The sequence below is a fragment of the Schistosoma mansoni genome, chromosome 1 (genome assembly GCF_000237925.1).
Source record: "Schistosoma mansoni strain Puerto Rico chromosome 1, complete genome".
Lineage (NCBI taxonomy): Eukaryota > Metazoa > Platyhelminthes > Trematoda > Strigeidida > Schistosomatidae > Schistosoma > Schistosoma mansoni.
In genome coordinates this window covers 39906507-39978595 of record NC_031495.1, presented here as the reverse complement: position 1 = coordinate 39978595, position 72089 = coordinate 39906507, and the positions used below count along the sequence as shown (strand labels likewise).

The 72089-nt window shown below is 37.9% G+C and overlaps 4 protein-coding genes and 2 non-coding genes across 7 annotated transcripts; 4 read left to right on the top strand and 2 right to left on the bottom strand.

Moving 5' to 3' along the window:
* Nucleotides 1–16362: 16362 nt before the first annotated feature.
* Nucleotides 16363–21215, top strand: Smp_083130 (putative beta-1,3-glucuronyltransferase). Its single transcript, XM_018794396.1, has 5 exons — nucleotides 16363–16496; nucleotides 16533–16692; nucleotides 16920–17154; nucleotides 18109–18411; nucleotides 20772–21215. Exons 2-5 carry the CDS (start codon nucleotides 16622–16624, stop codon nucleotides 20871–20873), a joined length of 711 nt encoding a protein of 236 aa, XP_018648813.1. The 5' UTR covers nucleotides 16363–16496; nucleotides 16533–16621; the 3' UTR covers nucleotides 20874–21215.
* A 4536-nt stretch (nucleotides 21216–25751) lies between these two features.
* On the top strand, nucleotides 25752–35788 carry Smp_083120 (putative mitochondrial chaperone BCS1; the record flags this gene model as incomplete). Its single annotated transcript, XM_018794395.1, has 7 exons — nucleotides 25752–26306; nucleotides 27424–27541; nucleotides 30296–30400; nucleotides 31960–32133; nucleotides 32177–32285; nucleotides 32343–32634; nucleotides 35364–35788. 6 exons carry the CDS (start codon nucleotides 25752–25754, stop codon nucleotides 32356–32358), a joined length of 1077 nt encoding a protein of 358 aa, XP_018648812.1. The 3' UTR covers nucleotides 32359–32634; nucleotides 35364–35788.
* Nucleotides 35789–37401: 1613 nt separating this feature from the next.
* Smp_167220 (putative mitochondrial translational initiation factor) lies at nucleotides 37402–66475 on the bottom strand (the record flags this gene model as incomplete). The annotated part of the gene is made up of 10 exons (XM_018794393.1): nucleotides 37402–37866; nucleotides 39390–39536; nucleotides 40758–40922; nucleotides 42244–42453; nucleotides 48062–48209; nucleotides 49131–49344; nucleotides 50071–50285; nucleotides 54708–54757; nucleotides 64347–64729; nucleotides 66408–66475. 10 exons carry the CDS (start codon nucleotides 66473–66475, stop codon nucleotides 37460–37462), a joined length of 2007 nt encoding a protein of 668 aa, XP_018648810.1. The 3' UTR covers nucleotides 37402–37459.
* Nucleotides 45658–47693, top strand: Smp_sma.18s-53.1. Of its 2 annotated transcripts, none has more exons than XR_001974590.1 (1): nucleotides 45658–47630. It is a non-coding gene; the product is annotated as a ribosomal RNA (ribosomal RNA). The 2 variants fall into 2 exon arrangements; XR_001974589.1 differs by having other exon boundaries at nucleotides 45724–47693.
* Smp_073820 (hypothetical protein) lies at nucleotides 46866–47213 on the bottom strand (the record flags this gene model as incomplete). The annotated part of the gene is made up of 1 exon (XM_018794394.1): nucleotides 46866–47213. The coding sequence occupies one exon, from the start codon at nucleotides 47211–47213 to the stop codon at nucleotides 46866–46868; it is 348 nt and encodes a 115-aa protein (XP_018648811.1).
* Smp_tRNA_02075_Thr_AGT.1.1 lies at nucleotides 63882–63953 on the top strand. Its single transcript has one exon. It is a non-coding gene (tRNA).
* Nucleotides 66476–72089: the final 5614 nt, after the last annotated feature.

Below are 72089 nucleotides of genomic sequence, written 5' to 3'. Positions count from 1 at the left end.
ACAACAACAATAGTCGAAGAAATCAGACAAATTAAATGGCAAACCAACAGGACTAGATAATATACCAGCCGAGATATGGAAGTCAGATGTAGGGGTAACTGCAAAGATGCTCCATGTTCTTTGGAAGGAATTTGGAAGGACGAGCAAGAATCAACAGACTAGAAAGAGAGATGCCTCGTCAAGATATTGAAGAAGGGAGATTTTAGTAAGTGTAAGAACTACGGAAGAATCACAGTACTGTCAGTGTCAGGAAAAAGTTACAAGTGTTGCTAAACCGAATGAAAGATTCAGTAGAGAGGCGCCCAGCATCAGGACCAAACCGAGACACTGTGGATCATTCTTGATCAACCAATCGAATGGAACTCATTGCTATACGCCAGGTCCCTTGATTATGAGGAAACATTCGACAACGTGGATAGGAAAACCCTATGGAATTTTCCTTGACACTATAGAGTAGCTCGGAAGGTTGTCACCAGCATATGAAAACCCTAAGAGGGACTGAATTTCAAAATTTCCACAGACGGATTCCAATTGAAAAAGGCAGATTACTCTCGGATTTTCTTTTTCTTCTGGTTGCTAACTGGATTGTGAAAATCTCCACATCTCCGAATAAACATGGAATGTAGTAGACACCTTGGACGCAGTTGCACGATTGGATCTTTCAGATGACTTAACTCTTGTATCCCATACACAGCAACACATGAAAAATAAGATAGCTGGCATAGCAGGGGCTTGCACAGAAGTAAGCCTCAACATTCACAAAGGAGAATCAAGATATTGAAATAACAATGCCGCAAGCAACAGCGAAACCGTTTGGCAAGGTGGACAATCTCCAGTTTTCACCAAGTCAAAACATGTATCGTAATTATGATGTAATCACAATTCAGAAGTCTTGAGTAAATGATTTACAAGATGACTTCTTACTATCGACACAACATTTCACTATTTATCGTCAGGATCGATTAAGCAATAAGGATATGTGTCGTAGCAATGTAGCTAAATTTGTAGTTGTGAACTGGCTGCGATCTACTTCTGCTTATTTTAAGTTTTAAGACGACTTTATTGACCATTAAGCTTTAGGATGCCGTCTAAGTCACTTGAATAAATGCGATTGATTTTGTGTTGCCAACATACAAATGACTTCGGACTGCCCAGTATCTGCACCATCTGTTTTCATCGATGAATTCAGTTAATATGTTGTTACTAAGTTAAATGGTATAATTCCAACTGTAAGTGATGATTTTGATTGTCGTGGCCACAGCTGTCTTTCATCATCAGGTCACCAAAACGTGGCAGATTTTCACACTTGTTTGGATGTCCAGTATGACATATTTTTCTACAGTGATGTAGGTACATATGTGACTCGAGAATTTGCGCCACATTGCAATTCTTTCTACACCTAAAGCATGCGGCAGGCTTGGGAAGAGTACACTTTCAAAACAGACAAAGAAATTCAAACACGAGCATTACTCATAAAATATCCAAAATCAGAAAAACGTGTGTACATCACCAACACATGCTAACAGTGTCGACAGACAGGAATGGTAACCAAACAACCGACCTTGAAGTCGCACTTCTACGTTATGTCCGAATCCTATGCCTACTTTGATAGTCGTGCGGCATAAATGACGTTATTATGAAAATATATTAGTTAGATCAGTTAAAAGAAACAGAGTGTGACGACCATCACATGGGCCAGTCCATAGTGTGCAACTGATGTTGTCCTTGATCTTGATGAGGATTGGGGAGCTGTTTGATATCCAATGACTGGACTCCTGGAGCATTCCGCCAGAGCCCAGTGCTATTCCACCACCCCATACACATGTTTCGTATGACTAACTTGGGATTATATGGAAATGACTCATGGGAAAACAATGTTGAAAATACCATTCGTTTTCTCAAATTGTTTCTATATTTTTTGTCCCAGTGCAATCATTTTATTAAGTTCTGATCGACTTACATTTGCACAGCTAAAATGATTACATAGAGTAAAAGAGGAATTATAATTATTCACAAAAATCTTATGGGTACACAAGTGCTGTCAATAAACAGTTTCGGGTTCTTTAGAAATGCAGTAACACTCAAGTTTCAATAATGTTTGCTTCACATTTGCCATATTTGAAAAAAAAGAATAGAGAAAAGAAAAAATAGTAATGACAATAGACTCATACAAGATCAGGTTTTGTGTAATTGGGAAGAATATTGAGTTGTTTTCGAGGAAGGAAAGGGAGAAAATAAGGGAATGGAAGTGAGAGAAATGTGAAATACGTAAAAAGTTTAGTAAACATGTTTATGAACACAGAATAAGAATAAACAACCATATACGTATCATCAAAGGAATAACAAAAAGAAAAGACAGAAAAAGATTAAAAATAAATAAGAAAGTAACTTATTACTGCAGTACGACGTGGTGGTAGAATAAGTGTTTATACGGCAATGGTTTTGAGCGATGGTATGAAAGACTGAATTAGGTGCAAAGGATAAACAAATATCAATATATAAATGGTGAAAATAAAACGAGTCAGAGTAATGAACTTGAGTATAACACAAGATATTGTCTTAACTACAAACTTAGGATACTTAAGAATAATAATGTTAATTTATGATGAGGAGCGATAGAAGTTTTGAATAATGTGAACACCTAGTGAAACGGTTCAAGCACGATAATATCGACCTCTGAAGTAAACCATTAGTTTGCAAAACAAATTTTTAGTCCGCTTGGGTAAATAAACGTAAATCTATGTAATATGACACCGAGTAAAACCTGATATCAGTATACACTCGTGTGTATTAATAATTCAGAATGATATATTAAATATCACAAGTAATTGCTGAAGATAAACAAATATAAGTTTCTATGTGTTATATATGTACAGTGAAGATAAAATGATTCTGAGAAATAACTTTATTTAATAGTGACATAAGGTAATTCATTTTAGTTATAGACTTTCGATGTTTAAGAATATCCTATGTTTAGGAGGAAGGGAGGGAACGGAATTTGTGTACAATGTGTCGAGGGATTAATAATAAAAATAGAGAACACAAATATGGACATAAGCGAACTTAATATACTAAGACTGACAGATAGAATATAAAATAAACGAGAAAAGTTTTAAAGGTTCTACTTAACTTTTCCGTCAGATAACGGACCTTGTGTGTATAAATCATTATTAAACAAATTGATATTCAATAGGTGACACAATCCACCTTCGGAAAGAAAATCTTTAAGGGCACTTCTAAACCGGGTCGTAGTTTCACTGCAACGGAGGTACACTGACAGTCTGTTCCATATGGTTGACTAGCGAAATACGGAAAGTGTCTGGCGTAAGTTTATGTAGGTTCTCGAAATTGCCAGAATGCTTTCTTCATCGCGTAGCTTGTGGGATGATATCATAGAGTACGAAGATGTGGATACCGAAGAGTAGGAAATACCATGAATAGACCGATAGACAAAGACAAGGTTTAATTTATTACTTCTGATTCAAAGACGTTCTTATTTGAGTTGTTGACATTTTTGATGATAATCCTTGTCGTCGCAGTACCCCAAAACAGCCTTAGTGAACCGTCTTTGAACACACTCAACTTTGATCACATCATTATGTCTGCAATTACTGTAAACTACAATACCATATTCAAAAATGGCTAAGATGCATTTTTTGAATAATAATGATCCCCATTAGATATAATTGAAGTTTATCACCATCAATCCAATAAGCTTTCTAGCCTTATATACCTGAGATACAATGGGCTCGGCAAGGTCAAAACTATTTCTATATCACAAACCCAAGCCAAGAAGAGTGTTGAAAAGTCTCATTGTATGTTTGTGTATAGCCAGATAAAGATTAAGGCAGCGGCCAATGTGGATGAATCTACTTTTGTCAACATAAAGTGGGAAATTTCACGAAACAGCCCATTCGCATAACTTGTTTATTTCTCATCGGATTAACATTAAAATATAGCTTTCGTTGGTGGGTGAAGAGAGTAAATAAACCACGTTTGGGTCATCGGCAAAAAGGAAATGTTTACCATACTGAAAGCGGGAACACGCGTCATAGATGAAAAGGAGAAAGAGTAGTGGGCCAATCACACTTATTCGTATAACCCACTAGTCGCATTCACAGGCTTAGGGCAGAAATGTCCGAAGATCCAAAATGACTTGAGCCAAGATAAGAGGGGGTTCTGTATGCCAAATGAAGAAAGTTTAAGAAGTTTGTGTGAGACACTGTCGAAAGCCTTACTAAAACCGAAGTACAGAATTGTCACTGACCGACCAACATCTCTTCTCTGGGTAATTTGATCGAAAAATTCTAGGTTCGATGAGAAGCATGAGCATTTAGTCATAAACCTGTGTTGGGATGGGCTAATCAGACTAGCCGAAAGTAAAAATGATAATAGCTGTTTATGGATGAGTTTTTCCATGGTTCTTGATAGCACAGATGTCAAGTTAATGAGCCTATTGTTAGCAATGTCACTACGTGGTCACACTTAGAATCTAGGAGTTATTAGAGACGTTTTCCACAAACATGGATAGGCCACATATTCCATAGGTAGGTTAAACAGCTTTAAACAGAATAATAAGAATTCACTACTACTATATTACACAAATGATGAAAGAATCCCGTCCGGTACACTGTCATAAGACTTTCTCAGGGTAGCTATGGCCTGTTTGATGTCGGTGGATATGAAATCAACTTTCCACAGATGTCTAGATGTCAACATTAGAAATTCATTGATATCAGTTTTACTGTCGTAGCATTGCGAGAAACGCTGGCTGAATTGTTCGCAAGTAATATCAGGACCGTCAACAATGCTTCCGTCAACTATGAAGAATTTAGTCATAACAAGAGAATTTGACTTCACACGAGATTTAAAAAGCCGAAGTATCATTGACTCTGAGCTTTTACTACCTAGGGCTTTATTTTCTATATTCATATAATACTCGCGTTTAGATGAAGCATTTCTGTCGATCAAGTTGAGTATAATCTGATGTGCATACATATCATGATGCTTGTGATAGCGGTGTTTTAGTTTTCTCAGCATTCTTTTAAAAAATTTAAAACTATCCTGGCCCCTATTAGCGTTATAAGCCACATGGCCAATAATTGTAGCAGCTCAGTCAAGGCAATATTTCAGGTTGTGGTATAAATTGGAAAGTGCAGCTTCAATATTATTTGTGGTTAGATAAGGTTCTCACGGTAAACGTCGAATAAGAGTTTCAGTGCATTTCCAGGTTTCTTGATCAAACTTTCTACTCTGGTACATCATTGCACCTTTAGGGTTCAATTTCATAGTATTTAGAGAATGAATAATACTGGACACAACTCTATGATCACTCATGAAACACTCGTGACTGATGTGCATTGAGATAGAGTCGATGTTGGCTGTAAATAATAAATCAAGTATAAAATTCCTCCTACTCGGTTTTCGGAAACGTTGGATCCATTCACAAAGTTCTAATGTTTCAACTAACTTTTTATATAGACCTGGTGCCTAGGCTGAACCCCATGGGATGTTCGAGAGATTAAAATCACCTCCAAAGATTTTAGACGTATGCGGTTGGTGCGAAGCAACGAAGAATATATTTGTTAGTAATCTATCAAAGTTGGAATCCGCATGAGATTGTCTGTATATGCATTCCACCAGTACATAATTTTGCTATCCTTAATTCACGTTAACCCAAGTGCAGTCATCTATAGCATCAAGAGATGCATTCTCAAATTCGCACGCCCGAATGTCCGAACGGACATAGATAATTATTACACTTCTTTTTTGTAGGCTGTATCAGTCTTAGATTTTCATCTTAAATCGTATATCGGCCAAACTTTACTCCAGGAAAAATAATTTTGCCGGACACTTACCATTTAACACTTCCTACATCTCATATGTAAGGCCCCAGTCACTGACATTGAAGCGTCAATGTCAAAGTTTGTAACCTCTGTGACTGATGATTCAGTACCTGAGAATCATAAACACTTATCTTCTGAACCCTATACGTCTTATCCACAAATAACACTGTCACCACTTGATTCTCTATGTAACAACCCCTCTATCTCTTCGTACAGTATGCCGACGGTAAGACTAGTTGACATGAAAGGTGAAATACCCACGTGCATAGAAAAGCCAACACGGCCTGCCAGACAGCATGCTTTACTAAGGCCTAGGACGAAATGCCAAAAACCAATGAGTCTAACAGTTCGGCCCACATTTACGAAAACTGTGATGCATATAGTACTGACATCCGTCAGCTACAAAACTCTCTGGCCGAAATTAACGGTCGATTTAACCAATTAGCACCCTCACACACATATGGGGCATTAGTACTAATAAAAATGTCGAATAACCAACTAAAGCTGAGTGTATTTTAGAGTTTATGGCTGAAGAAGTGACGACAAGAGTGATGTTTTCCCACAATGCAGTTGCATACAATCTCCCTGATCGCACACACCCAAATAAGTTGAGGGGTGTTTGCCTTAAAACATGAAGTATGCTGGACGTCGACTGCCAAGTCATCCGCCTTGGAATAAAAACGGATAGATTGACTTGACCTCTCCGGTTTAAGTTTAACTGTTGTAACGATGCTAAACAATTTATTGACAGGAGCAAAAATATTAGCTCATTAATTCCATACAGGAGCACAAAAGTCACTCCTAATCTAACGCTCAGTCAACGTCCTGTAAGAAGACGTGAAGTGATAGAATCGCATAGTTCTTTTTATCGTCTTTCCCAGCCGCCATGTAAACGAAAAAGAAAGGATATTTAAGTGTCTGTCGAATTTCACTCATGCTTTCGTGAGGAAAAAACGGGCAATAAATGAAAGCCAACCCATATACATGTGTTCCGTAAACATGGAACGGCGCAAAAACGATTTTTGCAGAATGGTATGTTTGGATTTTTTGAGAACATAGAAATATAGGTATATAAGCAAGCACATTGGATACAACAAAAATTGTGTTTTTGGAATGAATATATATATATATAAGCACAAAAAAAGTTTGTTTTCTGACATAGTACAAAGCAAAATCGAGAAGAAACAATGTGAAAATAATGTAAATGAACTCATGCACATGCGATGGAGTAAAGGCGAATTTTAAAGAATGTTTTCGTGGTTTTATTCAAGAGAAAAAATTAAATATACACATATTAGCAACAAAAGTTTGATTTTTTGGCTTTCCGGAATAAATATGTAAGCATAGACATATTAAATTTTTTATTATATATAATATAAAGGAAAATCGAGACAAAGCACAATTTTTCTGGTATCTTGTGAGCAATAATCGTCAAAATGTTCTAGAAATCTTGATCTTCTTCTGGAACAGATACTGCCGAAGTACCAACGTACATGTTGGCTGTCAGATGAGGTTTTACGAGTGTAGGAGCCGTGTCGTCCGATTGTGCCGAAGGAAAATCGATGTGTATAGAATTTCCTTCTAAGTACGCTGCTTTGATTTGATCCATGCTGATGCTTTTGTTAGTGCCGTTCTTATGGAATATATAGTACTTAGGTTCATGCTGAAGAACTTTGAAGGGTCCTTCGTATGCTGAATCGAGGGGCCGTCGATGTGAGTCACGAAGTACGAAGAAATATGTACTATATCTCAAGTCAGGTTGAACGAAAGCATCAGCTGATTAAGATCGGGTGGATTTCAGATCCATGTTCACTAAAGAAGATGAAGGATCCACGAATCCCCTTGGAAGTCGAAGTGCCGTTCCATATATAACATGAATTGCAGTGTATCCAATGTCAGCATACACTGCATTGCGAATTCCCATTGAGACGAGAGTAAGAGTGTTGGTTCACTGTTAAACGTTTGCAGCTGGTAGTGAAGTTCTTGGTTGTCAATGAAAGCGTTCTAGCAACCCGTTTGCTTGCAGGTTGTAGGCAGTGGTTCGGAAGCGAGTGATTCATAGTAGTGTGGTCAAACAACGGAAATGTCCGGATCTGAACTGGTGTCCGCGGCCTGTAGTGATAGTTGAAAAGGCCGTCAAAACTTAATACCCATCGTTCGACGAAGGCGTAGGGCACTTTTTCGGCAGTAATATCCCTAATGGGTATTGCTTCTGGCCAACGAGTGAAACGGTCTACGCAGGTTAAAAGATAAGAGTATCCATTTGAATCTGGTAAAGGTCCTACCAAATCCAAATGAACATGATCGAAACAAGCATAGGGGGTTTTGAAAGAGCCTAAGGGACATTTGTTGTACCTAATCACCTTAAATTTCTGACAGCTTACACAGGAGCTTACCTACTCCCTCAAATCTTTGTTCATACCAGGCCAGCAAACGTACTGTGTTATGAGCTTGGTGGTTGCACGAACACCTGGATGCAAAAGTTTGTGCAACGCATTGAAAACGTTGCGTCGATAATGTTTCGGCACGATTTGACGGTCCCTATCTGTAGATGTGTCATATAGTAAGGTTTCCTTATCTGCTCCCGTCTGTTTAATGCGCAGTTTCAGGTTTGTTGAGGATAACTCATGCTGAAGATCAGCGTCTTCTTTTTGAAGCTGAGCGAGTTTAAGAAGGTTGATCCCTTGGAAACTGTTCAAGCAACTAATACGAGACAAGGCGTCTGCAACTACATTGTTTGCTACAGAAATGTGCTGTAAATCTGAGGTAAACTGCAAAACGTAGTCCAGTTGTCGAGATGCACGAGGTGAGTACATGCCTGAAAACGAGCTTAAAGAAAAAAAAAAAGGTTTATGATCAGTCAAAAGAGTGAATTATCTTCCTTCGATAGGGTGTTAAAAATGCCGTACAGCACAATGCGTAGCTAGGATTTCCCCACCGAAATGCTGTACCTCGAATCGGTGTCTACTAACCGTCTCGAGAAAAATGCCAAAGGTTGCCAAGGGTTGTTTAATCATTAATGTAGAACTCCTCCAATTACTGAGTCGGATGCGTCTACTGCGATACGAATGGGCGCTTGAGTGCCCTGATGTGCCAGCATGGTCGCCTTTGAGATAAGTTCCTTAACTGTGCAGAATGCTTCTTCCACATTACCGTCCGAAATGATGAATTCCTCATTTCGACAAAGTTGGTCGGATAGTGGTTTCATAAGGGACGCGCATTTCGGTATGAACTGTCTATAGAAACTCACAAGACCGTTAAATGTGAGCAATTGCCTAATGGTGGCCGGTTCTGGGTAATCCAGAATGGTCACCACTTCTATGAGGTCGGTTGCCTCGCGCATCAATAGTGTCTCAGGAAATCTAAAGAGTCGGTTCCGATTCTGAATGTCTACAGTAATGCCATGCTTTCGCAGTCGTTCGAACACAGTGTCCAGATGCTTGAGATGGTATTCTCTGTCCGAACTTGCCATCAAGCAGTGATCAGCATACGCATGTACGGGGTCGGGACCTCAAAAAACGTCATCTATGAATCTTTGGAAAGTCTGGTCACCATTTCTTAGACCGAAAGGCATTCGCGAAAACTCGTAGAGTTCAAAGGAAGTTGGGATAGCGGTTTTTGGAATATCATCATCAGCCATGGGGATTTGGTTATAAGCTTTAACCAAGTCGACTTTCGAAAAGACAGTTGTACCTTTCAAGGTAGCTGTGACGGTCGAATGATTCCTGTAAAATCCAAACTAAGGTTTGGCTGAAGAATAACTCTCTGCGTAGTTTAGATACACGATATTCCCCAATTGAAATCAAAACTAGGGGGTTGTGAAAATAAAGGATCCAAATCTCATTATAAACACAAATGTGCACTATTACCTTAACAAATATTACCGCTCAGTTCCTCAACCAATAATTTTTCCCCTAATGATCTATCTAAATTACAATAAATAGACAAATTGATAAGGAATGTAGAAAAATTACCGAGCGCGCCAAAAGATAAGTGTTATTCTATCTTTTCTGGATAGATCATCTAGAAATCCATTCAGAAGATAGTGGTTCGTTGCTTTATAACACAAAGTGTTTCCAATTCTGGCAAAGTGCTTCAATTAACAATGAAAATGCATAATCTCAGTCAACTCAAGCAGCACGACCAAAGGGAGAACAATCAGTATGGCTGCCGCCAAGATTAAATATCACTCAAAACAACATAAATACAGTTCAGGAAGAAACATAGAAACTCAGTGAAGGCAAAAGAAAAATGAGAAAACCAAAATAAAACAAAATATTACCATGTCGAATGGCATCAAAAGGGATAACAAAATGTACAACCGAAGAAACTAATAAGAATAAGTTGCAAATGTATGCATAGAGGGACTTTCACTCACGAAATCTTCGAATTGGATCTTACAATTCCTAACTCTATAATGTGGTTGAATTCGTTATTGGCCAATCTCAGCTTTTCCGGAGCCAGTCCGCATGCTTTCAAGAATACTGGCGGTCATGTAGTTGTGATGTGATGTGTAACATTACTCATTACACACAGCAATTTCGGTTGTGGCCGGTTAATCCCAGAGTGCTTGTCGAGTAATGGCTGAAAGAATGGGTTTATTGTGTGCCTAATTCTGACTGAAGATAATCTACAACCGGAAAAGAAGTTACACTAGCAGATTAATTAGTGTTTCCGTCTACTTGTCTCGGTGTGCACGTATCGATGAGTAGATTGTGGTGTTGCAGGAAGAACACCTAATTTCTGTACCAGTATTGACGAGGTGGCGGACATTCGTTATCACATCTGTGACGTATAACAGACGGCTATGTTTACCGGCTACGGTCGCCGTTAACGCGTGCCGGCTGGGAAGTTTCCCGAATTGTTTTTCATGTAGGTTGGCTTTGAGTTCGGATAATTGCAGGGTTTTGCCGCAATTCCTGGAAAACTTTCCATACTGGTTATGGCACCAGCGCCAGTCGGGGTTATCCATCTCTTGTGGTCTGGAGACAGGTCGCCTACTCAAAGTGCTTCTTCGAAGGGGTGTGTGACCGCTTACGGTCATTACGAAATCTAAGACGGCGTGTTAGTGTATGCCATAATTCCTTAATGTCGATCTGTGTCGGTTGAGAGTTTTCTTTCCTGAAAAATCCTCGGCATTAGAAGATTTCGTGATTTCTAGGATGCGATCATCAGATGTAGCCAGGTCGTCTGTGGCGTTGTTTTGAAACGAGATCAGCTCAGTTTGCACCCGTTGAGGAAGTTTGGATAAGGAAATTAGTCTGAATAGGCCATCACCGAAAGTTCTTTGGCCGATAACCTCTCTCATTCTTAGCGACATGTCTGTCGCACAACCATGTTGCAGGTCGATATTATTCAGGAGTTGGTCTAACCCTTGTCGATTGGTTAGATCTCAGCGTTTCAAAATGAGCCATTTTAGAGTTTTGTAAGGTTCCGACTCATCACTAGTAAACATACTAGGTGTGACGTACCTGTTGAATTCGCGCGGTAGTGCCTTGACTACTGTGATGAATTGTGAACGTGTGTCGTTCAGGCCGTGCTCATAGAGGTTTGCTTCTGCGTGTCAGAACCAGGCTTTGATGTCGTCTGGCCAGGAGGGCATAAGTTGAAATGAAGTTGGGGACATGGTATTTAACTTGAATACCTTAGGTATCTGTTCCGTCAGAACGAAATATCAAGTACGAGAATGAACGAGAAAAAAATATCCGAAAACTCTAAAAGAAAAATAACACAATATATAAAAATTAAAATCGTAGACCATCAACGTTGATGATCTATGTCGAATGATTGGAGGCCTACTCGAGTTAGACGGGAACGGTGTAATGAACAAGCTAACTTCGAAGTCACATCTTGCGACCAGCACCTTACGTGGATTGCCCCATTGACGTATCAAGGGACCATGGATGCTCTGAAGTCTGTACAGCACAAAGAACATTATTACAGGAATATATCAAAGTAGGTACAAGCGAAAGTAGAACCACTGCCTCATGAGCCAGTCCATGGCGTATGATTAACTGATGCGCGCTCATTGTCTTTGACCTTGACGATGATCTGTTCGATATTTAGTGACCCAACTGCCGGATGATTTGGCTAGGGTTCAATGATATTTCACTGGTCCTACAAAATAAAGCAATGATTCATGAAATTCCAAAAAGGAACAGGTTCACAGTTTGTAGGTCGGTGTGCCAAATCACGTTAGGCTCACCGATGAAGATGCCACAGGTATTTGGAGTTTGACAATGCTTTAAACAGTAACACCTACTATGAATCGTACCTACTAAGGGAAATCGGAAAACAGAGGCGAGGATATCCAAGGATATATTTAATAGGTTATCAGCATATGGATTTGAGATCTGAAGCTCGTATTTCTGGTTTTGATAGTCGAATAGTCTTAGTTTCACACGTGCTGTGTATTTACCTATTATTGGCTGCTCTCAGAATTCAAAGAATAGAGACGCCGCCTCAAATTATTTGCATTTTGTTTTTTCCTTTTCCCTAACTTTCGCTGTCCCATAACCCCCCTCAGAATAAAATATACTTTCTGGCTGGAAGCGAATTGTTACAAGTGACAAGTCATACGCAAGGCAGCTCCAGAATTTAGGTTTCTCTACAACATATGGGAGACTATGTGGTGCTTAAAGTGTAATGAGCGGATTACTGTAAAACAGCTATGCACCTTGCGTATTCCCTCTTCTACTTCCACCCTACTTAAGACATCTCAGAGGACACTAAAGAGGAGTTCGAAAACCAAGACAAACAGAAACCCCATGACATTTAGATTTTCCTACCAAGCAATAAATTCGTGGGATCTAATACCAAAAATAGTCATATATGTAATTTCAGCTGAACGATTCGAGGAAAATAGATTATCAACCGGAGCTGTCAAAAAGAAGACCAATATTGCCTGTCTTTTGTCTCCTATAAAGTTATTGAAGATACGACAAGTATTCTAGTTTGACAACTATTAACCAGTAACACCTATATTCGAAGCGTCCCCCACTGGGTTAAAATCAGAAGTCAGATGCGAAGAGGTAGGAAAGATATATTTGATACGTTATCAATATATCGAAAAGCAGTTGCTCTACTCTGGCTAGTGAACGTAGGAGCTGTTTCCCACGCTAAGTCGTAACGTGATCTGGTGCGGATGCATGACCGAACACCTTCAGTTAAACAAGCTCACTTAAAACAATGTGGTCGGCATCCAATGTCGAACACTTAATGAGCTATTGATCTTGGGGAATTATTTACAGCTACATTATGACAAATGTGATATCCATCAGTTTCGGGCAATTTTCCAGTTATTTGGCGTATGTGATCTGCATACAATTGTGCCATTTCAATCCAGGTGATTCTGTTTATTAACAACTAAGATTGCGAGTTTTCAGGGTTGCATTTGATTCCCCTCTCGTGTTCGCAATATTAGTGTTGAGGTAGATCCCAGCACTGATGTTGCTTTACTTTGTAAATGACAAGTTAGAAATAAGTAACTCCGAAGGTCAATCGGCGTCTCATGCATAAACCTTTGTATTAGGATGAGGAATTTAGACACCCTTGGTAAAATTTTCGAAGTGCCAATCCAACTAGATAGCGTATTGCGAACATACTTTTATATTAATAACTCGAAAAAGATTTCCTTAAATACTAGCCGTCACATTTCTGCCCTGGTCAGATCTGCAATATATTCTAGTTATTCTTTGTGAAAATAATTGTTTAAGTAGTCTCGACAAGGTGCAAAATTACACTGTTGGACCTTGAAGTAACAATTTCATGCTGGGGGCCAATGACTGTTTTTCACACAACTCTGAAAGCATACCATGCTTTTATTTTATTATTGATGCTTCTCAACATTTCTAGTTCACACATTTCTTGTTTAGCTTGATACCGTTATTACAATTATCTCCACATAACGCCTCTTCTAGAAATAAAAGCTATTTAGTTCACAACCACTGACATTAAATCAATATACAAAGAATTTATTTCAGTGACAAGCACGGGTGTAAAGAATTGTCACTTGTGTAGCGTATGTTTCTATTCTGTATATTTACGTAATATACTGTTATATATTGCGTACTGTGCCATATGGACAGGGTAGGCGCTACTCGGAGATAAGATACTTTTTAAGTTCTATGGAAAGTGAACATTCAACCGTATGAAATCTTGTTTCCAAGTAACCCTGTCCTGTCTTTTGGTGAGTTGCAGGCACTTTCAGTGATTTAGAAAGGACTGGTAAAATCTAGAGTATTTTACGACTCGGGACTGCGAGGTAGAATTCTCACCCCTGTCTCTCTGCCATAGAATAAATCCATATTAGCAGACAACTTTTCAATAACCTGATCTAAGATAGTAATTTACCTCACCGATCGTGGGTGAATGTCAGGATTTTTCACTAAAACTTTCTGGTCTCAACCACGAGTTTTTAATTAGGTGTCATATTAGGTATTTCTGTCAGCGAATACATTCTCCACAATTTATCAAACACTATAGTGAAAGGTATTATTTAGTCTCAGTCAATTTTCTCATTGAAGACAAATCGAATCCCAGTGTTTAAACAGCATGCTAGTGGTGGGTATAGACACCTGAGTACAGTATCCAAAGATCATGAACTGTAAAACAGAACTCACGACGATAGTTGAATGAGATATCCTACTCGGGTGCTTAATCTTACAATGTATACTTGAGGAGTTACATAGACTTGAGGGCTCTATTGAGTTTTATTAACTTATGTGATTAAGTCATAGGTTAGGCAACTAACTAATACTTTGGTTTTTAATATACTACTTGGGATCGCATTATGTTGTTATGTTGCTTTGAGACATGTCTTACTAAAGTAGACGACACTGCAAACTTATGGTCTTGTGATCGCAGTTGCCTCAGAGTTTAGTCTATATACTAGGACTTCAGTAAAGTGCTGGTGTTACTGGTTGTCGAATAGAAAGTCCAATATGTATAAGCCTTTACTTTGTTTTGGCTGTATTTCCAAAAATAACTGGGATAACATGTAGTAAAAACACGAAAGTGTGACAATCATCGTCCATTTTAATAGTTAGCTGATTGATCCCATGACTTTCGAGGAAAAACCGATTTATGCGTCCTGAACTTCCCTTGTTTTTTCTTTGTTATGATCCATCTAAAGAATTTCAGGCAATCCCAAAAAACAGAATAAAATCTTATTAAAATAAATTGTAAGAGTAGTTATTTAACAGCTGTTTGGTCAGCGGTGTCTCCTGGATGTGAGTTTAAGCGGAGACCTAATACTCAGCATAAGTAACAATAAGTTTTCGAATGGATTCCTCACCCAATACTCATTGATTTAAATCAATGAATAGGAAAGCGTATGTGATAACAGTACCAACTTTAAAGCAGTCGTTTAGCCGTTAAAAGTTATCTTTCAACGAATAGGTCGCGCTTTCTGACTCTACTACACACAGGTTGGTTTTTGCTGCAGGGTGGTATCATTAGTTCTGTTCCACTTTTGTTTCGCTGAATGGCATAATGTCTTTAACATTCATAATTAGCGTGGCTCATGCCCAAGCAACTGGTAAATGAGTTAACTTTAAAACTTTGATATCTCTAGTCCTTATTAACGAAGTAAGTGACAGTTAGCTAAGTATATATATTGTTATTTGGTAATTGAAACGCCCCCAAATGCCCTGGTATGGCCGAGAGCGGGGAGAGTCCGCTCTCCCTCTGGAAATGCTCTCACATGGCCACGCGAATATATAGCCTCTGCCAGGGAAGTCCTACTCACTGCCTTCTCGTGGCGGGGGTGTTGTTTACGAAATTGAGAGGACGAAAAGCACATGTCCGGCGCTTTAACCGGGTTGGTGGACACGGAAAGTCCACCTCGAGGAATTGGAAAACCTTGATTCCAAACTAATGGTGCACATGGGCTCCAGTATCCTGAGGGAACAAATGGCGTATGAACCAATCGTTGGTCATCGGCTACCATGGGACTGCATCTCCTTACGATGCTCCACTTCCTTGTGGGTCAGACGTTTAGGTCAAAGGCTCGAGGTGTGGCTCCCTAAGAAAACCACCTGTTTCAGTCTGGGCACCTGGGCAGTATCTCAGCCCTCACACAAATCAAATGAGATTTGTGTGGCGCATATTTATCTGGTGCTTCCTTGTACCAATATTTATGTGTTAAAATAATAATAATAAAAAGGAAAACATTTGAGTGACCTTATTCATTAAAAAAATGGGACATTCAGTGTATACCTTTTTAACCTCTATCATGTAGAAGGAATCATTGTCATTTTGTAAATCTATTCATCTTAATATACATTCCCTGCTGTGTCTTTTTTCTAGTTCTTTGCTACCTGGTTTTTCTTATTCAGTCGCATTCTTCAATAATTTTTCACCACTCTTAGTGTGAACTGTAATAATTGTAGCCGATTCAGATTTGAATCGGATTTTATATCTGTGATTATCCACTGACTATGTTTTTACTCAATAATAGCGTGACAGTCTGACATAGTGTACTTTGCCCACTTAATAGCTGTATTTTCCTCTTTTAGACTGTATGGAGGTTGTCTTGTATAATTCGGACCTTGCTCAAGTGGGTTTGTGCTACTCGATGTAGGCTTGCTGTTTTTCTCTGTATTTTTCCGCTGACAGTTTTCTTGTATACCATCGGGAAACAGTATCAAAGTAATTTGTGCATGGTCGTAAACTTTGTTATTTCAGAAAGTTACGGTAGTCATGTGAACAAACCCATTTTGTACATAATTACTGCTACATACCAAAGAAACGTCCAGCGTGCAGAACTTACAAGAATGTGTAATACCTTACGTAATTTGAAGGATATTTTATGGATTCTTGTAGAAGATAGCACAGAACCTTCATGGTAGTCTTTGATTTGGTATTTAGTATGTTGTTTGGTCAGTCATTTATATCTTAATATGTACTGTTTTGTCCGTGAAACTACTAATTGAGCCCAATTAGATGGGGACTTTATACCTTTTCATTGTTCTCTTTCGAATTTAACTTGACTGTTGCTAATCGCATCTACCTGAGTACAGTTTTTTCTGACTATTTGAAATACGATGTGACATGTGATTTATTCTCTTTTAGGGTTGTATCAAATATTTTAAATGATTGTGGTGTACCTTTTGTACATTTAAACATCCCAACACCACAGTCAGAAAAACCTAAAGCGAGGGAACCCTTCTGGTTTCGTCCTAAGGGCATACTTCAACGTAATCTTGGGCTTCAATGGTTGCGCCAGAATCTTATTTTAGGTAGAAACAAAGGTGTCTTATACATCGCTGACGATGACAACTCCTATAATTTACGTATTTTTGAGGAAGTAAGTCTACAAATTTTTGCTTAACTTTCATCGTACTGAATTAATGCAGTTTATGGACAAATTCTTTTTTCCACTTGATTAATTGTCAATTCCTGTCAGAAAAAACCACGATTGATCAAGATAGTTGGTCAAAGTTATTGAAACACTGTTCCATTTACTACCTTAGAGTGAGACTTGGTCTAAGTTCGGTTATCATTAACGACAATCTACCGAGCTACATAGTTTGTTCAGATCTTACTATGGCTGGTAGGTCGGTTAGAAGCGCATATAATTTATTTGTGGGAGAGATCGTACCATCAAATGTATCAGAGAGTATCGGAAGTTAGGTATTTCTCATAAATAACTAGAGTCTTAGATCCTGACTTCTCATAAATTGAATGAAAATTAAAAAAGTTCGAGTCATATGAAAAGCTTACATACCTTTGCCACATATATTTTGAATAGACCAGGTTTCGCAGAACTGAAGTAGGACTCTGCACTAACATTTTCCTAAATAAATATTAAAAATGGCGCAACAGGCGTTTAGATAATGGGAACTAAGAAGTGAACTTCAGTAGACAGGCTTTTAAATCGACAGCTTGATTAGTTCTTGTCTTAGTTTGCCGGATATTTATTAATTAAAAATATAGAGTTATTCATTTCAGTGTTACAAAGTGCCATTTCAAATGTCTATTTAAGTAGGGCAAAAGAATGTGTCTGTCTCAGTTTCAAATGTTTCAAGCCCTGGTATTTTTTCTCTGCCATTTCATTACCAAAATAAATTGCTTCACTAAAATACTTCATAAATTAGTCACTTAATTTGACGACGAATTCATCACAGAGTACTTTAGCTAAAAAACATTAGTAGTTCTCATCTGGAAATGCAAATAAAAGCTTGACTAGAAACAAGATATTAACTTCTTTATACCGTTTATTGATTAAATTTAAGTATGAAAAGTTTATCTATAACTTCAGATGCGTGGTACAAACAAAGTTTCAACATGGCCGGTTGGATTTGCAGGTGAACTCCCATGGGAGGGTTGTGTGACATCTAAAAATCGAACACAGATTGTACGTATGTGGTCAGTGTACAAACCCGAGCGTCCTTTTCCAATTGATATGGCAGGATTCGCAGTTAATATTGATCTTATTCTTCAACACAAGAATGCTGGATTTGACTACAAACGTTTACGTGGAATGCAGGAATCACAATTTTTGTTAGGTCTTGGTTTAAAAAACTGGAGAGAATTGGAACCACTAGCAGATGGTTGTCGGAAGGTAAGTTGTACTGTTCTCAAATTTAATTGTGAATATGCTTGTGCCTGTTGTTGATCGTATAGATTATCAGAATCCCACGTCCATTTTTATGTAGTAGGTCACTTGTTGGATTGCGAATGGGTTTTTGACATTTTAGTAGTGTTCACTACATTTATTTTGAAATATGCAGTGTAAAAACCTCAATGTGTCGTGAAATTTCGTCGTTAAATTGCATCCAATACCTTACCCCTGTTTTTATTGTTCAGTTATCTAAACTTTTCATATGGCTGCTACATTCTTATTGTTGAAAAAGGTAGAATTTAATTTATCTTAGTTTGTTTTCATGCTATGGAAGGAAAGGCAACTAATGAACCTAACATGCCTTCATTCGACTAATTAAATAGTCTTCGTGTTGAGGATCATACATTATTTTGAAAGATTTGCGGTGCTTTTTTTATCAAGCAAGGGTCGAATGATTTATTTGGTTTATTCAGAGGTTTGGTTCTCAGATCCTCTAAGATGTTCTCACAGATACAAACAGAGATCTTAATCTTTCTTGTTTCAATATATCTACCGTTTTCACGAATATTTAAAATGATACAGATTACCACTGGTTATTTGAAATCCAAAGTATTAGACTGTTTTGATATTTAAAGCAGTTAGTCCCTTTGATAAATTTGAATAGTGTAATAAAAAGACGAAGATTGCCAGAACTGTATGGTCAATTATCAATTTTATAGGCATAGACAGGGTTGGAAGCCAATTAAATATTCAGCTTAGTCTGTAGTTAATTCTGCTTATAGTTCCGATCCCCTTGGTTAGTTCTTCTTTTAGCTTCCTTACTAAGCACTTGGATAAATTTGTAACCAGTCTGTAAAAAAGAAATAGTTCTTCGTATAAAACGTTATTCATTTTAAATCAAAGAGATCTCCAAAGTCATCGATCATGGTGATCACGATCAATCGTATTGCGGTATTGTTATTACATTTCTAATATTAATATGTTATCGATGCTTTTTCTCATAGGTGAGTGTCACTCAAACATCTATCTCACCAAATGGAGCATTGACTGTAAAATTAGGGGACGGAAAGTCTATTCATTACCATATTGCTTATTATTCGGCCGATTCACCACTATATTTATCGTCTGTGTTTTGCATCTGGAGTTATTCTGTATGCGTTCAACTGACTAGCATAACCATTCAAGCTGAATTTTATCTATTTACGATTAACTTAAGACGTTGATTTCAAGAATGATGGGGAATGATATATAATGCATAATGATATATATTTCATAACTGATAAGAAGTTGACAACCGAAAGCATTGACATTAAACTAGAAATAATAAAGATTACAGTGTTAACATCGGTGAGTACTTGAAAATAGAGGATGCTCGTAGGCTACTAGTATGTGGTCATAGATGTCTTCAAAGCATTGCTCGTGTATGCTGGAACCAGCAACCAATGTTGGAGTTAGATACAGAGCACTAGGTGAGTATGAAAAATTGATTGATGAGGCGGTAAATATTCGTTGACTGTATTAATTAGGACATGTATTACCTACACTCAATCACCAGTGATGATTGGTGTAGCAGTAGGTCGAAAGAAAACTAAGGGTAGCCAAACTCAGACTTTGCATCAGTTCTTAAAGTCACTGACTATTGGATGAAGCTATATAGATAAGCACAGACGGCATGGTTAAGGTCTGCGCAGTTTTCTTAACAAATTGTTAGAGACTTTAGGTGATTTAGTGGCGCAGGTGCATTCAATGTTTATCTTCTCTTAGATCTTAAGTTTCTAAATTTTATTGTGACTTTACTTCATGAATCCATATTTTCTTCTTGAATGATATCTGCGCCTAATGTTTCCTACTACTGACACTTTTCTGACACTATGTCTTCTCCCTGTGATGTGATGTAGCAACGTGAGTCGATGCACAAATATCCTAAGCTTTGGAGAAAAAGCGATAAATCATCTTTTTCGCTGTTGCTAAAATTGTTAACATAATACCAACATTCATTAACATCACATTTACAAGTACTTTCGTATAATTATTCAGCTTATTTTATCCCGAATTACTTTTACAATCTCCAGACATAATACACTTATCATTTTCCGCTTGGTAGTAATTTACCATAGGAACTAATTCGCCAAGTACATGAGTGTGTGGCACTCTCTAAGTATAAGAGCTAGTCATACTCTCCAGTAGTCCAAACTCAAGCAGATGGGACGGGGTTTGAACTTAGGATTTAGTGACTGCAAATCAAATGCTATCACTCCACTAAAAGTAAAATAGTATTCGTAATGTATTGATTCCTTAGTATCATTTAGCCTGAAACCATCTTCCAGCTGTACAACTCTCTTTTTTTACTTTTCACCTAGATCCTAGTGTGGCATACACGTACAGCAGAACCACTTTTAACACTATGGCATGAGCTGGAATCGCAAGGAGTCATATCTCCACCTATAGATGATTGGCCCTAAAATATGTAGTATGATTCTAAAAGAAAACAATTATAATCTCTGTCAGAATACTTTTTATTTAGGCAGTATTCACTTAATAAATCAACTATATTTAAAACAAACCAAAAGTTGCATCTAAACGTCATGTATAATCAGTTATTCAAATTGTTTGTAATACAATGCATGCATTTTCTTATATAAATAATATATAGTTCGTATCATACTACTAATTATTTATAGAAATAAAATAGTCTTGAATCTCTGTCATTTTTGTATGTATTCTGGCTTGCTCGTCTCACTTGTTTATTTGTAATTTTGAGTTGTGGTTGTTTTAATTCATCTTGATAAATAGTTATTGTATACAATTTATTCAGTTCAGTTTTTTAAAAACAAAATTACTGTCACACAACGAAGTATAATTTGAGTTTTGTATTCGTAAGTGTGACCAATTAAAGAGACAACTATGTACATGTCTGAAGTTCACGAAGTCCACAATGAAATACGTCATTCTAGTCTAATTAATTTTCTTTGTACTCATTAAGACCAATTTCACTGAGTTTCTATTTGTATGTTTATTCCGTATACCTGTGATTGGTTGCCTATCTAGTTATTAAAATAGTATTCTGTTTCTGCTGCAACTCCCATCTCATCTTATTGTTTTGTACTTGATTGGTGTTGACTTTCAGATTTGATTATTAATTCCTATCGATCATTGCATACGGTACAGTATAATTTTTCATGTCAAACAGTGGTAATTTTGACTTTCAGTTTCATACACAAATGCGTACGAATTATACTGATTTATATTGGCTATGATATCAAGTTTTTCCTACAATTGTTTACTATCTTTTGGATTGTGTACTTCGTATCTGTTGTTTTCATTGCATCCTGTATTTTCTATAATGATTCTAATTGAACATAAATATAATTGATGACTTTCACAGGGAACATGGAGTCGTATCTTCCCCATTTTAGACTTTCAAGTCTGACTATTTAATGATGCCTTTGTATGACCGTTTCATGTAGTTTCACCTTATGAACTAGATAGATTATAACGCTTGTTTTCCCTTTCTCAATGTAATCACGTTAGTAATAGAATAATGAGACAGAATTTGCTATATTCTTCATCTCAATTGTGGTAAGATAATTCGGTTGTGACACGAAGAATACAACGAATTTCGTTTCATTTTCCTGTTACATGATCTCTATGAGAAAAGAATACTGTGTGTTGCAATCTAGTAACTAAACAAAATGATAAAAATAGCTGGTTTATCTTATATATTTCTGATCAGTTACTCCAAAAGTAATTAAAAGCTTATAGTACATATTATTTGGAACACATCACACTAATTTACTGTAATCCAGCCTGTTGATGATCTCTTCGCCCCATAAAGTGGGTTAAATTTCGTGTTTCGATTTTGATATTGTCCGAACTTCCTGTGGGAAGATTTGCTATAGAAGGCTCTTGAAGATTCTTTTCCATTGTCAATATTTCAGACCTGTATGAATCTTTCCATTCCCATCTATACTTTGGACTGGGCTGACTAATGTACACTTTTTACTTTTTAAAGTCCACAGTAATTAGGATGACCTGGATAAGCTAAACCTTATAAATAGTGCTTCATTTCCGATCCTGCCTAATATAGCAGATTAGTCAGTTGTGTATCACAACAGGTTATTTGATTAATCCATTAATTCTGGTTTCGCCCTCAAATGCCCTGGTGCGACCGAGAGTGGGGAGGGGCCACTCTCCCTCTGGAAATGCTCTCACATGGCCACGCGAATATATAGCCTCTGCCAGGGAAGTCCTACTCACTGCCTTCTCGTGGCGGGGGTGTTGTTTACGAAATTGAGAGGACGAAAAGCACATGTCCGGCGCTTTAACCGGGTTGGTGGACACGGAAAGTCCACCTCGAGGAATTGGAAAACCTTGATTCCAAACTAATGGTGCACATGGGCTCCAGTATCCTGAGGGAACAAATGGCGTATGAACCAATCGTTGGTCATCGGCTACCATGGGACTGCATCTCCTTACGATGCTCCACTTCCTTGTGGGTCAGACGTTTAGGTCAAAGGCTCGGTGTATGGTCCCCTAAGAAAACTACCTGCCTCGGTCCGGGCACCAGGACAGTACCACAGCCCTCACAAAAATCTTACGAGATGACAATTACTTCATGGTATATTATGCTCGCTCGAATTAGAATTCAGACATTTCTCATTCACTTGATAACACTCACTTTTATTATTATTATTACTAGTATTATCATTTTCTTTTTGTACACTACGTCACTTATCTTCATCTATTCTCACTTCATGTACTCCCATTTTACAATTTATACAGCAGCGCGCCCATGGTGGAAACTCTGTCCTATCTAAACGATCTCGAGTCACTGACTGGTCGAAAGTGGATGCTTCCTCCGAATAGGAATACTGAACCAGTCTTTCTGAAACTACGTACACCAATAAAACTGGCTTTCTACAACGTTCGCATACTAATGCAGATTGGACAACAGTTAGGGCTGGTTATGTCTCTAGAAATTCTTAATATCGACGTCTGTTGTCTATCCGAGACCCGTATTCAAAACTCTAGTGATGTATTACAAATTCGCCCTACATCTGTCGCTTTAAAAGGCTTGTTTTACGTCCGTTTATCCGGTGATACTGTGGCATCTTCGTCTTGTCTTGCTGGCGTTGGTGTCGCACTAAGCGCTAGAGCTGAGGCAGCATTAATCGATTGGATCCCCATAAACAGTCGGTTATGTGCTGTTAGATTAGAAAGCTCCATCAAAGTAGGAAGAAATCGGCGTGAGAAACGATGTCTTTTTGTCATCTCCGCCTATGCCCCGACAGATTGCAGCCCGGATGCAATCAAGGATGAATTCTACCACCAGTTAATTGTTCTTCTCTAGAAAGTGCGTTCGACAGATATTGTAGTACTAGCCGAAGACTTGAATGCACAGGTCGGGCATCTAGGCACAGAAGAGAGTCGTTTAGGTGGCCGATGTGGACTTGTTGGTCGCAGGGCAGATAGCGGGAACCGCCTACTGCAACTGTGCACAGACTACAACCTGTTTCTGGCTAGCACTAACTTCTGGCACAGTCATCACTGGTGTGCCACCTGGCGTGTTCCAACGTCATGGAATGAGTCAATAGCTGTCCCTGTCTTTAAAAAGGGTTCATGCCGTTTCTATAACAACTATCGGGAGATATGTCTACATCTGATTGCGTCCAAACTATTGACTTGTCATACCTCACAGGTTGTTCAAAATCCGAGAAAGATTGACTCGCGAGGAGCAGGCTGGTTTTTGTTCTGGTCGATGTATTGATCTGAGAGATGGTGCAACACAGTGGCTAGAGACGGTATCAGATATGGCTCATAATAGAGGCCAGTGGCGATCCTGCTGTAACCTTTTACTTCCTTCATTAAAAGTGGTTGTAACTTCCTTAACTGAAAGAATTCTTCTGGTTTTACCTTTCCGTCTCCCCCATTATTATTCTTATTGTTACACTAACATACACTAATCTGTGGTTGTTATTGTTCTTCTTTTTTTCTTATACGCACTTTACCTTCTTTTTCTCTTCCCATTCTCATTGTTTTGTGTGGCGCATACATATCTGGTGCCCCCCCTGTAGCAATATTTGTGTGTTCAAATAAATAAATAAACTACAACTGGACCACCATTCCTATAGATCTCTGGATTTAATCCATCTGGACCAGTTGCTCTTCCTTGTTTCAGATTAGCTATGGCTTTTCGAACTTCAATTACAGTCAGTGGAGGATAGAATATAATCCTCATCCTTTTTTAGAACCTCTAACTGCACTAGGTCACAGTAAGAAAACATCAATACAGGACCTACAGGATGGTTAATTGTATCAGCATACAATTTGGTATAAGATATAATTACTTAAATTATAACACTCACTGACTATATGTTTTTAGAAACTTAACAGTTAGGACAAAAAACAGTTGTAAAGAGTTTAAACAAAATGAATTTGGTCCTAAAAACAAAAATTTATCAGAAAAGAACTTGGTGTACATACATTTAGCTTCCATAGTCGATTTTGAACCATCTCAATTGGTGAGTCGAATAATTACAAGATCTTATTAACAAACCCGTGGTGGTCCACTTAACCTTTCATCAAACAGTGTCTAGGTACTATTTCTGATTACCATATATATATATTAGCATAAATATCTAGTGTCCCCCTATACCTATGTTTATATGTTAAATTAAAATCGCTTCTTCCGATTCACGTCAATTACTTTCATTGTTTAATGAGTTCCAACTGTTCCATAGACTAGAATTTACTAACTTGGCTAGTTCATCGTATAAATGCCATTTGCATTCACGGCGAAAAGCCATTGCTTTTCGAATAAGATTTATATATATTGTCGTAAGATGGATGTTCTGTATTTAAGTAGTTTGATTTAGATTACTTTTAACGTGCAGCAATAGTGCGAGACAATCTTAGATTTGATAGGAAAGTTGTTTCTCTCTAAAGATAAATAGTATATAGAAGTATTTTTTCCGATAATTCGTCTTTCCCTAATAAAATTCATTTTGTATACTGATACTGTTGTCCATACATAGTATAAAAGTCAAGAATCGAAACATGAATGGCATGACCACCAATCAATTTCATAGTGATGTACATTTTAAAACTCATCAACGTTCAACACTAGGCAAGCACAAAATACCATCATTTTGGCGTTTCAATAGTCTATAATAGTTTTTTATTAAGCTATTATGAGAAGTAGATACTTTTGAAACTTCGTAAATTTCCAATATTTTCTGGTTCGTTGTTGTGAACAAGTTGTGTAACTACAGTATTTTTTAAAGATTGTTTCTAGTTTTATAAACTGCAGTTTACTTTTTATTGAAACATATTTTAGGACAATGGAAATCGTACAGGATTTGGCAGCTTCCGCTTTAAAAGATAATCCATACTTTAGTGCCGGTGCTGGATTATTTGGAGTTGGGATAGGAATGGCTGCTCTTAGAAGAATAAGTCAAGTCATAAACCTTCTTGTTCGCCGTAATCTTACTTTAACTTTAGAGGTAGCCAGTCATGATAAGGCCTATCCCTGGGTTTTACATTGGATTACGCTGAAATCTAATGGACCTTTAATGAAAGGTGGAAAAAACAAAATAGGTGGTACAAGTCAACACTTAAGTGTTGAAACTAGTGTAGTACGTACAGAAGGCGGCCGAATCAAAGCTGCATTCGGCTTTGTGCCTAGCGTTGGCGTTCACTATATGATTCACCAAATGAAATTAATTCGAATTGAACGTGTTCGTGCTCAACAATCCTTACAAGGTGCTACTGTAGCTCCATTTGAAAGTGTAACTCTTACGACATTTGGTCGCAATGCCAGATTTTTTATTGATTTGCTCGAGGAGGCTAGAGAAGAAGCTCTTGCACGTGAAAAAGGTTGGACCGTTGTTTACAAGGTAATTTGGGCACATATCTACTAACCCTTTTTCGTGTTTAATTTTCAAAATTATCATATATAATGATCTTACTCTAATGTCAAAAAACTTATCACACCAATTGTCGTTATTATTGAATATCAGTTTTATCATTACTAACGTGATTATTTTCATATACAGTTCATTTTTATGCTGAATATTTCCAACAGATATAGCATCTACAGGAATTAAGAATGTATAACTACAAATAATTAAATAAACGATAATGCGCAAACTTCCCACGTTGAAAAATTTACTGTTTGAGTTACACTTGTAATAATAAAGCAGCGAAGTGTTTCGCCTAAAATATCTGTGTTTGACTCTAACTTTGCATATTACACAATACCCCAAAGATATTGAAGTAAGAGATTTCTGGGATTTAGATAATTTTATTTTGTTAGATTACTTTATGTTCTGAAGAATATTTGTTTAAATAGTTGTTTAGTAGAACTGATTTTATTTCTCTAAATTCATTAACCATTCATCAATTATCGTCGTCATTTACCGCTTAGGAGTGATAATCATACGGTTTTTAGTCTAACTTAGTAAGTTTGTTTGTAAAATCATCTCCTGTGATCTGACAATTTGAGTGCATAAACAAGTAGATCATAAACAGATGTTTTTGTTTAGGTCGATTCTTAATTTATTAGTCTCATCACTGTACATTCATTTGATCGCAAGAAAATAATTCAGGTTTCTCCGGTGATTCTTTTCTAAGCGGTTAACATACAAAAGATTTAAAATGAATCCATTATTTAATTGTCTAGATGTTAGAAGTTTCATACGAAATTATTAAGGAAACGCTTGTGGTTTTATGATATAATTTACCTCGACTAATGTCTTGTTACCCATACTATGTATAGATTGTCTTATAATTTCCGTCAGCCACATCGGCTCATATAAGAACATACTAAATGTAATAGTTGTATGAAGTCGTAGTTTGTTGTTTTCGGTTTTTCTAGTACAACGGATATATCTGCCTCAAAGAACAGAGACGTATTCTAGAAGGACTACTTATTGGTAATTTTTAGCTATACTTGTTTGATGCAAGAAGTATGTGTCCAATTAATTTCAGTTGTTTGCCATTTATATGGTTTAGGCTGTTGGTTCAGAATGGCACCAGTTTGGTTATCCTCGTCCACGTCGACCTTTAAATTCTGTCATACTGCGTGATGGTATAGCTGAAACGATTGTAGCCGATGTCAAAGAGTTTGTTGGTAGGTAAGATTTTGAAAAGCAAGTTGTTATATTTTATTTTAGTCATTATTTATCCATTGTAGTTAATACGGGTATCAATGAGAAGAATCAATCAGTAACTGATATATTAGTTGAATGATAATCCAGGGAAATTTTTGTTTAAGTTTCCCCACATAGTAGAACGGGAAAAATTACTGACAATCAATAAATCTCATGCAGTTAGTTCCCTTTATGAATTTAAATAAAGATAGAACAAATATTGATGCAGAATAATATGAATTCATTATATTTCGTGGTTTCTCATCAGCTGCTTACAACCAAATATGCATTAGAGTTTTAGCATTAGGGTAATAAATAGAATGGAACAACTGACATAAGGGAATGTAAAGGATTGGAATAACAAAAGTCATCGATGATAAATGTATATGTATATATATATCTATGGTCAAGGAAAGGTCAGAGGTTATTAGGTATTAGGATAAAGGGTGGCGTAATAGTTGAGTGGAGTTAAGAGACAGATAAAATCAAAATGTGATTATGTTAGAGGTAGTTGAAAACAATTAGGGTGGGATTACGTAATGATTGAATAATTTATAGACGTAGTTGAAAACAATTAGGGTGGGTTACGTAATAATTGAATAAGATTTGGATAGTTCATATAATTAGGAGAGACAAATGAGCGGAAATGTGTGAGAGAAAGGGTGGTTTAAGAATTGGGTATAAAAAACAACTGAATATTAACCAAAATTGAACTAATAAAAAAAAAAAAAAACTGAAACAAAACAAAAATGGGTTACCAAGGTAGTAATAAGTTTATCACTGTCTCTTTTTGAATACATAGGTCCGGTTTGAGTTTTTTTATCGCGATCGCCTCAGCAAACCGGAGAGCAGTTGTACTTCTTTGTTTACTAATGATTTTAAAGGCATTAGAAATGTCGATGCTGTGCCCGGTGTCGAGTAAATGCCGAGCTATCGCACTGTTGAGAGCCCTGGACCCTTGCAACCTCAGTTTCTTTGGAATATGCTCAGAAATGCGGATATGCACTCTTCTCTCGGTTCTTCCAATGTATGTGCTTCGGCACGTACATGTAAATTGGTAAATGCAGTTGGAGGTACTGAGAAAAGAGGACTTATCGATTTTGGTTTGTTTGAGTGAGCAATTTGTTTCCCACACCGTCGTCAATTTAGCTGCTGGGTAGGTCACTTTCAACGCGGAATTAAGTCTATGGTTAATTATTCCAGCGATTTCGTCACCTTTGAAGCGTAGGTATAGGAAGCATGTTTTCTTTTCAACTCGATAATGCCTTTAAAATCATTAGTAAACAAAGAAGTACAACTGCTCTCCGGTTTGCTGAGGCGATCGCGATAAAAAAACTCAAACCGGACCTATGTATTCAAAAAGAGACAGTGATAAACTTATTACTACCTTGGTAACCCATTTTTGTTTTGTTTCAGTTTTTTTTTTTTTTATTAGTTCAATTTTGGTTAATATTCAGTTGTTTTTTATACCCAATTCTTAAACCACCCTTTCTCTCACACATTTCCGCTCATTTGTCTCTCCTAATTATATGAACTATCCAAATCTTATTCAATTATTACGTAACCCACCCTAATTGTTTTCAACTACGTCTATAAATTATTCAATCATTACGTAATCCCACCCTAATTGTTTTCAACTACCTCTAACATAATCACATTTTGATTTTATCTGTCTCTTAACTCCACTCAACTATTACGCCACCCTTTATCCTAATACCTAATAACCTCTGACCTTTCCTTGACCATAGATATATATATACATATACATTTATCATCGATGACTTTTGTTATTCCAATCCTTTACATTCCCTTATGTCAGTTGTTCCATTCTATTTATTACCCTAATGCTAAAACTCTAATGCATATTTGGTTGTAAGCAGCTGATGAGAAACCACGAAATATAATGAATTCATATTATTCTGCATCAATATTTGTTCTATCTTTATTTAAAATCAATAAATCTAAAGATTTATCCACACCTTATATGTTTTGTATTAGAGCTGATTTCTTAAATACTGATCAACATTCCATTTTTACAATAAAATTTTACTTTCTTACTGTATGTCCTATCGGAACTATGTGGACTTACGATGAGTTTTGATGTTCGTGAATTCTTGTTATGTTTCAATTGGTTTCGAATCAGTCTTCATCATAATTGTCTTAATATAGATGTTCATATTACTGATGAAGCTGTGTGAGATCAGTATGAATAAATTCAAGTTGTTTCGTTTGTCATTATTATCTCTTATTTCGTTGTTTGAAATACCTGTTGAACTTTATCGACCATTACGAAGAGCGCAGATTCTCTTAAGAGACAGACTTCTCGTTCTAGACCCGTATTAATTTATGTGGATCTTATATAACATTACTGTCAATCCTTCGTCACGATAGCTTGATAGAATGATAACATTTTTTTGACGTAAGTCAGATACTTTCACTGACTTCAATTTTAGAAATGTAATTGAATCATTCTAAAGTTTTATCAGACATCTAAATGAGATCACCATATATCTAAACAATTCGCGTGTTGAAAGTCAAGGAACTAACTGACAGTGTTTATTGCAGACGTTTAAAATCACTATCTATTCGTTAACTGTAGTTCAGTGTTGAAATTACTTCATGGTTGCCCTTAGAAAAATTGTTAAGAAATAAGTGTAGCGATTATTAAGCAATCTCTCTTTACCTATTCTTTTGACAACGATTTTTCCGTCTATTTTCTTTCTTATTTCATTTAGATAATCAGGCCTGGTATACTGATCGTGGTATACCATATCATCGTGGTTATTTATTATATGGACCGCCAGGATGTGGCAAAACTAGTTTCATAACAGCCTTAGCAGGTAATATATATATATATACTACTTATCAGCCCGTAGTTTTTATGATCATTATGTGACGATGTCAGGAGTGTATGATTTAAAAAAATGAAATAGCAGATTTATAGTCATTTAAGCACTTCAATGGAAAGCATGGTGGATATGGAGGATCCACCTAGAGGAGTTGGAAAATCCTGATTCCAAACCAATGGTGAAGATGGGCTTCAGGATCCTGTGGGAACAAATAGCGTATGAACCAATTATTGGTCACCGGCTACCATGGGACTGCATCTCCTAACGTTGCTCCACTGCCCTGTGGATCATATCTTTAGGTTGAAGGCTTCAGGTGTGGCCCACTAAGAAAACCACCTGTTTCGGTCTAGACACCCGGGCAGTATCACAGCCCACACACAAATCAAGTGACTTATGTGGCGCTTATGTATTCAGTGCCTCTTTGTACCATTATTTATGTGTTAAAATAATTAAATAAGCGCAAAGTATGAATCTGACTAATTGTAAACTATATCAACAGAACAGTTCTACACCTAGAATCAGTATGGAATATATTGACATTGTTATGAATGTTAGAGCAGTCATTTGCCACACTTTTTAGTTCAATTACAATAGAAAAAGTCGTTTCTCAAATAAACCTTTGTAAAGATATGTATACACACTTTTATGTTTCACCTTTTGATTCTCTGTTCAATTTGCACTAAAATATGTTCTTTATTTAATATTTCAATAAAAATAATGGTCATTTGTCAAGACAAATTTTGATGCTAAACCCTGAATAAATAAACGTATAACGCGTCGTACAAGCGATTCCTTTTCATAAACTTAGACAAATCAAGAACGAAAATATTTACATAATGCAGTGAATTCACTATATTTCAGGTATATACGAACCAATAACTTTAGTTAGTTCCAACCTTGATATATATACTTCAACTTCATAAATAGAGTCACATCACTACACAAGCTCACATACTGAAAACGTATTTCAAATCTAAATATTCAAATGTGTATCTGTTTTCATCAAAAGTAGTTGATTCAAAGGATAAAAGTGGATTTGCTGTATGGCCGATTCTGGGTTTTATATTAAGCTTAGATTAATTTCTTACCAAAACAGGTACATAAAAACGGTTTTCAACATATCTGTCACTTTCATTAACATTTTAGTGTAATTCCATTATTTGTTAATCTTAAAAGATCCATTTATACGTAGACAATTTTACGGTTACTGGATTATCACTTTCGTAATATCAGACACAAATGTCCATTAGTTCAGGTTGTCACAGCTCACGCCACCGCAGCGTGAGCAAGAATCTGATTAATATTTTATTTTTATTATATTATATTTTTATTTTATTTTATTGATTAATATTTTCATAAATGATGCCAATATTTCTTTTTTTCAAGTTGATTGTTACCAAGTATTTTTTTCATTAGTCACCTGCAATTAGATGAATTAGGGTACTCATTTTATTTTTTCTGTAGCTTGTATAAGTTTTGATAATTTGATTGCTAAAACTAATGAATATAACAATGAATGACTTAATCAATTTCTGAAAATTATTTTATAGGCCATTTAGATTATAGCATTAGCATATTAAATTTAAGCGAATTCGGCATGACGGCAGATCGATTAGATCATTTATTAACACATGCACCGCTTCAAACTATCATTTTACTTGAGGATATTGACGCAGCAGTGCATAATCGTAACACATCAAATAATGATCTACTTCATAGCAAAGGTTGGTTTCGTTTAGTTTTTATTGTTTAATTAACGTCATTTAGCTTATGAAGGTATGCCAACACTCACTTTAAGTGGATTGTTAAATGCACTAGATGGTGTAACCTCGACAGATGGTCGCATCATATTCATGACTACAAACTATATCGATCGGTGAGTATCTGAATTATTGTATACAAACTTTTTCCTACATTAACTCTCATTTCTCAGGTGCAGGTTCGTATAATTTTCTACGAACCATATTATCCAGTAATTCAAACCTAAGCAGACGGAGTGGCGTTCGAGCCTTCTTTTTAGTGGATAAAAGTTAGACTCCTCGGCCATAGTGGATACTTTGAACAATTATCAGTAGAGTTGGAGTAATTTCTTCTTAAATGCAGCTGGTTCATAGTGAAATTATGAATTTTAAATTTGATTTATCCGTAAATAAATTTTTTATATTGGTAATCATTAATGAACAGAATCGAAACAAGCTGACACCCTATAGTGGGGTAGAACAGAAGTAATTGTCAATCGCTGAATACAAATGTTTTTTTCTGTTATGCTTAGGTATTATTTATAGTTTATTTATTTATTTAACAACATGAAACTTGGCACAACATAGTACCGAATAGTAAAATGGGTCTCAAAGTATGGATAACATTGTGAGAAAAAGGGAGTGCATTTGGATAGAAAGAGGGATTTATGGCAAATCAATAACATGAACGCTATACAAGAGGAGAGACAGTTAAGCATACAAACAAGGAAACCTAGAATTCTGCCAGCTAAAACGTTCCTTTCACATTTATGAAGAATGTTGGAGAAATTAAAGCAGAATCGTCATTTTTTTCTGTCCTGGATCAAGTTCGGTAACGTTTGAGTTGGATCATCTCTAGGAACCCAAAGGGAGCGGTGGTGGACCAACGGGTGCTACTCCTACACTGCTTTAACTCAAACGATGGTGTCAACCCGTAAACCTCTCTGCTTTTCGTAGTCAATCCTAGTGTTGGGAATTGATGCAAAGTTTAAAAGTCGCTGAGATAACATTCATGACATGTCCAACCAACCGAAGCCAATGTTTCGGGGCATTGACATCAATTGAGTTATCGTCACTGTGCCCAAACACGCATTATCAAATTTCAGCTATTACGTGTTGACAATCCTTTAGAAACAACGATGACGGAACACAGAATCGTATGACATCCTCAACTCGCAGATTCCAGGTTTCGAACCATAGATTGAGACTGCTCTCATTTCCATAGTTTCCCATACTGAAACTATGATTCTCCTGAAGAATGGCAATATGGTTTCGTTTTGATTGGTAGCAGTCTCAGAACACACCATACTAGTAGAATAAAATGAATGATTCTTGATCAATTGATCCAGTCGATCAACTAAGAAGTTTATTATGTATTCATTACAGAAGTCATTGTAATTTGGTTTAAAAATCGTTCAACTTGTGGATAAATATCAATCCGTTTCTAATGGTGCTGTGTTGTCTAAGCTGAAATGGCTTAGTTGTAAAGCTTTCACTGTCTTTCTGAATTACTTACTTACTTACGTCTGTTACTCCCAATGGAGCATAGGCCGCCGACCAGCATTCTCCAACCCACTCTGTTCTGGGCCTTCCTTTCTAGTTCTATCCAATTTTTTTCGCTCTTCTCAAATCTGTTTCCATAATTCGGCATAGTGTGTTCTTCGGTCTTCCTCTTCTCCTTTGACCCTGAGGATTTCAAGTGAAGGCTTGACTTGTGACGCAGTTGGATGCTTTCCTCAAGCGTGTACTATCCACTTCCAGCGCTTCTTCCTGATTTCTGCCCCCATTGGAATCTGGTTTGTTCTCTCCCACAGCAGGTTGTTGCTCATAGTGTCTGGCCAACGGATCGGAAGTATTTTGCGTAGACAACTGTTAATAAACACCTGTAACTTCTGGATGATGGCCTTCTTAGTTCTCCAGGTTTCCGCCCCATACAGTAGAACTGTCTTGACATTTGTATTGAGAATTCTGATCTTGGTGTTGGTTGACAATTGTTTTAAGTTCCAGATGTTCTTCAGTTGTAGATATGCCGCTCTTGCTTTTCCGACCCGCGTCTTCACATCTGCATCAGATCCATCGTGTTCATCGACGATACTGCCCAGATATGTAAAGGTTTTCACGTTCCCCAAAGCTTCTCCGTCAACTGTAATTCGATTGGTGCATGCTGTATTGTATTGGAGAATCTCGCTTTTCCCTTTGTGTATATTGAGACCTACTGCTGCTGAGGCTACTGCTACACTGGTCGTCTTCTGCATTTGTTGTTGAGTGTGTGATAAAAGAGCCAGATCATCTGTGAATTCTAAATCGTCCAGCTGCATCTTAGTTGTCCATTGTATCCCATGCTTCCTTCCAGATATTGACGTCTTCATGATCCAGTCGATCACCAGGAGAAAGCGAAGGGGTGAGAGTAAGCAACCTTGCCTGACACCGGATCAATATTTGGTTTTAATTTGGATGGTTTTCGAATAACACCTCGAAAATACTGAACATATACTACAAATATTCTCCATCTTAAAATATCAATTAGTCCATATTCCCCCCTGGCTCTTTTTTTACATTTCTATCCTACATTTGATGCAAGAGAATACAATTTTAACTTACGTTTAGAGATGCATAAATGAGAAAAATGGTAAAGCCATAAAGGCATGTGCTCAATAAAGACTTTTTAGCTGCCTGTGTGTCTGAAGTTTGTACATAAGTATAGTTGTTGAGGATTTTTATACAAACTTTGTCTCAAACAATATAGTCCAATATTCATTACTTCAAAATATCATACGGAATATATACAACTAAACAAATTCAGTGTTATATGGATTATTTTTTAGATTAGTCTATCGCTTAACCAGACAACTTCGCACAAATGAAACAAGAGCCTGGCACTAGCGATAAAAGTTTTCATGACGAGTATGACTTTGGTGTTTAATTGAATGACCTCACAAATAGCTTGTCAGGTAAACAAACAAAACTGGGGGGTTCTTGTGATAGTTGCACTGGTGCTAATACTTCACGGATGGTCGGCAACGGCAGTCTATTTATGCATAAATTTACTAGCCATGTAATAATTGTATTACTAAGTCGTATTCGGTAATACACTCGTATAACTGGTCTTTATTTCGGTATTATTATTACTGATGTAATAACACCTGCAGCTTTGTAGAATACTAGGGTGTGTTGTGGTAAATTTGTTGATTTACTGTGTTTTTTCTTACTGACAGACTTGATCCTGCTCTAATACGACCCGGTCGCGTTGATATGCGTATACGAGTTGACGTTTGCGACTCGTCTCAACTAGTGCGCATGTTTAGTCGCTTCTACCCACAATGGACGTCGTCTGACATTAATAATTTAGCTCAAAAGTTCGCAAGTCTATTAAAGGATACACCTTTGAGTTCAGCACAAGTCCAAGGTTATTTGCTGTTGCATAAAGATGACCCTTTAAAAGCAATCACTAATATAAACCAACTGTTGTCACCGCATGATTCATAAATTTCTATTTTACATCCAATAATATGCTTCAAATGTAGCAATTTAGATCCTTAGGATGGGTAAGAGTGTTGCTGATTAATACCACTCAAATTGTGTTTTGTTTATAACCTTGTGTACATAACCTGTTTTTGACCAAATAAAGAAATTTTGTATGAAAAGGTTAGTTAAACTGTTCAAATTTCTACTTGAAATGAATTATTATCCAAAAGTTTTCAGTAAATTAGTTATCTCAAAATTCCTCTAATTCGAACTGGATAGACCAGCATCTGACACGAAACGCTTCGACAATAATTCTCAACGTGGCGGAAGACGAGAGTTAGAAAAACATGATATTCAAGGAGATCAATTTCAAATGAAACGACTCAAAACATGATTTTGGAACAGTAAAATTAGAAAACTAAAAGTGAGAATAACTAAACAGATAACAGCGAATTTCGTTGCGGAAAAATGAAATAGAAAGAAATGCATTCGCAGTTATCGTTACATAAAAGAACCGACGTTAGAAAAGAGCGAAGTTCTCCTAAGCAGTACGCAATCATATCCAGTAGTTGGTTCACACGGATTAAATCGCATAATAATGAGGGAGTTTTATCCAGACCATTTCTGCTACCTTGACGTGGTGGTCGGGCTTGTCTATAGTGATGGACCAATCGAGCTATATTGGCTGAATCAGTCGTTCCTCAAGGTCCTACCATGCCAGACAGGCCTGTTGAATTGAGCTTAGACTAAAAGCAGCAAACCGAAGGTCTGAAGGCGAAGTCATACTGCTGACTGTACAGAGGTGTGACGACAGTAAGGTGTTTCCTCCAAACAACCAGCATAACAGCGATGCTGCCTTCTCACAAGGAGGAGTGGGTTAGAAAAGGTCGACCCTAAAAATACACATCTCGCCTTATCTCACGGATTTCCGTCTCCGACGATAAGGTTCCAACAAGTACGGAGCTAACACACTTTGTCCTCCCTTAAACCGTGAGAATAAGATTACTTCATAACTTTCTTTTTTCGAAATAATTCTTTCTCCCTGTATCATATCTACTTATGAAATCATTATTCACTACCATCAAAGTAACTACTTCTATGAATTCGGTGTTAATCTTGTTGTGCTAATGAGGTGTGGCAACTTAGACCGAGGCATATATGTGCCTGGACCTATGTTGTAGCTGACTGACTGGAAGAGTCTTGTGCGATACATCTATTCATTTTGTAATAAATGGATCCTTGTTAAATTTTATATTCACTCATATATCCCAGTATATAATTGTAACATTGTGTCGCAATATGAGGAAGAAAATGGAAATTTCTGCTTATAAAACTGTGGGGGCGGGGGCGAGTTCATTACTAGCTTATTTATCAAACGAAGTATTTTTATGAGCTTCGCAGTAATCCTAGATTCGAACATCGTTAATTTCATTTTTATGACGTTTGCTTTAAGGTAAACGCATTTAAATACGAAGAGACTTAGTTTTGTTTAGAAGATATTTTCATCAAACTAATAGGTGAGATCCTTCGTACTACAATTCGATTTCAGTGCTCCATGACAAAAGATCGACAGAAAGCATGTGATATTGCTATTGGAACCATGGAGACCCTGTAAGAAGCATCACAATACTGTTTAGATTTTGGAATTCCTGTAGCAGAAATTATTGATACATGCATCGCTCATGTTAAACAGTTATATTTAGGCCACATGGATGCTAGAAATCCATCCATCGTAAAATGCACACATGTCATATATATAATTCAGACAAGGCAATTGTAAAAAAAATGTTTGGTAGTAAGTTTATTCTCTTATACAGATTGTTTATTGTTTTAAAAATAAAAATGATCAAGTTATGGGATTTCGAGTGTTTGGTGTTTCTGAAATACAGGTCTCGAAATCCCAATCAACTGAACTTTTTTCACTTATTGTTACATAACATTGAATTATATCTCCTACCTTCCATTGCGAAATGAAATTCTTCGCAGATACATTTTGATTGTTGCTATGAATATCCGGAACTTCAGGAGAAACTAATACAATACCACAATCTACTCCTTTCCGAATACTGTCAACAGTAGATTTTTCATGACGCAGTGAGTAACAGTTAGCTCGATCCACTATGGTATTTTTAGAATCAGAAAAGTCCTTTTCAGCGGTAGTTGGATTTTCTCCATGTTTATTATTTGGTGATGTTGAGTGGTGAGTCGGACGGACAATGCGGTAACACAATTCAGTCGGTTCACCATCAACACCTAAAAATGATAATAAGAGACAAAATAAAATATTGTACGAATAACACTTAACGCCCTTAATAACAGGAGTTCGGGCACCGGATAGAAGTAATATGTAAAACATCGAAATATTGAACTTAATGTAATGTCACAATACTGCACAAAATTGGCATCTGATCCATAGTAAAAAATCTTTAAGGAACAATCTAGTGATTAGATGGGTGTCTTATTTACGTGTAAGGTATTTCAGTATTCTCGTAAAGACGGAAATGATCAATGATATGCAATGTATTTGCGAAATACAAAATAATTCGCAATCAAAAAATCAGAAGGCTAGTTTTTTAACAACCAGGCGGTTCATTGTCGCTTTAGTGCACTATCCACTACTTAGCTATTCATTCCACTGAAGTAGCAGTCAGTCATGTTGCGTAATAATTGGTATTTGTATGGCCTACTTCACAATTCACTTCGTTAAAGTCAAGCTATCGCTGATAAAAATATAATTAGCAATCTAGATTCAAAACTACTGCTCTATTGAAGAGGTTTTACAAACACCGAGCAGTGTAAAGAATCTACCTACGAGAAACTATTTTATTAAATTATACCAGGATTTTTTAACTTGATACGTGAGATTTATTTAAACAAAGAAATTAGTCCGTGCCCATAAAAAATTATTTCGATTGTGTTATACTACAAGTTATTAGAAACGATATTTAGAATTACCCTTTTAAAATTACCGACCAGAATACCTTAGGGAATGGATAGCTTTTAACTGCTTGTAGGTATCATTTAACATCAATGCTTTATTATTTTTTCATCTCATAACTACACTTGCATAAGCGCTTTATGCAAATAGTTCATTTTGCTTACTTCTGCATCTAGAAAACCTTTCTATAGCAGAATTAACTTGCACATCACATAGAGTACATTTTGAATATCTAGCATTTTTCTGTCATTGACATACAATTAGAATTCACTTGAAATCGAATTCCAGCTCTCATCTTGATATATTTGAGTAGATTAATAACAAACTGTTTTGCTGAACAGTGCTTCTAATCTTATTTTATTTTATAACGCTGCATTTACACTAAGTGAAAACTGTTGTTAGGTTCGTATTCGTATAGGATTTGAGAATATCTCAGTGGTAAGTAGTATGAAACGAAGTTAACTTAATTTCAGCAACTGAAATATCACATTAAAGCGGTCGTTTCGACAGGTCGATAATCACGTAAAAAGCCAAAAAACAACTGTAATATTAGAAACAAGAAACTATTCCTGAATAGAAATTTAAAATTAAAATGATCTTTAAAACAACCGAAATGTTAGTAAACGCCGGTCAATATTGATGTAGAAGTATGTTGAGTCCTTTAATTCCACAACGTAGTATCGAACAATTACGAAAATACATGCAGATATTTACGAAATAAATTATATGGAACGATGAGTTCGGGGTTCACCGATCCACGACAAGTACTATAAGTAGTTATGACATAAAAAACTAACAAGAAATATACGAAAAATACATTAAACCTATATAATCTCACCTAGATCTGTGAGAATAGGGCCTATTTTATTAACATTAGCGATAATATTTCCTTTAATACATCTACATCCAGCAACTGGTAAAAGTCCAGTCTTCACAACACTTTTAGATGCTTTAATCGTAAACAGCTGGAGAATTTCCGCTTCACCTGAAACAAACAAAAAGTTGTTTAGTAAGCTGGTACATGTGGATTGAAAGAAAGAAAAAATGATAATAGGAAAATTTGTGGATGAGTTCGTGCCCATTTCACATTGTTAATAACGGAACTGTTAATCTGTTAGTGATATTAAATGAACCTTACATATGGTAAAGTGAGTTCGAAAATACAAAACTGAATTCTTGTAGACTTTTCATTGATCATAAAGTAGACAATATAGCAAAAACAGTCTGTTAAAAGAGGAAGAAAACTGATTATAAACCGTGGGAAAATCAACAAACTACGTAATACTATGTTTATCCAAGTTTTTGTTCTTTGTAGACCCAGGTTTTCGGTAGTTTAGGTATACTTATTCATTGCCATATAGGAAACAGAATTCTTAAGATTTTCTATGGAGTCGTTGAAAGTCATCACTAAAGGATAAGTTTAGCGAACTTTCTATACGAGCGACAGTTGTTTACTTTGACTCAGGACGTAACGTGTTTCCATACATCTATGGATGACGTGACAAAAATTGACTCGTCATTTGGTAGATACACTCAAAGAATCATCTCTGATCACACTAGACATTTAAGTGGGTGTAAATTAAGCGTCCTAAAGTAAATGACATCAATTTATAATAAATATCTCATTAACGTTACATAGTGAACCACTACTGAATTAAACCAAATATTCCCCGCCGAATATTAGTATGGGATCTAGAATTGTGGTCGAAACATGAGCATACACTAGAATGGGATATGTTAATAATATAAAAATATCAGCACATAAATGATGATATCAGTTCTACGGTGATCAGATAAAATGCATCGTAATTAATGAAATAAAGTTACGAGTGGACATGGAATATATATTGATGTATATTTAGAAACCATTTACTGGTGAACAGCCATCGCAATTTGATGCTACTGGGGGAGGAATTGTTATATCTGTTAAGTATCTTCATGTTGCAGCATATGAGATTTCCAGTGTGACGTGTGTTTTTCATAAATAATATCTGCATCCAATACTTAAGTGGCTTTGTATATATCAGGATTTAACAAAACTTACAGGAATACAGTAGTGTCCTTGATATCTAATCTTAAGATAAACCAAATTTATTCAAATTCGGGAAAAATAAATATTCAGTACAAAAGCTTTGCAAAAAAATAACTTAAGCTTAGCTACATGATACGACTGTTTTAAATTCATGTAGCAAATTTAGAAACTAACCAATTATCTTCTCGACCAATACTGATGGAAGCTTCTCGTTCACTAATTCCCTAACTTCTTCAGCCAATCGATAAATAATATTGAATTCTTTAATTTTAACACAATTTTGTTCAGCTGCAATTGTTGCTTCTGGAAGAGCATGAATGTTGAATAGTAGTACATTTGCTAAAATTGAAAAATTCATGCATTAAGTTTAAATTTAAACTGTAGGCATCTGAATTATACCTACAAAATCAATGACACTAATTTGTGCAAGCTAATAGAATCACTGGCGATTAGGTTGTTGATGCACATGGCTATGATGATTTTACTAGTTAAAAATCCATACAGGTAGATATTTTCTAAGTATTTTGTATTTGACATGCTGGAAATTGATTTCGTTACAATTCTTGTGATTAAGGATGTTACACTCATTTTTACAAGCAATCTATACTCGAGTGTAATCCAATAGTCTTATGTATAATGTATAGAAAACACAAGATCAATAAAGCACCAGATGAACATTGTATCTTATAGTTTAACAGACCAGTCTAGTCTCTTTGGTGTCCTCTTTAATAGTTTTATAAATAGGTATTTTCTAAGGGAAATTAAACGTTGACATATACAGTACACGTAGTGAAATTTCCGTTATTGAAGTAGATGAAACTATGATGAGCATGAATATAAAAACTACATTTTTGTTCATAGTGTCTAACCTTAATTATATTAGTAATTTAGATTAAAATGGTAACAAGCACAGAAAGAAAGACACACGTCTGGCCAATACGACTTTATTATTCGCAGAATTTGGTCATATCCATGTGGAAGATACTACCTCTCAAAAAATGAACTTCCAATAAAACCTTGTGATGGATGATCATGTGAATTAACCATGGGGACTACTGTTTTTACCTATTGATGAATATTATTTATAGACGTTTTACTTCTGAGTAGCGATTATATGAGTTTAAAAATAGCGGAAATCATATTAAATAGGACTCAAGTTTTGTTTATTAACTTTTGCTCGTAAACATATGTGATATGAATAACAACATTGTTCCGCAAATCTCCCCTACAAAGTTGTCAACAAACTCGAATGTGATCTTTACGTGGATAGTGGCTTTCATTAAATATTTATGTAGACAAGTGAACAAGAACAACTATCTAATGAACTGGATTTTCAGATGCACATACTTGAATCGCGTAATTTTCACTTTTTATAATGATTACTTAGGACAGTAACGTCTCCGAATCGCTTGCTGTTTCCGAGATCATACGGATATAGAAGCTTCAGCATAAGTACTATATAAATACACACAACTGATAGATAATGACACCAATTATATAATGAAAGTGGTATGTTATGATTAGGGTCATTCATATTTTTCACAAATATAAATTCTGAATACATGATCAACTGGTCATTTGAAATCAACCTTTAAAAAACACAAGTCAACAAAATGTTGTCCATGATAAAAAAATCAAAACCTAACAAAATAAAACTAACCATTAACTGCAGCGGCAGCGTCTACTTCAGATTCAGTCAACGGACCAACACCAGTAATGCAGTATTCTATTTTACATTGATCTGATGGATAGGTAGAAAGGAGTGTTTTTATCGCTTCTAAACTACCTTGTACATCACTTTTGATTACAAGTGGTAAGGAAATTTGATTAGAATTTTCTTTCAATAAATTAGATTCAGCTGAATCACGTTCTATCTAAATAAAGTTTTAAAAAAATTATATACTGTAATGTATACTGGTGTTCGGGGTGAAAGTTAAGCGGATTTCTTAGGACTAGATTCTCCGTACTAATTAGTATTCTATTAAGCATTTCAAGAATAATCAACTTATTAAGTTATAGAACTGAGTACAGATTTGTGAAGTCAGTTCTAAGCCACAATTTGGATATGATAGGTTGGTTATATTATACAGACATCCGAGCCGAAGAAGAGATCAGACCAATCGTTGAAATCAGAGTACTTTAACAAATAAACCACCGGACTAAAAGTTATAAGAGTAATAGAAAGACTTACAGCATGTAGAAAGGACGCCAGATCAATCTAACGTTGATTAGTTTTATAAAGTCTGAACTGTTTATGAGTGATCAGATTGTTGGAAATGCACTGCAGTAATGTATCACGTAACTCTGATAATCTTCGCATTATTAATAAACCTGATACTTCAATTTGTGAAAGTAGAAATATAGTGAGAATACAGCAGCATTTATATTCGGACACTCGAATATGATTGCCGAAATTATAAATTGTAATACACCCTAAATATACAGTATTGTGGGTTCAGAAATTGTTTTAACAAGCCTAGATGTACAATATATTTCGATAGCTTGATACTGATGAATTTTTAAAGCATTTTGTTTGTCAGTAACTCAATCAGTCACAACGTAGAACTTCGTACGTACGTACATCAGTTCGAGTTGCCATACTACATTAGCACAGAGATGCAGTTGTCCATTCAAATCACATAGTGGTAGAAGTAGTAAGAGTATAAGCATTAATGTGAAAGATTAGGAATTGAAGATGTTATTGAAGGATTATAATCCAGTGAAATAAATTTGGAAGGAGAAAAAAAATAGAGACATGAAGAATTCAGAAGATTAGAATTTGGCAGAACACAAACAGTGGATGCACCTTCACCATTGCAAACGATTTTGAGCCATTTTCATTCAAAGTCTCTAACCATCGATTGCTATCAACTCGCGGATCCCAACCAGGTAGTTTACACCTACCAACATGGCTCAGTCCACTTGTCAGTGACTTCATGGATTTATGCCACTAGCTTTCTTCCAACCTACTCCTACACCATAAAACATTGCACGTCGGGGCAGTCAGTGGTTGGGCATACGTAACACGTGTCCCAGCCATCTCAACTGATGAAGTTTCACTACTTCATCAATCGATTTGCCATCATTACCTAGTACCCGTTTCCTAACAACTGTATTACTTACTCAGTGGTCCCAGGATATACGAGAAATACTACTATTGTGGGACGTCTGAATGTATGTCTATGTTCTAGGACCTGACGTAGAGTGAATATCTGGTCTATGCAACCACGTCCAGGTCGGAAACCATTATGGCTTTCTCTAGTCTGCTCTTCGCGAGCTTTGGTTAGGCGTCCAAGTATTATTGAAGCTAATATTTTAGACACTATATTAGTCAAACTGATTCCTCTGTGATTGTCACAGGAGGACTTTTGTCCTTTCTTATAGACTGGCACAATCAGTGATTGGGACCAGTCAGATGGAATTACGTCCAGTTCCCAGATTCTACTTAAGACCTCAGTCAATTTCGCTGCTAGTACTGGACCACCATCCTTAAAAATCTCAGGGGTAAACCTATCAGGGCCTGCGGCTCTCCCTCGCTTCAGATTTCCTATAGCTTTTTCAACCTCGTAGAGAGTTGGAGGACTTACCTCAATTTGCCATTCAGGACGACTGGGGATCGTGGGTAACTGAAGTGTGGCTGAAGGCCAGTTGAACTGATCCCTAAAGTGTTCTGCCCATCGATCCAATCTCCTGGATTGAGAATGAATGATATGTCCATCTTTATCTGAGATAGTTTCACTGATACATGGGTTCCTAATACCGGTTTCTTTAATAAGTCTGAATAGCTGTCTGCTGTTACCTATTGCCGCTGCCTTTTCCATCTCTCTTGCTTTCGCTACCCACCACTGTTCACGATCATTGCGTAGGCTTCTTATTAGCCTTCGCTTAAGCTGACTCCGCTCTTCGTTATGTTCAGAGCCAGATGGGATGAGTTTTCGAGCATCTATCAGTGCGGTAGATGCTGTTGAGATCCATTGTTTCTCCCTAATCTTATGGTTTACCTTACTAGCGGATATCACCGCTGGTTCCACAGCTTTACAGATGTCATTCCACGCTGCCTCGTGGTGGGCACAACTTACATGTCTGTCTAACTGTTTTTCCAGTTGTCCCTGAAATATATTCTTAGCTTGTCTATCATTTAGTAGAACCCTTAGAGGTTTCCTTGCAATGTCTTTCCTACGTCCAGTAAGACGCAGACAGATACGTGCTCGCACTAGAGCATGATCTGAGTCTAAACATGTGCCCCAGAATGATCGACAGTCTTCTATCGAGCCCCTCCATCGGTGGCTGATAGCGATGTGATCTAATTGGGTCCAACGTTGGGACGTATTCAGTGGTCGCCATGTTAAAAGATGTTTTCCCTTGTGCTTAAAGTTAGTATTTGCAAGAAACAGGTGGTTATTTGAGCATAGCTGCAACAGACGGTCGTCATTATCGTTTCTTCGGGCCACGACATCATAAGACCCACCCAGGTGTCTTACTCTTTCGCTTAGTTTACCTACTTGAGCATTACGGTCATCAGCCACTACTACTATATCAGAGCGCGTAGCTTTACGGAGAAGGTCAGAAAGGTTTCTGTAAGACTCATCTTTTACATCATCTGAGCTGCAGTCAGTGGGAGAGTAGGCAGAGACGACGAAGAGGCAACGACGAGTTTCCCTATCTTTCCGAGTACTTACTATTCCGTTTAGTCGGACAGCGCATAGACGACTGTCTACTGGGATCCAGTCTAAAAGAGCTAGTTCTGCCTAACGACTCAATGCTATACCTACGCCAGCGAGGCCACGGGAAGCAGCATCAAGGCTTCCAGATACACGAAGTGTGAATCAAGTTGGTTCTTTATTTTGACATGGTGAGGTCAAATGAATGACGCTGCTCGGATCCTGTTTGCGCGTTTCAGAGACGTGTTAGTTCCGTTTTTTAAAGGGCCTTACCGCCGTAGACGGAAATCTGTGAGGTGAGATGAGGCGTGACATTTTAGGACCTTTTCTAACCTCTTCCTTCCTCGTGAGAAGGCAGCATCGCTGCAGATGCTGGTTGTCCGAGGGAAACACCTTACTGCTGTCACACCCCTCTACAGTCAGCAGTACGACTTCACCCTCAGACCTTGAGTTGCTGCTTTTAGTCTTACCGTTCTCCAATCGGCCTGCCTAGCATGGTAGAACCTACAGGGACACATGTTCCAGCCAATATAGATCGGTTGGATCATCATGATAGGCAAGCCCGACCACCACGTCAAGGTAGCAGCTACGGTCGGGACTATTTTTAGTAGCATACTAGAATTTTCAGGAAAACCCAAGGACTTCTAAAATACTATAAAAACCCTATATTTTCTGTACATAAATGAACCTTTGGAGTAAAGTGCCTTTCGCATATTTTGCGCCTTTTCTCTCGTGCTGAAGTCGCTATGTAGTTCTACCTTAGGGGTTACGAGACTAGCTTAAGATCCGAGTACAGCGTTCAATTAACAAGAATTATCATAACGAAAAAAATGAAGGTATAAATATGAGCGAACCTAGTAATTAATCTACACTGAAATAAAATGAAGATTTAGTAACTACGGTGAATTTATGACCTGAACTTGTATACCTTTAGCTTTGACTAAATATTAAACATAATAAACAACGTCCAAATAACTTGAATAATTGTCCAGTTCATAGTTCTTGTATGTACAACCATTGACCACTGAAGCCTAGGGTAAATACCACTAAGCCAGGATACATGCAGTCCAACACGAAGCCAGGTGTATGCTTCATTAAATATTTTTGGGTCATGTTAATGATCCTTCCACAGGTTCACCTGTGTTGAGTCGAGTTAGACCGCAGGCTCCACTCCTGGTGGTTCCCTTCCGTCAATTCCTTAAGGTTCTAGCTTTGCAACCATACTCCCCCGGAGCCCAAAGACTTAAAGGTTTCCCAGGAACTGCCTGCGATGTTAATTATAGAACCAACGCGGATCGTCAGTTGGCATCGTTTATGGTCAGAACTACGACGGTATCTGATCGTTTTCAAAAATCTGAATTTCGCTCCTGATCAATGAAAATATTTTTGGCAAATGCTTTCGCTGTTGTTTGTCTGGCGGCGATCCCACAATTTCACCCGTAACACCGCCATACAAATGCCCCCGTCTGTCCCTCTTAACCATTACTTCGCATCCGAAAACCAACAAAATAGAACCGAAGTCCTGTTTCATCATTCCACGTAAGAATTTTCAGACACACAGACCTGCTTTGAGCACTCAAATTTGTTCAAAGTAAAGATGCCGTCCGCTCTCGACACCCGTTTAACACAGACACGGCTGAAAGGCTGCACAGCCACTACACCGAGCTGAACTCTGGTCCTGATTGTAATCAAAACCGTGAACGAACAACGGCATGCGATCACACGACCCAGATCCAACTACGAGCTTTTTAACTGCAGCAACTTTAATATACGTTTTTGGAGCTGGAGTTATCGCGGCTGCTGGCACCAGACTTGCCCTCCAATTGGTCCTCGTTAAAAGACTTAAATTGCACTCATTCGAATTACGGCGCCTCAATTGAGTCCCGTATACGTATTTTTCGTCGCTACCTCCCCTTGCCAGGAGTAGGTAATTTTCGCGCCTGATGCCGTCCTTGGATGGGGTGGCCATTTCCCAGGCTCCCTCTCCGGAATCGAACCCTGATTCCCTGTTACCCGTTATTATCATGGTAGGCATATCACCTACCAACAAATTGGTAGGGCAGATATTTGAAAGATCCGTCGCCAACACAAGGCCGACTGCGATCAGTAAAGTTATCCAGAGTCATCACAGAATGTAACAGACACAGCCGAAGCCGCACCCGACTGGTTCTGTTCTAATAAATGCGCCCGTCCCCTTGCGAGTCAGGGATTCATGGCATGTATTAGCTTTAGAATCACTACAGTTATCCATGTAGCATTTACGATCTAAGGAATCATAGCTGATTTAATGAGCGATTCGCGGTCTCACCTTTTTAAGGTATGTACTTAGACATGCATGGCCTAATCTCTGAGACAAGCATGTGACTACTGGCAGGATCAACCAGTTTGTTCACAGTTATATAATATACCCTTGTGGGCCAGGGTAATTTTGCATTAGCTTTCAGGAGAACCAGACACCATCCAGACTTTCACGTGACAACCCAAATATTACAGTTCAATCTCTTTTAACAGGAGAGCCTAAAGCCGCCCTCAGGCTTAACCAGAGTAGTACAGCTCAATCCCGCTCCACAAGAAAACCAGACACTATATGGGCTTCAACGCTACAGTCTGAATAGTACAGCTCAATCCTATGTACATATCAGGAAAAAAATACCTAATTCAAATATACTGTTCTACATGATAATGCTTAGATAAACCGAAACATTTAGGAGGAACGAAGAGATTTCAGTTATATTAATATTCCCACTTGTGGTAAGTTGAAATTGATAGACTATACACGAATAGGTGATAGACATACTTTAAGTTTACGCCACTGACGACGATGAAGGCTCAAACATTTTTCTGCGTATTTCTCTCGATGTTCTCGATGATGAGACGCTCGAAGATCATATGCATCACGGTCTTCTTTAACTTTGTCTTGTATTTTTATACACCGTCGATATCGCTGAACTTCATTCGCTCGCTTCTAAAATGATTCGTGAAAACGAAAAAGGCAACAAAACTTACAGTCTAATTATTCAACAAAACATTTCAGATAATGTATATGTAATGCATTACAAGTTATTCATATGAAAAAATGAAAAGTATCTTATGGGGATTTATATAGACTAGTGTCAAATTAATGAGATACACATATTGGACAAAAAGTCGATACTTTCGATAACTGCGAGGAATTACTAAATCCCAAATAAAGAATCGCATTAAAATGAAATGTATTTAAAAAGCCAACAATTTATAGGCGCCTAGTCATAGTAATTACTACATTTCCCATGTTTTAATGGCTGAAAATTGAGAAAGATGTTTATAGTATATACATCAAATTCGAATGGTATTATGATCTGTACTTTTTATGTTACTAAATAATGGCATTCCATGAATATTTCAAGAAATTTCACACTAAACAGCATGGAGAGTACTAATTTTGATGCATTATTAATAATCTGCGGATATTATATTGTGTATTATGTTTTGTGTCAATACATCATCTGATATACAATGTTTAATCATACTCATCAAGTCACATACTTAATATAGCAGAAAAATAAGTAGGATGAAGATATATCTATGTAATCAACCGTTTAGCTGTTCTTCAGCGAGGGGAATGTCAGTAATCCCGACAAGTCCGTCTCTTAAGCAAACATTAGTCATGAACATGGCATTAATTAATTAGTTTTCATTCAGCTACTTAACAATCAAGATAACTGATCAAAACTGTAATTATTATTCAGAAGTCGTATGGAAACATGTTTGCAATGAACAATTCTGATATTAATATCAGTTTGCAATGAAAATCATCCTCAACCTCATCGAATCTCCATAATCCCATCCAATGGAAATAAAGAATGGCCTACAAGTCATATAAAAAAGCAAGAAGTAAAAAACTTACCGTAGATTCTAGCTCTAGGATAAGATCTCCTGCACAGGGGAGATCTTTCCAACCGGCTACTCGGGCTACAAATCCGGGGTTAACTGAATCCACAGGTTTTCCTGTATCGGTTAGCAAGATTCGTGGGGTACAGACTGCTTCACCAGCTATAAGTGGACCACTATTGGGTGATTTACGCAAAACACCTCGAGTGATAAGACAGGTAGCCGTTTTTCTATAACAGAAGGGTTTTAAGTATCTGTTGGTTAGAAAGAACCCAATAATAGGTGAAAATTACATAATTTAAAGAACTTCGTTCCTTTAGATTATCTAAGACCACAAACTACTGATTGTGACTGAAATCAGAAGAAAAAACGACACGTCACGTTATAGGAAGAAGGAAATTAGAAAAATGTTAGTCTATGATTGAAAACACCTTTGCACCTAACAAAGGTACATAAGATAAAATGATTTTGTGCTAATTTTCAAATACTTTGAAGATGGTTTTCACCCAAACTGATATAATTTGAAGTATCAATGAACATCAGGGAGCAGCAGACAGCTGTTTCTTTTCAGTACGAGATATTTCAACAGTGGATAGGCACAAGTCTACACAAAATCGAGCCCATAAACACCAAGTTCCAAATCAGCCCATAAAGTACAAACTAATATCTACACTAGTCATATTACTTGTCTTCGGCACACTTCCAAATACAGGTATGTAATACGTATTATAGTCCCTGTAATAGGTAAGCCTATGGCATTTGCTTTTGAACTCAATTAAGTGCCACTTTTGTAAGTGTTGAATATGGACTAGTATCATACTGAGGAAATGGTTTTAAGAGAAAATATCATGTTCTGAATAATTTTTTTTAAAATCGCGATACATTAGACAATAAGTGATCTTAAACACATAAACACGAGCACAAATACGGAAATTAAATAAGTAACTGATAATTACCCAATCCCATGAAGTGTTTCCGATTCTAAAACAACACCTTCAGCCAATCCAGTATGATCTGCTTTCAACTCCATTAATTCAGCTTGGAGAATAATAGCGTCTAATAATTCAGAAAGATTTATTCGTTTTAATGCTGATATTGGAACTGCTTGTATATCACCACCCAATTGTTCAGTTAAAACTTCATAAGTAGCTAGACCTTGCACTACTTTATCCTAATATATAAAAAAATTCGAAGTTAGTGTTTTTGGCTGGCATACCATTCGATGATTACGTAAATGTTAGCATAAAGTCTAATTTCACATTTTGCAGTTTTACCTTTATTTAGATCTACCAACAATACATAAAAACACATACAACAAGCTAAAGAAACTCTAGTTAGAGGTTAGTCGAACAAGACATTAAACTTGAATACACGAATAAATGAAGACAACGAAATCACCAAAACGAACTAAATTAATGGTTGCGGAATAACGAGAAGCTTACTTCTATACGAAGTAGATTCTGATGATGTCCATAACAACAATGAAAAGGTCGATAATAAACTATCTAGCGCAGAGAAGTGAACAACATTAAGCGTCCACGTGAACTACAGGTTGAAACCATCACTTTACAAGTTACGTTAGATTGGATTTGAAACTAGATACTATGTGGGTCGACAGTAGTGATGTGAATATATATATCGCTTAATCGTACAGATTGTCATTTACTTATTGTTGTAATCTTATTGGAAGCACAAAAAACGCATACAAAATATCTAGTCAACATTGGCCTGTTCATGCAGTCTTATGACCACCTAGAGGGACAGTGCGAGCACGCGTATAGTATGTTTCTGTCCATCTAGGTGTCAAATGATGCCTCAAAACTGGTATGCGTCAAAACCTGAACTAATTACTGAAGACTAAATTTACCCAGCTTGTAAATCGCCGTCACAACATAACATTATTCAAGATTCACCCTCAAGATACCACAGATATTCTAGTTTGACAACACTTCACCAGTAACATCTTCTATAATTGAATCGCGCCCACCCAGTAAAATCAAGTCAGAAGCGAGGAGGTTGGAAGATATATTTGATTAGATTATCAGTATATCGAGGAGTGACTGATCTAATCTGGCTAGTGGTCGCAGGAGACGCTGAGCACGCTGTTCCAAACCGTGATCTGGCGGGGATGCATGACCGAGCATCTTCAGCTAGTTCAGTCCATTAAAACTGACGTGGTCAGCGCCCAATGTCGAACACTTGCAGAGCTATTGATTTTGGGGATTTACTTACAGCTACAACCCTATATCACGCATCATTACGACGGAACCACTTTTGCTACTTCAAGGATGGACTTTATAAGACATAGTGTGGCTGAACTCAAATCAAGTCTACCGCTTCCGCAAAATCTTACGAATTTTCGGGGTGACGCACCAATCATTTTGTGACATTTGACCTTCAAGTGCTCAACAACCTCTAACAGTGGACGATACCCCTGAAGGGTTGCTCAAGGCTATTTCGTTCTCATGTTTTCCGTATGTACTTTGTTTCCGTTACAATACTCTCATGCTAAGCATTTTTATCCTGAGTCTTTATAGCGAAGCTTCAGTGTATTTCAGTTACTACTGTGTGTTAACAATAACATTTCTCAAGTCCTCATGCCTCAAAAAAACAAAAATGTTGATACCACTTAGTATTTTAAAACATTTTAATCGTCTCGTCCTATCTATATCGAGGAGGGCTCCACTTCAAACCCATCGGGAGTCTCAAAACCAACTTAAGCGTGGGGCTAGTGTTCCAGAAGCAGGAGGATTTAAATAGAATCCAATGATCCGGACATGGTCCAATCTACTATACTAAAAGAAACGCCATGGATCTTGGGAACAATTTTGGATGTAGTTTTATCACATTCGTTAAACAAGGAAGTGATTCCTGATAGTTGGAAGCCAAAATACATAACATTGATTTTCAGAGGTGGCCGTGGTAATGAACCTTCAATCCAACCGTCGGTAGTATTTCTGCCAGTATTCTTTGAGGTTATGATATCCTTGATTTACGATGGCTTATGCAGCTATCTGCTATCTTAACTTATTTTTACCTCGAAAACAGTTTCAGGTGGACTCATACCTGCATCACCAATCGGCTAACGGTGGTGAACAGATTACTTGGTGCTGTTCAGTGAAGACGCTGAAATAATGCAGTCTTATGACCACCTAGAGGGACAGTGCAAGCATGCGTATAGTATGTTTCTGTCCATCTAGGTGTCAAATGCTGCCTCAAAACTGGTATGCGTCAAGGTCTGAACTTAGCTTGGAAGTCTTATCAACCCTGATAAGTTGGTGTCTGGCAAAGTCTCATCACGTGTTCAAGTGGCCCGGTTGGTGACACTATTTTTGGCGTACGTGCGTTTACTGGGCAACAGTTCGCTCCGTTCTTTATGGGCGTGAAACGCGACCTTTTAAAATCAAGGATATTTGCAGGTCACTAGTGCTTGATATTAGGTACCTTCGAGGCATTTCTAGTGTACGCTGGGACCACTAAGTTGACGATCCTCACGTTGTATGCAGAGTACTAGGTGAGTACGAGAAAGTAACTTATAAGGTAATAAACCTTTGCTGGCTGAGAATATCGGGACACATATTACGTTTGCCCATCCACCAAACAACTCAATACTTAATAAGACCCAATGCAGGTGTATTGGGATAAATCTAGATGCGACCAAACTAAATCATTGCACTAATCCATGAAAACACTAACCTTTGAACTGAGCTTTGTTGGTAGGTGCAGGTGCAAACTACCTGGTTGGCGTCCGTGTGACTATCATAAACAACTGTTAGAGAATCTGAATGACATGACTCAAAATCTTTGGCAATGGTGCAGGTGTATTCGCTCTTTCTCTTCCCTCAGGTTCCAAGTTTCTAAATTCCCCATAAACTTCTTTCTATTATTTCACCAATGTATGTTTTCTTGTTGAATAGTATCTTGGGTGTTTAATCTATTCTATTACCTCTAATCATGTTACTTCCTCCACTAAACTGGAATTTGCTATGAGAATTTCACCTTGCTATGCTAATAGGGCACGGAAACTTGAACTGACGTGTATGTGTGTCAGGTTCTAAGTTGGATTTGACTAGCTGAGTAAAATGTTACCTCGTTACAGTAATCTCATCCTTTCAAAAACCCAAGAGATTGATATCCTATCGCAAATCTTTGCTGAACAGTTATCTGTGTTTTATACCCGTCATCAGTACCTCAGGATAACAGAAGCCGGTGATGACTGGGTGAGATATGTAGGTTTAATTAATCGCAAATGCAAGTAGTTTAAACAATCGGCAGTGAAAGAAGATCAGTTTAAGAGTTTTATGTTTGTGTGCAGCCTCTAATCTCCTGAAGATGCTGATGTCAGAAACAGAATTTTAAGTAAAATTGAACAATGTCCAAACAGAACACTGCAAAAAGTAACCACAGAATACCAGGAATCGGTAAACTTGAAACATGATACCTCCATAGTTGAAAGCAATAGCCTCTGTACATCCATGCTGTAAGCAAAAAGAAAGATTCCAGCCTTCAAAAACCATACCGCACAGACAACCAGCCTTCATCTCCATGCTGGTCATGGGGAAGTTGGTATTACAATAATTATTGTCCACATAAAGATTATCGTTGCGCTAAATGTCACCATAAAGGTCATAAAGAAGCCAGCTGCAGAAAAAGAACCCATCGACATCATCTGTCGAGACCATATTTCAAGAAATACAGACCTCGCGAGATAACTAAATATCGGTAGTTCATAACCGAAAAGGCGTTTACCGCCGAAGAAGATATGTAACTGAGGACGTTATTATTAAACACCGTATTCGTCTTCAACTCGATACAGCATCTGACATTACTCTTATCAGCCCAGAAACTTAGAAGAATATTGGAAGACCCTCAGTTCACCAACGACGATGCTAACACACAGTGCTTCCGATGGAGAGTTTAATATTGTTTCCTGCACTGTTTCTAAAGGTAATACAACTACGAATGCAATAGTACATCCAGCTGACGAGTCCCGAATAGGATGAAACGCGCCTCCTGGAATCCACTATTAGCCACTATCCATCTTTGCTTATAATGCTTGTGAATTAAGGGTATATCGAGGCAATACTCACAGTAGGCACATATGCCAATAAGAGATTGGTCAATTTCAGTCCTAAACATTAATGGGAAGATTCAAACAAACAGTACTAAGTGAATTTGGATTTACAAATGTTATTAATCTGCTTTTTCAAATTCTATGTTTTTAATTAAACTATTTATTAGATTCACTTACTATTTCAAAGCAAATTAGCTTTATTCTCTCGTCAACAATCTGATTCGTAAAATTGATTCACGAACCTCGGTTGTTTGCTCTTACTCAGTAGATACTCTACACAACTTTTTGAATTATGATTGATATTCCGCTGAGTTTCATCTTGTTTGCCGATAAGTTTATGTGGAGTGCTGTAACTAGGAATAACCTATACTTGTGTCAGGTTCCATGCTATCTACAATCGATTGGTTGAAAAATTTGGTCATTAAAACAACCAAACCTACTATAATTTTATGAGACGTAAATAAAAGTTTAATTATTATTATTATTCAGTGCTTGAAAACAGAATGAATTTTTGCTTACCATACTGATATCGTGTTTATCAATTTTATTGATTGCGACAACTATAGGAGCTAAAACGATAATATACATAATATCCATTTAGATTGTTTCATTTAAAAATTCATCATAATCTAAAATAATATGCGATTTACAAATTGAATTGATTATCTATTGAATAGTATTTGAAGGCCGAACTTAATCTTGATAGAAATGAGCTTACAATCTTTTATTAACAATGGTTAGGGTTACATGGCAGTACCATTATCTCTTACATCCCTAGAGCATGACTCAAACTTACATTGATTAATATTGAATAAATAATTTAAGGCTTGACATGGTGTGCATGTAAGGTTACTGTCGGTCCCAAACCTAGATAGACGAAGAGGGTTGGACATGAGATTATATATTCTATTCCTTGAAAAACAACATTGCCAAAAACGCTGACCGCAAAAATAACTCTAACCCTTTAAACTACAACCTGGGAGTTGAAGAGTCTTTATACTGAAGGGTTGTAACACCTCAGATGAAGACAAGATATCTGTCTATCAAGAAAAATACTAGTATACTGTGCAGCCGTTTAGGCTGTTCTACTTTACGGTTACGAAACGTGACCATTAAGCGTAGAAGATACTCGTAAGCTATTAGTATTTGACCACATATGAATTGGAAATATTGCTCGCATCTGCTGGGATCATTGGCTAAGTAGTAGTGAGGTTAAACGCAGGGTATTAGAGAATGTTGGTAAATTAGTTGATGAGGTGATGAATTTTCATCGACTGAGATGGTTGGGCCACGTGTTACGTATGCCTGAACACCGATTACCACGACGCGTAATGTTGACTAGTATAGGGAATGGTTGGAAGAGAGTTAGGGGCGGTCAAACCAAAAGGTGGCATCACCTCTTGAAGTCACTAACTTCTAGTCTGAGCCATGTTGGTAGATTCAGACTATTTGGTTGGGGTCTGCGTGAATATCATAACCAATGGTTGGAGACTGGGTGACATGGCTCAGAATTAATCACAATGGGGTAGGTGTATACACTCTTTGTTCTTCCCTTAAACTATGAGATTAAAATTGTTTCACATCTGTCTTTCTTTCTGTACTATATCCTTATATGAAATCTCAATTTTATATATTACCACCATAGAATTCGGTGTTCATCATGTTGTGCTAATGAGGTAGGCCGCAGTCCATCATAGACAACTCCCCTGGGAAAGACCTGGTCAAAGTCGGGGTGGACAACAACGGGTACGAAGACATCACAAGGCAACATGGACCAGGAGTAAGGGACGAGAAAGATGAGAGGCTAGTAGATCTTCGTGTTTTCAATATGATAATAGGTGGTACCATTTTCCCCACAAATACATAAACATAACTATATGGGCTTCACTAAATTACACCACAGAAAACCAGATCAACCATTGCTGCATAAACAAAAAATTCAGAAGGTACATGGAAGAAATAAAAACAAAGAGACGAGCTGATACCGCTTCAGCTCACCATCTGGTTGTGGCTGAGCTAAAACGGAAGTTAAAGAAACACTGGACAATTAGACAAAGAGCGCGACAAGAGTTTAACACACCCTTCCTAAGAGATGCTGACCAACTCAGGGAGTTCAAAATAGCTCTCAACAACAAGTCCCAACCCTTACAAGATCTAATAGAAGGGAGGACACTATGGAGAGAAACTGGGGAGAGATTACAGAAGCGATAGTTTCCACATGCCATATGTTGGGTTCGAAGAAGTGCCAGAATAAACAATGGATCTCTGTTGATACCCCGGACAAGTTTCAGGAAAGGAAGAACGATAAGAGAATAACCAACAATAGCAACGAAACAAGAGCAAAGAAACCCAAAACACAGGACGAATATAAAGAATCAAGCAAACGAGTGAAGAAGAAGCATTAGATGTGATAAGCAGAAGTATGTGGAAGACCTAGCAATGACAGCAGAAGCTGCAATTGAAGGAAATATGAGAGAATTATATGATACAAATAAGAAACTAGCATGAAAATATGGTAAACCAGACTAACCAGTCAAGAACGAAGGTAGATAAATCCCTGGAGGTCAAGATCAGCGAAACAGGTGGGTGGAACACTTTGGAGGGCTCTTGAATAGACCAGCCTCACTGGGCCCACTACACATAGATACCGCACACGGCGACCTTTATACAAATGTTACAACAACAATAGTCGAAGAAATCAGACAAATTAAATGGCAAACCAACAGGACTAGATAGTATACCAGCCGAGATATGGAAGTCAGATGTAGGGGTAACTGCAAAGATGCTCCATGTTCTTTGGAAGGAATTTGGAAGGACGAGCAAGAATCAACAGACTAGAAAGAGAGATGCCTCGTCAAGATATTGAAGAAGGGAGATTTTAGTAAGTGTAAGAACTACGGAAGAATCACAGTACTGTCAGTGTCAGGAAAAAGTTACAAGTGTTGCTAAACCGAATGAAAGATTCAGTAGAGAGGCGCCCAGCATCAGGACCAAACCGAGACACTGTGGATCATTCTTGATCAACCAATCGAATGGAACTCATTGCTATACGCCAGGTCCCTTGATTATGAGGAAATATTCGACAACGTGGATAGGAAAACCCTATGGAATTTTCCTTGACACTATAGAGTAGCTCGGAAGGTTGTCACCAGCATATGAAAACCCTAAGAGGGACTGAATTTCAAAATTTCCACAGACGGATTCCAATTGAAAAAGGCAGATTACTCTCGGATTTTCTTTTTCTTCTGGTTGCTAACTGGATTGTGAAAATCTCCACATCTCCGAATAAACATGGAATGTAGTAGACACCTTGGACGCAGTTGCACGATTGGATCTTTCAGATGACTTAACTCTTGTATCCCATACACAGCAACACATGAAAAATAAGATAGCTGGCATAGCAGGGGCTTGCACAGAAGTAAGCCTCAACATTCACAAAGGAGAATCAAGATATTGAAATAACAATGCAGCAAGCAACAACGAAACCACATTTGTTGGCGAAGCTCTGGGAAAGATAGAAGCCCTTAGACACCTGGGTAGGATCACCGATAAACAAGGATGATCTGATGAAGATGTAGAGGTCAGTATTGACAAAACGAGGGTGATGTTCCTACAATTGAAGGACATCTGGAACTACAAAGAACTGTCACCTAACACCACAATCAGGATTTTCAATACAAACATTAAAAGTTCTGTCGTTCGAAGTTGAAACAGCTGTCTATGCAAGATACTCCAGATCAATTAGCCAAAGTCTATCGGTAATAACTTACCTTCGCAGAGAACAATCCAACTTTTAGATGAGGAGGAAATTAGGAACAGACGTCAAAAGTGAATAAAACGAAATTCGAGGAAATTATCAAACTGCATCATACGGTAAGCCCTAATTTAGAATACCCGAATCAGAAGGAAAAGAAACAGACAAAATAACACATGACGTCGGGAATGAGAAGTAGACATCAAGACCATGAATAGTAACAAGTGGAAAGGAAAGCTAAAGACAGCTGTTTAGGGATTTCTGATCTAGAGCCAATGATTCATGAGGGGTAACATTATTAAGCAAGCAAGTTATTCTAAGTTCAAGAAGCGAGAAACAATGAAATATGCAAGAGAATAGAATTAGAAATAATTTTACCCCGTTAATTCGATCGTAACTAGACTGATTTCTTTTAAGATACGAAACAAGTGTATAATACATTTCATGTACACCACTTCCCCAACAATACATATTTTTACCCTTAGTTACATAATTTAGCTTGATAGACATTAAGTTTGATTAAGGAACACTTACTCCATTTGTGTTGAATATTAACAAAAATTTCATGTATATCCAAATACCATACGTTCGGACTGCCTTTAGAATTGGTTATATCAAGTGGTGTTTATCAGGGCTGCTCACTTTACCCCATTTTTATTTAATTTTCTCATAGACATTCTTCGGGAGATAAAGGTTTCAGTATGTGGTTATCGGGGACTGACCTACTACCAGGAAATTCAATTGTTAACTCAGGATATGTACATGAAATAGTCGGGTTTGGCGAAAACGCTGTAAAAATGAGGTCATCTGATCGCCTTGAGCAACAACAAATAGATGCTTAGGATGCATTTCTCTCTTTAAACACAAAATGTCGCTCTAGAATTAGTCTGCGTCAACGTCTAAACTAATTATAAGGAAGTAGTTAAGACCATTAGCCACTTCACTAATTTAGAAAGTTCTATCAGCCCTGGTTGGTATCTGACGAAATGTCGACAGGGATTCAGAATGTTCGCCTAGCTTAAGACTAATTGTGTCACTGGCGACTTAAGAGAGATATACGTCTGCCAACCAAAGGATGAATATATTGTGTGGCAGTTTGATCTGTTTTACTTAGTGGCTGTGAAAAGTAGTCTTTAAAAATGAGCGGTATTTGTAGATTACTAGTGCTTAATTATAGAAGTCTTTGAAGCATTAACAGTGCACGCCAGTCAGTCAGTTAGTTACAACGTAGAACTTCGTACGTACGTACATCAGTTCGAGTTGCCATACTACATTAGCACAGAGATGCAGTTGTCCATTCAAATCCCTTATTGGTAGAAGTAGTAAGAGTATAAGTATTATGTGAAAGATAAGGGTTTGAAGATGTTATTGAAGGAGTATAATCCAGTGAAATAAATTTGGAAAGAGAAAAAGGAAAAGGACACAAATAATTCAGAAGATTAGAATTTGGGAGAACACAAAGAGTGGATACACCTTCGCCATTGCAAACGATTTTGAGCCATGTCATTCAAGGTCTCTAACCATCGATTGCTATCATCTCGCGAATCCCAACCAGGTAGTCTACACCTACCAACATGGCTCAGTCCACTTGTCAGTGACTTCATGGATTTATGCCACGTTTTGGTCTGGCCGCCCCTAGCTTTCTTCCAACCTACTCCTAAACCATAAAACACTGCACGTCGGGGCAGTCAGTGGTTGAGCATACGTAACACGTGTTTCAACCATCTCAACTGATGAAGTTTTACTACTTCATCAATCGATTTGACATCCTTACCTAGTACCCGTTCCCTAACATCTGCATTACTTACTCGGTGATCCCAGGATATACGAACAATACTTTGAAGACATCTATGATCGAAAACTAGTAGCCTACGAATATCCTCTACTCTTATCGGCCATGTTTCACTGCCATAAAGTAGGACGGAACGGACTGCTGCACAGTAAACCCGTCCTTTGGTTGCTAGACGGATATCTCGCCTACGCCATAAATGATGCAAGTTGGCGAAAGCTAGACGAGCCTTCTGTATCCGTGCTGAGATTTCGTCATACACCAGACCACAAGGGTTGATGAGACTCCCAAGATAAGTGAAGCTGTTAACACGCTCAACTACTTCACTCCCTATCACTAGTTCAGGTGTCCATGCAACCCAATCCTGAAGTAACATTTTGCACTTCGAGGGAGAGAATCGCATCCCGAACATGCCTGCATTGTTGCTTATGGTGGTCAGAAGACTGCATTTTGTCAGCGTCTTCACCAAATAAAACTATGTCGTCGGCGTATTCTAAGTCAATAAGTGAGCCTCCTGGTAAAAGTTCAACTCCAGGAGATTGAGATGATGAAAGTGTTATCTCCAAAAGCACGCCGACGACAAAGTTAAACAAGAATGGGGAGAGTGGACAGCCCTGACGAACACCACTTGAGGTAACCAATTCTGATGACAGTTCGCCATAGGCTCTAACTCGACCAGTTGTGTTCGAGTAGAGAGCCTTTATGAGGTTAATGTACTTCTTTGGTACTCCTTTCACTGACAAACACTGCCATAAAACCTCACGATCAACGGAGTCAAATGCCGCCTTAAGGTCGAGAAATACTACTATTGTGGGACGTCTGAATGTATGTCTATGTTCTAGGACCTGACGTAGAGTGAATATCTGGTCTATGCAACCACGTCCAGGTCGGAAACCATTATGGCTTTCTCTAGTCTGCTCTTCGCGAGCTTTGGTTAGGCGTCCAAGTATTATTGAAGCTAATATTTTAGACACTATATTAGTCAAACTGATTCCTCTGTGATTGTCACAGGAGGACTTTTGTCCTTTCTTATAGACTGGCACAATCAGTGATTGGGACCAGTCAGATGGAATTACGTCCAGTTCCCAGATTCTACTTAAGACCTCAGTCAATTTCGCTGCTAGTACTGGACCACCATCCTTAAAAATCTCAGGGGTAAACCTATCAGGGCCTGCGGCTCTCCCTCGCTTCAGATTTCCTATAGCTTTTTCAACCTCGTAGAGAGTTGGAGGACTTACCTCAATTTGCCATTCAGGACGACTGGGGATCGTGGGTAACTGAAGTGTGGCTGAAGGCCAGTTGAACTGATCCCTAAAGTGTTCTGCCCATCGATCCAATCTCCTGGATTGAGAATGAATGATATGTCCATCTTTATCTGAGATAGTTTCACTGATACATGGGTTCCTAATACCGGTTTCTTTAATAAGTCTGAATAGCTGTCTGCTGTTACCTATTGCCGCTGCCTTTTCCATCTCTCTTGCTTTCGCTACCCACCACTGTTCACGATCATTGCGTAGGCTTCTTATTAGCCTTCGCTTAAGCTGACTCCGCTCTTCGTTATGTTCAGAGCCAGATGGGATGAGTTTTCGAGCATCTATCAGTGCGGTAGATGCTGTTGAGATCCATTGTTTCTCCCTAATCTTATGGTTTACCTTACTAGCGGATATCACCGCTGGTTCCACAGCTTTACAGATGTCATTCCACGCTGCCTCGTGGTGGGCACAACTTACATGTCTGTCTAACTGTTTTTCCAGTTGTCCCTGAAATATATTCTTAGCTTGTCTATCATTTAGTAGAACCCTTAGAGGTTTCCTTGCAATGTCTTTCCTACGTCCAGTAAGACGCAGACAGATACGTGCTCGCACTAGAGCATGATCTGAGTCTAAACATGTGCCCCAGAATGATCGACAGTCTTCTATCGAGCCCCTCCATCGGTGGCTGATAGCGATGTGATCTAATTGGGTCCAACGTTGGGACGTATTCAGTGGTCGCCATGTTAAAAGATGTTTTCCCTTGTGCTTAAAGTTAGTATTTGCAAGAAACAGGTGGTTATTTGAGCATAGCTGCAACAGACGGTCGTCATTATCGTTTCTTCGGGCCACGACATCATAAGACCCACCCAGGTGTCTTACTCTTTCGCTTAGTTTACCTACTTGAGCATTACGGTCATCAGCCACTACTACTATATCAGAGCGCGTAGCTTTACGGAGAAGGTCAGAAAGGTTTCTGTAAGACTCATCTTTTACATCATCTGAGCTGCAGTCAGTGGGAGAGTAGGCAGAGACGACGAAGAGGCAACGACGAGTTTCCCTATCTTTCCGAGTACTTACTATTCCGTTTAGTCGGACAGCGCATAGACGACTGTCTACTGGGATCCAGTCTAAAAGAGCTAGTTCTGCCCTAGGACTTAATGATATACCTACTCCAGCGAGGCCACGGGAAGCAGCATCAGGGCTTCCGGATACACGAAGCGTGTATCGAGATGGTTCTTTATTTTGATTAGGTGAGGTCAAATGAATGACGCTACTCGGATCTTGTATGCGCGTTTCGGAGACGCAGCACACATCGATGGTTTAAGATTCTAGAGTCCTAGCTAAGGAAGCCTGTTGTCCTATTTGGCACAATGTTCGGACATTAAAAGTTCCTATATGTAGTTTAGAGCGTGGTTTCAGGAGACCAGGAATAACGTTCCGTGTACTCGAATCGTTTGCCCTAGTGGTGCGAGGTGATAAAAGGATGTGAGAAGGGTTAGTCGTGGAGATAAGAGAATTATTAGGAGTAGGAAGGATTTGAAAGTGACCAACTTGGTCTCGTGTGCAGTTACGGGTATGAGGGCTAATATCACTTCCCGGCTGCCCACACCGTGGAAGGGTATTTCTTGAGGGACCTGAAAAAGAAGTTGGATTAGTGTTGGTCTTAACGACCTGGGAGCGTGACCGCAGTGCCCAAGGGACAACTGCAAGAGGCCCGTCACGCACGGCCTTTTTGTGGGGGATTTTTGACGTGTTAACTCCGTTCTTCAAAGGACCTTACCGCCGGAGACGGAAATCCGTGGGATAAGGCGAGGTGTGCATTTTTAGGGTCGACCTTTTCTAACCCCACCCCTCCTTATGGGAAGGCAGCATCGCTGTCATGCTGGTTGTCTGAAGGAAACACCTTACTGTCGTCACACCTCTGTACAGTCGGCAGTACGACTTCGCCTTCGGACCTTGGGATTGCTGCTTTTAGTCTTACCGCTCTTCAACCGACCTGTCTGGCATGGTAGGACCTCGAGGAACGATTGTTCCAGCCAGCATAGCTCGATTGCTTCATCACGATAGGCAAGACCGACCACCACGTCAAGGTAGCAGCAACGGTCGGGGACAGTGCACGTTGGGACCACTGAGTCAGGAATGTTGAGGTTAGACACAGGGTCCTAGGTAAAGATGACAAATTGGCTGTTGAAGGAGCGAATTCTTGAACAAAGTGGTTATGACCGATGACTTGCATGCCTAACCAGCGCCTAAATTGACGCACAATGTTGGTTAGTGTGGGATTAGGTTGGAGAGCTTGGCATCAGCCCATGAATTCACTGATTGTCAAAATGAATCATGTCGGTAAACGTAGTCTACCTGGTTGGGGTAAGCCCGCTAACAATGGGAAAAGCATGGATCAAAACCGAACACAATGGCGGAAATACATTCGCTCTTTGTCTTCTCTTATATCCTGGGCCTTAGAATTGTTGTTTACTTTTCATTCTGTAAATCCAGTTTTTCTTCTTAAATCGTAGTGTGTATGAGTAATCTTTTTTTACATTACTAATATTATCATCACTTCTACTACCCTATCATTTTTTCTAACAATTTCATTTTGCTGAGCTGATGCGGTGTAGCAACTTGCACTGATGCATGAATGTACCACGTTCTACGTCACTTATGGATGACTGACTGCTTGATTGAAATGTCATACTTAACAAGAAAAAAAAGTATACTAACTCGATGAATTCGCGGTTTCCCTAATTAGATTCAAAATCTCCAGACATCTGGCAACTATTCGAGAATCATAAATACGTTTGAGTCAAGTATTATTATTTTATTTATTTAAACACATAAATATTGGTACAAGGAAGCACCAGATAAATATGCGCCTCACAAATCTCCATAGCTCCATAGCCCCCATAGCTCAGTGGTTAGAGCACTGGTCTAGTAAACCAGGGGTCGGGAGTTCAATTTTCCCTGGAGGCAGTGCGTTCGCAGCGCCCTAGTAGCGCAGTAAGTTAACGCGTCAGTTTGAGTCAAGAACTCCCTCAGAATGTTGTAGTACCGCCTACCAATATTGTTTCACATCAATGAGTCATTTTATAAGTTTGACATGTAAACACTGATCTGTCTCAACTCTCACTAAGAAAATAAGATACGAAATAGTTACGATATAGTTTACTTCGAATAATGGATCACTCCAATACTACCTTCAGATCACTTCTAAATTGCAAGTTCATTGACAAGACCTAGTAAAATGATCTGCTCATTGAGAACACAAAACAAACAGATTACGTCTGTACTCTCTGAAACTTATCATTACTAAATACGTTTAAGGGCCTTCCATAAAATAAAACAAACTTATAGGAAAAACTTACTGTTTGTTTCTTTTGCGTAACGAATCGCCTCAACAGTTTGAGGTTTAACCCCATCATCAGCAGCGACTACCAAAAGCATGATATCAGTTGCTTTTGTACTTCGAAAACGAATGCCAGAAAATGCTGCATGGCCTGGAGTATCTAAAAAAGTGATGCTTTTGGAAAATGATACGGGATTGGGATCTGTAGATCCAGCATTGCGTTCAACAGATGACAAAGATACTGTAAATGCACCAAGATGCTGAGTTATACCTCCAAATTCTTCGTCAACAACTCTACTGGAGCGTAACGCATCTAACAAAGTTGTCTTTCCGTGATCCACATGACCCAAGACAGCGACTATGGGGGGGCGTGGTTCACATTTTTCCGGAGGACAAGGTGGTCTAAAAAATGACAGAAACAAGATTTAGACAGAAAATGATGACTCAACTGAAATAAATAAGATATAGAGGTAGACATGATATGGGTCGATTTTCCTCATGTAAAAATGAAAATCAATAATATAATTGGTTTAACCTGAAACAAAACTGTTAATTAACATTAACTTCGAACCGATACCTAAACATGTGTCAGGTAACTAGAACAACATTTTCTGAACACATTTTTTGAAATGAATTGTAATTTAGTTAATGAATGAATCGTAATTATCGCAAACATAAAAAACTTCGTGACCACAATGCGCTTCCTGAGATGAACAAAAAACTCAATTACTAGATACATTTGCAATCATTTAGATACGTTATTCATCATCATCCTTCTAAAAACATCTTTCATGATTAAAACTAAGTATCTTATTTGTAATACCGCCATGTGTACAAAATGATACACATGAACAAAGAAGTAATAATGTAATCCAATAAAGATTCTATACGTAACTAAAAACAAAGGATGTTTAAATCAGGGAAATTCAGGTCTCCAGAATGTGATGGAACCCAGCAAGTGAAAAATCACTTACCTAGCTTTGGGTGACACTTTATATATGAAGGCTAGTGCAACTACGCATCTGAGTAAACTCAAGTATGTGTAGAAGAACTTCGACCTGGAAACTAGTGGTTAAAGGTTAAATGCCTTGACCACTAAGCCACCGCATCAACTCTACAAAGGATCCCATGTCTCCAACAGTTAGGTCACAGTAACATTTCTATTTCAAACAGCAAACAGACTGTGTAGCCTAAACATGTCCGCAAACGAGTTGTCTCACTTCTTAACCTCAAAAAGTGAGAATTAATACATTGGGTAACTTTAGAGACTAATCCCACTGCTGATCACTCTGAAGCTTATAACAATCATTATTTGTCTAACCGCCAGTAAACGTAATGATTTGGAGTAAACAAAACCTAATTAGGCTACTCCGATTATATCCATACACAACTACTTTGGTTCATTTGCTCAAAGCTAAGTGTGTAACTTTAACACTAATTCAGTAATCTAGTTAAATGCATTTTCGTGACTAGGAATCAACAGTTTCGTTGCAAAAGACAAGTCTTTTTCAATAATTTTGTCTAAAACGTTTATCTGCAGTAAACAATGATCATAGAGTATGAAAGTATTATCTTTCTGGTTAATTTGTCTTAGCTTTCAAGTACTATGTCGCAAATTCGAACTGCGCTCCACCTACTTCGGGTCAACCAACCAGGTGGCACTATTATCTCTCATACCAAGTGCCTGATAAATGAGTGAATTCGTTTCTTCTCCCAAGAACTGAAATAAAAATGGAATCAGTCGTCAAATCTATACCTAAAAGTAGAATTTAACCTCGGTATATACAATACTACTGTATCAATGGACTTGAATCTAAACAAAATTACACACCAGCTTAAGATACGCTACATTCTACACTAATTAAAAACGTCAACAATTAAATGTGCAGAGGAAGTGACTTTAAAAACACGTGCTTCTGGGAAAAGCAAAATGATTTTTGCACTCTACTGGGCAGAAGTTGAAACATAATAGAAAAACCACTTTCGAAATTTCTTACTTTTTTAGTGGCTCAGAAAATTTAGTGTTGTATTTAACTTACCCTCATTAAAATTTATTTTACAAATGTTGAGATTAAATTACCTTGGATAAGCATCACAGTCGATTGTTTCGTGAATAATCTGGTGCCTGAACACTGGTGTGAATCCCATTAATTTCACTAGAGTTTCGATGATCGCTTTATCTTCCAACTCTAAAGTTTAACTAACTGTGCAAAAGCAATCATACTAGAATTGTTGTCTGCTTTGTGTTTTGTAACAAGAGCTGAGTTTAAGGTTCTAAGAATTACGTGAGGAGATATTTTAGCAGCTGACGACAATTCCTTGACAGTTATTCCCTCCCATACCTCGAGTTTGCTCTTCTTGGATGTCTTAAAACACATATTAGTAGTTTAATTCTAATTACGAATGCAGGAGAGTGAGATCTTGAACTGTAGCGTACTTTGTAAAATGATGGTGAGTAGCACACTGCCCAATGAACTTTCCATAACTTGAAAATCATTTGCAGTCTTTTAGGAAGGTTTTACACGAAGTGTGATTTGTAATTCCGTGACTTCTTCGACCGTATCGATGATGAACAAGTAATTTGTTTCCCAAATATTTCACGTACCTTTAAAAACAGGGCAGCAAATAATAAAACCCATGTAGAAACATACAAAATTGATGTTTTTGTATCAGTTTGCTGAGATTTTTCTCTCGATTATAGTACCTAAAAAGGAATGAGGAACTAAAAACTACACTCCCACAAATAATTTCTCGAAACTTAAAAATATTATTCGGCATAATACCATGTGATCATAATAAATTAAATATCAGTATACGGTTGTGGAGATTGTTGAGTTGCACTGAGATCATGAACCAATTGGTTTTAGACCACCATTGAAAGTCCGGAAGCACTGGATGATCATACCGTGTTAATGTTTAAATTTAACCAATCCACAATGATGCACGACCATCTTCCATTGTCTTCGGAGGGTAACTGCCCCACACCCGACACTGTTGAACTCCTCTAGCCACGGCTTCTCATTAAGACCCCAAGAATTACCTCTCGAACCTAGTCGCTAGTGAGCACATGATGATTATCAGTATAGGGTTGTGGAAATTGTTCAGCTGCATTGAGACCAAACAAGCATGAGAAAACCACAGAAAAACCGTAGGGGAAGTAATATTACTTTGGTAAAAGTAAGACTAAGGATCAAATGTACTGAAGCATTCCTGGAAAATCATAGTAACTAGCCAGGGTATTATTTATTCGGAATATCACTTTTGTTTTTTCCAACAATTTATGATAAAACTTAACCTGCATTCAGGTTTTCACAAATAACAGTCATTTACCCAAAATCGGATACAGACATAATAAAATACAAAAACAGAGTTTGTGATTATTATTTCTATTTTTAGGACGAAAAGGATCGATGCATTTTGGAACATAGCATTGAGTTCTAGAATACTCGACAAATACTTCGTTGCTTTGAATCTCTAGAAAATTAATCTAGAACCAATTGATTTTATAATAAGCAGTAGAAATGGAGGAGCATGTCAGATGTCGAGCCCCCAAATGCCCTGGTACGGCCGAGAGTGGGGAGAGTCCGCTCTCCCTCTCGAAATGCTTTCACATGGCCACGCGTATATAGCCTCTGCCAGGGAAGTCCTACTCACTGCCTTCTCGCGGAGGCGTGCTCTTTACGAAATTGAGAGAACGAAAAGCGAATGTCCGGCGCCTTAACCGGGTTAGTGGACACGGAAAGTCCACCTAGGGGAGTTGGAAAACCCTGATTCCAAACCAATGGTGCACATGGGCTCCAGCATCCTGAGGAACAAATGGCGTATGAACCAATCGTTGGTCATCGGCTACCATGGGACTGCATCTCCTTACGATGCTCCACTGCCTTGTGGATCAGACCTTTAGGTCAAAGGCTCCGGGTGTGGTCCCCTTAGAAAACCAACTGCTTCAGTTTGGGCACCTGGGCAGTATCTCAGCCCTCACACAAATCAAATGAGATTTGTGCGGCTCATATGTATCTGGTGCTTCCTTGTGCCAATATTTATGTATTTAAATAAATAAACGACTGCTACTTCAAACGAGGCACTGTCATTTGCCCTGGTAGAAAGATGACGGAAAATATCCTATCATGAATATACAAGCATGGCCATAATCTTTTTGAGAAAACTGATATGCGCACTAGTTTATCACGAGACTTAGAAACAAAATAGTTACGTCTTGTCAGAGACAGTAACTACAAACCTAAAATAGTTAGAAGGCTCTGGCCCTTGACATTTGTTGTCTTGAAAGCGCTGCTGAGTGCGATAAAGCTAAACTATAAGAATACCAAAGGTTATTTCGAGGACTTAAGCGAACGTACAGGATAATCCTGTTTTTATATTTTAATATACGAATTGACGAGACTGGCGAATACTCCACTTATCACAAAGCGAAATCTTAAAACCGGTTATAATTTCATAATTATACAAGTATCCAGAACTACAGATTTAGAAGGCTGAGTATATAGTAACTGGAGTTTTAATAGTATGGTTTAAATGGGGAGGATGAAATAAAAAATTTTGCTTAACAGGCTTTGTATCCAGTAGCAGCAGATCCCAGATACTTATAGGTACGGACCTAGGTGTACTTAACAAGAAAACCATAGTGAAATACTGTCCCGACACTTTAAGAACAGGATAAAGTTCTTCTAGGACTCCGAGGACGTTTCTAGGACCACTTCAGCCGGTAGTGAATTCCGGAACTTGACTACTTGTAAGGAGTAGCTGCCCCCACAGTCCAGTTCGCTTTGTTGTCCCGTTAATTCTTGGTCATCGACCCTAAGGTTTGTGTTGGGAATGAGCTTAATTATTTTAGAGGGTATGAAGAGACGTTTAGGATACTATAAATCATTCAAATGTCGCTTGAGTCTCCTAAACAGTCGTATAAAAATCCAATAATTTAAAACGCTTGTCATAAAGTTCGAATCGGAGTCTTCGAACTAACTTTGTGGATTTCCTAAGGATATGTCCCAGAATCTTCTTCATATTTTCAAGTGAAGGAGGAAACACGTTTTTGTACTCTAAATAGGTTCGAATAAAACCAAGTTAACGTAGAACGTTCTGTCATCTGGTCGAAAATGTGCTTCATGGTTGTCGGTGCACGGTTTGCTTTAAACACATTTGTCACATTCGGCGTAAGATCATAGGGAATCAGCGATCCTGGATCATTTTCAACCTGGGAAACATCATACGGGGATCACCCAAGTTGTATGAGTAGCTGGTGACATGCATCTAACGGACTACTTTGTATTTCGACCTACTGAAGGTGAACCATTACTGCCTTCTCCCCAACACTAATCCAGAAGCTTTAGATTATCATCCTGGTTACAAACTCCTCTTCGAAGTTTAACATCGTCAGCAAAGAGCCATAACTTAATAGATACTGAAGGTCATATATAAATTAAGAGGTCCTAATGGCGAAACGTGGGGGGCTTTACCAGGACATTCCGTAGCTTGAGAAGTTTACCCTGAATCTAAACAGTTGATCATTTGTATATGGCCCAAACCAGTCTATTAATGGTGACATTATACCTATCAGCTTAAGCTTACTTGGGGTCCGCGTGACTATCGTAACCAATGGTTGGAGACTCTAGGTGACATGGCTCAGAATCGATCACAATGGCGTAGGTGTATATACTCTTTATCTTCCCTTAAACCTTGAGATTAAAATTGCTTCATAACTTCCTTCCTATACTATATACTTATATACAACCTCTCTTTTATATACTACCACCACTAAATTAACTACTATGAATTCGGTGTTCATCTTGTCGAGCTAACGAGGTACGGCAACTTGGACCGATGCATAAATGTGTCTGGTCCTACGTTGTAGCTGACTGACTGAGCTTAAGCTTACTAGTGATATATGTACGATTGACGGTATTAAAAGCTTTCCAGAAACCGATGTATATCATCCAAACCTTTCCCTAAAGATCGAAAACAAGGTAACATTTTACTCAGCTAGTCAAATCCAACTTAGAACCTGACACACATACACGTCAGTTCAAGTTTCCGTGCCCTATTAGCATAGCAAGGTGAAATTCTCATAGCAAATTCCAGTTTAGTGGAGGAAGTAACATGATTAGAGGTAATAGAATAGATTAAACACCCAAGATACTATTCAACAAGAAAACATACATTGGTGAAATAATAGAAAGAAGTTTATGGGGAATTTAGAAACTTGGAACCTGAGGGAAGAGAAAGAGCGAATACACCTGCACCATTGCCAAAGATTTTGAGTCATGTCATTCAGATTCTCTAACAGTTGTTTATGATAGTCACACGGACGCCAACCAGGTAGTTTGCACCTGCACCTACCAACAAAGCTCAGTTCAAAGGTTAGTGTTTTCATGGATTAGTGCAATGATTTAGTTTGGTCGCATCTAGATTTATCCCAATACACCTGCATTGGGTCTTATTAAGTATTGAGTTGTTTGGTGGATGGGCAAACGTAATATGTGTCCCGATATTCTCAGCCAGCAAAGGTTTATTACCTTATAAGTTACTTTCTCGTACTCACCTAGTACTCTGCATACAACGTGAGGATCGTCAACTTAGTGGTCCCAGCGTACACTAGAAATGCCTCGAAGGTACCTAATATCAAGCACTAGTGACCTGCAAATATCCTTGATTTTAAAAGGTCGCGTTTCACGCCCATAAAGAACGGAGCGAACTGTTGCCCAGTAAACGCACGTACGCCAAAAATAGTGTCACCAACCGGGCCACTTGAACACGTGATGAGACTTTGCCAGACACCAACTTATCAGGGTTGATAAGACTTCCAAGCTAAGTTCAGACCTTGACGCATACCAGTTTTGAGGCAGCATTTGACACCTAGATGGACAGAAACATACTATACGCATGCTTGCACTGTCCCTCTAGGTGGTCATAAGACTGCATTATTTCAGCGTCTTCACTGAACAGCACCAAGTAATCTGTTCACCACCGTTAGCCGATTGGTGATGCAGGTATGAGTCCACCTGAAACTGTTTTCGAGGTAAAAATAAGTTAAGATAGCAGATAGCTGCATAAGCCATCGTAAATCAAGGATATCATAACCTCAAAGAATACTGGCAGAAATACTACCGACGGTTGGATTGAAGGTTCATTACCACGGCCACCTCTGAAAATCAATGTTATGTATTTTGGCTTCCAACTATCAGGAATCACTTCCTTGTTTAACGAATGTGATAAAACTACATCCAAAATTGTTCCCAAGATCCATGGCGTTTCTTTTAGTATAGTAGATTGGACCATGTCCGGATCATTGGATTCTATTTAAATCCTCCTGCTTCTGGAACACTAGCCCCACGCTTAAGTTGGTTTTGAGACTCCCGATGGGTTTGAAGTGGAGCCCTCCTCGATATAGATAGGACGAGACGATTAAAATGTTTTAAAATACTAAGTGGTATCAACATTTTTGTTTTTTTGAGGCATGAGGACTTGAGAAATGTTATTGTTAACACACAGTAGTAACTGAAATACACTGAAGCTTCGCTATAAAGACTCAGGATAAAAATGCTTAGCATGAGAGTATTGTAACGGAAACAAAGTACATACGGAAAACATGAGAACGAAATAGCCTTGAGCAACCCTTCAGGGGTATCGTCCACTGTTAGAGGTTGTTGAGCACTTGAAGGTCAAATGTCACAAAATGATTGGTGCGTCACCCCGAAAATTCGTAAGATTTTGCGGAAGCGGTAGACTTGATTTGAGTTCAGCCACA

Excerpts from the sequence above, each read along its gene's own strand:
- Smp_083130 (XM_018794396.1), top strand. The coding sequence starts at position 16,622 with ATGTGTAATACCTTACGTAATTTGAAGGATATTTTATGGATTCTTGTA. Across the intron at positions 16,693-16,919 it reads GATAGCACAGAACCTTCATG|GGTTGTATCAAATATTTTAA; the intron begins GTAGTCTTTGAT and ends ATTCTCTTTTAG. Across the intron at positions 17,155-18,108 it reads ATTTACGTATTTTTGAGGAA|ATGCGTGGTACAAACAAAGT; the intron begins GTAAGTCTACAA and ends CTATAACTTCAG.